The sequence below is a fragment of the Oryctolagus cuniculus genome, chromosome 14 (assembly GCF_964237555.1).
Source record: "Oryctolagus cuniculus chromosome 14, mOryCun1.1, whole genome shotgun sequence".
In the NCBI taxonomy this organism is placed as follows: Eukaryota; Metazoa; Chordata; class Mammalia; order Lagomorpha; family Leporidae; genus Oryctolagus; species Oryctolagus cuniculus.
The window spans coordinates 93,531,746-93,602,151 of NC_091445.1; the positions used below are offsets into that span (position 1 = coordinate 93,531,746).

The following is a 70,406-nucleotide window of genomic DNA, read 5'->3' on the forward strand; positions in this document are numbered from 1 at the left end:
ACCAGTCAGAGCGGCTAGGGAACAGGACTTCCATGTGGTAGAAAATACCACTCACAGGGCAAGTGTAGCTTCTCTGTGGGGACCTGGCTGCGGTCACCGGGCTCAGAGACCATCTCGTGTTGCATGGGCCCTGTGGAGGGTGGAGGGACAAGGCGTCCCCTCAGCGCGCCTGGAGAAGTCCTGCTGTCAGAGCTGATCAGGCCTGGAGAAGTAAGCTCCAGAATTCAGGAAACACCATCGGAGAACACGGAGAACACAGTGGAGGAACAACCAGAAAAGTCTAGAACATGGAGCATCCTGGGACATAACTTCCCTGGTCTCCTAAATGAGGACCATAACAAAGGTTTTCAAAAGGCAGGATTTGGCCTGAGCAAAAGTGCAGGTGAGGGCCCGTGGAGTCCTCGGGTGCTAGGGGAGACACACACATCGTCCGTGTGACTCACAGCCGTGGAACCCTCCTCCAGCTTTGTCCCGTCTCACACGTCACTCCGATCCCGTTTCTCTGTCAGGACACAGAGACTGTGAAGGAGACCCAGCAAGACGGCTGCCTCTCCTGCCCAACACAGCTCCACCCTTCCGTTTGTTGGAGAATTCAAGGACCAAGCATAGCTTTAGGATAGCTCGATTAACTGTGAATGCAACAAGCCTGTGTCGTTCTGCGCGTTTTATCCAAACCACAGTTCTTGTGGATTTGTTGGGAGTACAGTATTCCTAAATGCCAAGACTTGCATTTTAAAAGTCTGGCCAGGGGCTGGCGTTATGGTGCAGCCAGTTAAGCCACCACCTGGGACGCTGGCATCCCATGTGGGTGCCAGTTCAAGTCCCAGCTGTTCCACTTCCCATCCAGCTCCCCGCTAAGGCACCTGGAAAGCAGCAGGAGACAGACCAAGTGCTTGAGCCCTTGACGTCTATTTGAGAGACTTGGATGGAGTCCCAGGCTCCTGGCTGTAGCCTGGCCCAATCCTGGCCATTGTGGCCATTTGAAGGGTGGACCAACGAATGGAAGCTCTCTCTTTCTCTCCCTCTCTCACCTCTCTCTCTGTAAGTCTGCCGTTCGAATACCTAAATAACTGGGCTCCGTGACCCCTGTAGTTCTGCAGATGCTGCCTGGGAAACCCACCTTCCTCAGCGGCAGTCCTGGCTGCAGATTAAAAGTGCTGACAGCTGGAAAACATTGCTCCTGGGCTCCACCCACCTCGTGAAACCCTACTCTCGCAATGAGGTCCACGTCAGGTGTTTGCAAGCTCCCAGGTGAGTCTGTGAGCAGCCAGGGGTGACCATGTCTACATGAAATCCTTCATCGCACTCACATCTTAACCTCAGTTTGTTCCAGATTCATCGGCCAGGCCCCTTGCAGGGCTCCAGCCACAGACGGGAGTGGTCGGTTTTGCAGGGATGGGTGGGACGTGGGAAGGGCGGTGACAGAGAGGCAAGGGTGAGGGGTGACCTTGGCCCTCTCCTTGCCTGGCAGTCACCGGCATCACCTCGCTCAGAGCAGGAAAACAAAAAACATAAAACCTGCTCTTCCTTTCCTTTTGCAGGATTTCCTGTCACTTCCTTCCAGCCCACATTCAGTGTGATGCCAGTTACATAACCCAAGGAGCTGTTTTCTTAAAGTTCAAAGTCAAATTGGATCTGGCACAGCAGGAAACTCGGATAAATTTAGTCACGGAGTCAGCTGTTAGCAGAAGGGCGGCTCCCACAGCATCCCCAGGCTGCAGGTGCGCCCCCAGGGAGAGGAAGCATCCCTTGGCAGTGTCTGGGCCCCGTTGCCTTCTCACTCCTTGGCAGGTCCTTCCACTGTAGAAAAGGTGGCAACAATGCATTGACCTGGGAGCCGGCTCGCCCAGGAGCGACGGGCGCAAGCAGAACCAGCAGTCGTCTAGTTTGTAAACGAGACATACAGCAAACCCCACCAGGCAGGGGCCAGCAGGCGCTTTACTGGTGAGCCTTGCTTACTCTGCACATCAGACGTGCAAGCCGTCTGCTAACCGTTCAGCCTCTGGAGACGCAAGGCCAGGCCCCCTGAGAGATCACACGGAAAGTGGGTGACCACATCAGATCTTTTGGATTACCAAGGCCGAGTGCGGTCTTTCTTTGGGCCCTGAAAAGAAACTTCCAAGGGTTAAAAAGCCCCCAACACGGGGCGGGGGGGAGCTTCCCTGGCAAGGTTAGTCCAGGACTGAGGAATCTGCCGAGGGGCCGTTCAGATGTTTACAGCATCATTCACGCGCCACACAAAACTCTCAATGTAGAAATTAGCCTGCTGGAGACTGCCTGGATTTCAAGCCCCAGCTGCCGTGGCCTTGGAGGGCCAGCCCAGACGAATCTGTGGGCCTTATGCAGCCCACAGGCCGGACACTCCCCACCCCGGCCCGTCCAGAGGTATAGGGGTGAAGTCTGGGAGGGGTGAGCCCGGGATTTGGGGTGGGGCTTGAGCATGGCCTTTTTCCATGTGCATTGCAGGAGACGTGGGCAGTGTCATATCATCGGTGCATGATGGGAGTGGCTGTGCCCCGTGGCAATTGTATTACAATGACATCACGACCTGGAGGTCGTGGGGGACACAACCACAGCCATGTTGGATATTTGCAGCTAGTGCTGGTTCCACGGTCACAGCAGTATGGGACTTGCTGTCTCCACTACTCAGCGAGGGGCAGCGGCTCGCTGGGGCTGGGGAGGTGGGCACAGAAGGGGCCTTGTCATGTGGGCAGGACCAGGCTGTCAATTACCCACCTGCCCCCATGCACAGTTCGGGGAGGAGCTGTCCAGTAGTGGTTCAGCTGGAGCTGTCATAGACCCACATTGTGGTCCAGCTTGGCAAGGAGCTGTCACACCTTAGCTCTCCCAGCGACCTAAGCCCTCGACACAAACCCACACACACTGTTCAGTCATTTCAAAGAGGACAAAATTCATCATTGACCTGGACGTCATTCCATGACCTGAAAGACAAGCACTGCGTGGAATCTACAGATGCTGACGTCACACAAGTTGAGAATGCAATGCTGGTTACGAGAGGCGGGGGCGGGGGGCAGGCAGGATGGAGAAAGGTTGGGGAGCGGGTGCTGAGCTCCAGTGAGCTGGGAGACGTCCGTGCTGGGCTTCTATGGCGCAGTAGGGTGACCCCACATAATGATGACATATTGTAGACATATTTTAAAAGCTGGAAGAATGTTGAATGCTCTCACCAGGAAGAATCAATAAAGGATTGAGAAAATAAATACGGACATTCCACACTGTACGTGCATCATCATGTCACGCGGTGCTCCATAAATGTCAAATCTTACGTCAATTAAAAACTTTGTAATCAAACAGGAAATTTACAAAACACATCCTCTTGACAGCTCTTCTCCCTTTCCACAATCCTATTTCATTTTTAAAAATATGACTTGTTGGGGAGGTGCTGTCACATAGTAGGTTAAGCTTCTGCCTGTGACACCAGCATCCCGTCCAGGTGCCAGTTCTAGTCCTGGCTGCTCCATTTCCAAACCAACTCCCTGCTAATGTGCCTGGGAAAGCAGTACAAGGTGGCCTAAGTGCGTGGGCCCTGCACCCACATGGGAGACCCAGAGGAAGCTCCAGGCTCCTGGCTTCAGATCCTCCCAGCTTCGGCTGATGTGGCCATTTGGGGAGTGAACCATTGGATGGAAGGCCTCTCTCTGTCTCTCCCTCTATCTGCCTCTCAAATATTTTAAATATATATATATATGATTTATTAAGTCTTCCTGTCTGAAATTAACTCCTCCCCTCCCCTCTTCTCCAGCGCCAACTGCAGCAGGGCCTTCGTCCCCACCGCCACAGCCTGCCTGGAGGACAAGGTGGGGGAGTGCTGGGGGCGCCAGGAAGGAGAGGGCAACCCAGCGCTGCGAGCCGGCTGCACCCACCCACCCAGGGATGGGGCGTCAGCCTCGGCAAGCCAATGTGCCCCGGGGAAGCCCACAGGGAGGAGGGGGTGCGGGCGGTGGGGGAGGGGTGGAGCAGCAGCACAGGTGCAGCAGCACTGCTTCCCTGGGGGAGAGCGCCTGGAGCGTTAGCACCAGCAGCCACAGATTCCTCTGTGCTGGCCCCTGCCCTGGGGAGGGGAGGGCTGGGGGAGCCCCTGCTCGCGAGAAGAGAGCCAGGGGACTGGGATGACAGCAGCAATGCCCCAGGCTGGCTGAGCGTTAAGGTGGAATCACCCCAGGCCCGCCAAGCATTAAGGTGGAATCACAGAAATGCAGGAACAGCTGGCAATGAGCAGGGAGGCTGCGTGCCTGCCCCAGGGCTGCAGTAAGAACAGGACCCCAAACCGCCTGCCCCAACCACAGAAAGCATCCTGTCACCTCCTGGAGGCTGGACAGCTGGACGTCGGAACTCGGGCTCCCTCAGAGGCTCTGGGGGACTCCCTGCCACACCCCTCCCCCAGCGTCTGGCGGCAGCTGGCAGACCTTCTCCCCCTCCAGCCCCCACCGCCCGCCACCATGGCTGCAGTCTGCCTCCACCATCAGCCCGAGCTCTCTTCCTGCATCACATAGTAGGTTAAGCTTCTGCCTGTGACACCAGCATCCCATCTGGGATGCACACAGTCTGCCCATCAGGACAGGTCCCTGGGCCAGGGGTCACCCTGGCTCCCGCATCGCCTCATCTTGATTTGATGGCATCGGGAAAGACGCCCGGGTTCTGGGGTTGGGGAAGCCACAACTCGGCACCCTGCAGGCACAGGGGAGATGTCTGAGGAGCTCGGGAGAGGAGGTGGGACCTGAACAGCCAATGCCATCTTAATTGATGTCAGACAGACCCATAAGTAAACAGAGAAGCGGAGGGGGGACGACACACTGCCCTGCCTGCCTCAACTCTGAGTTTGTGTGACTTTGCTTCCACTTTCAGCAAACTGATCCCTGCGATACAACTGTTTGCACACCAAGTTTGGAGCAAACCCTTGAAGATGATGGGTGTTTTCATTCAGAAGATGAAAATCCCACAGCTGCTGCAGAGGTCAGCTGCAGAGGCCCCCACCAGAGGGCGCCACTCTCTCCGGGGCGCTTCTGTCTGAGCCACACCCCGCTGCCCTCTCACTGTCCTTTCTTGGCGAACACTGAGCAAGGTGCCAAGGGGTCTTCACCCAGGGCAGGAGCTTAGGGGTCCATGAATTGCATTGACCCTTGAGAGCCCACCAGCCAGGTTCAATGTCATAAAACACCGACTACACTCCTGGGGCACTGCCGACATTTGGGCACCAACTGTCTTGTCGGAAGGGAGGTGTTCTGCTCCCTGGGCAGGGTGTTCAGCAGCAGCCCTGCCCCCACCACCACTAGATGTCGCCAGCAGCCCCCTCCTTGGGACAACTAGAGACGTCTCCATAGGTTGCCAAGAGCTCCATGTGGGGCGCACGATGCGCGCTGAGAAGGATCTTGGGTTTGGGAGATCACCTGTTTCGCCAGCAAGTGCCTCCCTGGGCGAGCCGAAGCCTGTGCCACATCATCACCCACCTGCCATCAGTGTGGCCAGGTGGCGACAGGTCAGCTCTGCCCTGCCACTCCCTCTCCTGCAAGCCCTGAAGTGTGAAGGCACTGGCAAGCCCATGTCCATTGCAACATGAGTCACAGTAGCCAAGGCAGGGACTTGGCCTAAGTGTCGCTCAGTGGACAAATGGCCCTTTTTAAAAATTTTTTTATTTGACGGGTAGAGTTAGGTAGTTAGGTAGACAGTGAGAGAGAGAGAGACAAAGGTCTTCCTTCTGTTGGTTCACCCCCCAAATGGCCACCACAGCCGGCGCACTGCGCTGATCTGAATCCAGGAGCCAGGTGCTTCCTCCTGGTCTCCCATGGGGTGCAGGGCCCAAGCACTTGGGCCATCCTCCACTGCACTCCCAGGCCACAGCAGAGAGCTGGACTGGAAGAGGGGCAACCGGGACAGAATCCAGCGCCCCGACCTGGACTAGAACCCGGAGCCCATATGGGATGTGGGTGCCGCAGGTGGAGGATTAACCAAATGAGCCACGGCCCCGGCCCCTGATATGGCTTTTTTAAAAATGTGGCAAACATGCCCAGTGGAATACCATGCAGCCATACAAAGGGTGAACTCCTGGCACTGGCAACAAGAGGGAGGAACCTGGGGACATTATGCTAAGTGAAGTCAGCCAGGCACCTGATTTCACTCATACGAGGAATCTAAGAGAGACAAACTCACGGAAGCAGAGCCTAGAATTGGGGAAGTATTGGAGAAGCCCCTCGGGAGCAGCCTGGGCTTGGAGCCAGGTCCCTGAGCAGGCCCTGGCCCTGCCGCTGCCTGTGGGACACACCCCCACCTTGTCCCCTCACCCACAGCAGTACCAGTACCCTCTCCTGGGCAGCCATGGGAACCCCACCCATCAGCACGTGCAGCGGCTCAGGCTGTGCTTTTGGTCCAATCCACTCCCCTAGGCCCCAGGCCAGGAGCCTCTGCTCTCAGCAGCCAGAGGAGCCAAACTCTAAGCTCTCGGGCTCCCAGCCTGATCCCCTTAAGCCACGAGTCATGAGCCCTCGCTTCTTCATTCGTGTCCAAGAGGAAAAGGATCAGTCAGGATGAAAAGGGGAAGTGGAAAGGATTAAGAGCGTCCCAGGGGCCGGGGCTGTGGCACAGCAGGGAAAGCCACCACCGCCTGCAGTGCCGGCATCCCATATGGGTGCCAGTTCGCATCCTGGCTGCTCCACCTCCAATCCAGCTCTCTGCTGTGGCCTGGGAATGCAGTAGAAGATGGCCCAAGTGCTTGGGCCCCTGCACCCACATGGGAGACCCAGAAGCTCCTGGCTCCTGGCTTCGAATTGGCGCAGCTCCAGCCATTGCGGCCATTCAGGAAATGAACCAAAAGACATAAGATTCTCTCTCTCTCTCGCTCGCTCTCTCTCTCTCTGCCTCTGCCTCTCTGTACTCTGCCTTTCAAATAGATAAATCTTAAAAAAAAAAAAATGTCCCAGTCATTTGCCAGGTCAGGTGGCTCTCAGCCGGCTCCAGGCGGACACCGGGCCCCATCGTCAGCCCTGAAGGAGGGCTGAGCAGGTTCTAGCCACATACCGTGCTGTGTGGGTGCTCACACACATGCATGCACACACATGGGGCACACATGCACGTGCGCACATGTGGTCATGTGCACACCCCACCAGGAACACCACTGGGTCCCGTGCCTTTCCCAGACTGAGTCGCTGCATGCCATCCAGGAAGGAGCCAGCAAATGTGCGTTTCTCCCAAAAGTGGTTCATCCTGCCTGGGGGGCCCGGGGGCAGCAGAGCGTCACAGAGTGGGAGGCCAGCGGGAAGAAGGACCCCCAGGCAGGGACACAGCCCAGGCCTGTGACGAATGCAGACAGAGGGCCCAGCTGCCTCCCTCAAACCCCATTACCTCTAGGACAGGAAGTCCAAGCAGCACAGAGCACACCAAAAAATGTAGAGAGGAAAAATGAGTTTTCTCCATTAAAGCAGAAATATTTATTTGCCACTACCTTCAGTTTTATGTAACTATTTATAGGTTATTCACCAAAACTGCTGTTCTCTTAACGTGGCCATAAGCCTAGCAACCAGAATGAGGCCACTCCCACTCGCAGCCGGCTGATGGACACCCACTCCCTAGGGCCAGTCAGTGGCCCAGCTCCCCGGGCTCGCCCCACCCATGAGCACCTGAGGTGCAGGTGCGCCCTGTTTCCCCCTCTGCTCCTGTGGAACCCGGTGGCAAGTGTTTGGGGACAGGGCCCTGACGTCCGCGGTGGCTACTCCACAGCTTCCCCGTACCCAGCCTCCAGGTCCTGCCACTGCCGCAGCCAGCCTCCTCGGTGAGTGCCAGCCGGGTGTGCCACGAGGCTCGTCCCGCCAGGAAGGGCAGAGGGAGAAGCTGGGCTTGCAGAGGTGGGCTGTGGTTTGCAGACAGAGCTTTGCCCAGGGCTTGCACTGGGGCCCCCACACCCGCAGGCGGCAGGTGCAGCATCCTTGCCCAGGTGAAGAGCCGGCTGCAGGATGCTGCCCGCCCAGGGGCTCACATGGTGACCAGGGAGGGAGATGGACATGGACCCAGGCCCTCGGCCCCCTGTTCCTGTCCTGCCCCTGAGGCCCTGCATCTGGGAGAGCAGGCAGATTCCGCAGCAGAGAACAGCAGGGGGACAAGGAGACGGGGCGGAGGAGTGCGTGGGGGTGTGTGCGCTCCTCAATTCCAGGTGCCCCTCCCAGCACATCAGCGCCCCCCACCCCGTGACAAAGTGGCCCCTCATCCCCTGCTCAGGCACAGGTTCTGCAGGGGTGAGGGGTTCTGATCGCTCACTCCCCCGGTGGAGACAGCAGGCACCTTTGGGGTGGCAGAAGACTCCCCCACACCCCCCATTCCCCCCTTCTCAGCCCAGACCCCCCACACCCCCCATCCCCCCTTCTCAGCCCAGACCCCCCAGGGGCTGTGCCCATAGCCGCATCCTACTGGTCCGTGTGATCTCACAGATCTCTCTTTATCAGAGAAACAAATCGCAGCCTCATTTGCCTGGCGTTTTTTAAACCTGAGTTCCGGATTTCCTCTTAAATACTAACTAAACGCACAACCTGTTTCAGGGCCCCGCCTACCGAGAGGGGAAGCCTGGACCAGCCCAGGTCTGGGGAATGGTCTGGCTGAGGCAAGACTGCCCCCTCTCTTCAGCGGGGCGCACTGCAGGGAACTCCTGGAAGGGGTCCCCCGCCAGAGGAGGGGGAAGGGCCGGGATGTGCACTCTGCCCCTGGGACCACCTGGGACCTGGCCAGGAGGCGTCCTGGGGTCCAGGGAGTGGGGGCAAGCCCAGAGCAGACGGGAGGAAAAGGTGCGGATGATTCTAGGTAATGAAGGAGTCGCAGGCGGCAGATTCCAGGAGGCTCAGAGGTGGCAGCACAGTCGCCCGGCTGACAGGTGGAACTTGAGGTCCCTGCTGAAGAGGGGCACATGCTGGGAGCAGCAGGGGTGTGGGACGATGGGGAAGCAGGTGATTTGGGTTAGGGGTTGCGGGGTTTGAGGCCTGCGAGACACCCACATGGAGACACACACAGGACACAGCCCCTTGCAGCTGCAGGCCCTGGGTCAGGCGCGGGGAACTCCCCACACTGTCTCCCTGGCTGGCACGCACGGGTGCACCTGCTCAGGGCTGCTGTGGCCTAAGAAGCCGAGTTTCGGTTTCTCACCTTTGGGGCTAAGCTGTCCTCACTGACCCCACAGCCTCTTCCCAGCTTGAAAGCTACCTGGCAGTTCTGTGGGAGGGGGCACGGACGTGGAGGAGACTCGGAACTGGCCTCACCACCTGCACCCCCAACCAGGAAAACGCCCTGGGAACACGTCGAGACATAGGCAGAAGGGTGCGGGTGGCCCACGCACTCTGGCCCACCCAGGGCTATGCCCCGCCCAGCTCCCCATTTCAGAGACCCGCCCAGGCCAGCGCCGCCCCCTCGCTCGCACAAGCTCACCCCACTGCGGGCAGCGGCCAGCCCCCTGGTGGCTGACCCCCCACTCCGGCTCCTGAGAGCCTGTTAAGGTCTGGAGTCCTCCTCCCACCAGAACGTCTGAGGCTCTGACGTCAGGACTTCCCCAGGACCAGGCTGTGGCACTGACAACAAATGAACGAACTCTGAGCTGTTCTTAAAGTGAGGTGTCGGGGACGTATGTATGTGTATATGCGTACATGCGTATATTGTATATGTGTGCGGTGCACGTGTGGTATATGTGTATGTACATGTGTGCATGTGTATGTGCCTGTGTGTGTACATGTGGTGTATGCATATGTGTATATGTGCATGTGTATAGTATGTGTGTGCTGTGTGCATGTGTGTAGTATGTGTATTGTGGTATGTGCATATATGTAAATGTGTATATGTAAATGTGTGTGGTATGTGGTGTGTCTGTATTAATGTGTAATGTGTGTGGTGTATACATTGTGTGACATGTATGTATGTGTGCAGCATGTGTATGCGTACATGTATATTGTATATGTATATGTATGTGTGGTACACGTGTGGTATATGTGTATATATGTATTGTGGCATGTATATGTACATGTGTGCATGAATGTGTATATGTGTGCCTGTGTGTACATGTGGTGTATGCATGTGTATATGTGCATGTGTATAGTGTGTGTGGTGTGTATGTGTATTGTGGTATGTGCATATATGTATATGTGCATATATGTAAACGTGTGTGTGGTATGTGGTGTGTCTGTATTAATGTGTAATGTGTGTGGTATGTGCATTGTATGGCATGTGTGTGCAGCGTATGTGTACATGTATATTGCATACATGTGGTGTGTGTATGCACGAGGTGTGTGTATGCATGCGTGTATGGTGTGTATATATGCACATGTATATGTGTGTGGTATGTGTATAGGATGTGTACACATGCATATGTATGTGGTACATGTGAATGTGTGTATACATGTGTGAATGTGCATGTGTGTTTACTGGTCACTACATTTCCTCTACTCTTCCAAGTCACCTGAGGATTGGCAGAATCTCACAGGTGTGAGGGTAAACTGTGCAGGTCGGACTGTCCCAGGAAGGTGGGATTAACACAAGCCTGCATCTGCCCACAGCAGGGGCATCCGTGTGCCCCACCTGCCCTTGGGTCCCGGTGCCTGGCTGCTGACCACGGGTCACTTGGGTTCACAAGAGCTGGCACCGGAAAGCTGTGGCCACTGCATGGGGAGTCCAGGAACCCCGACCATGAACAGCTCACTGGGGTTGCAGGGCTCCGAGCCAAGGTGGGGATCCTGCCAGGCAGCAAACTCACAGCCGAGCCACACGGTGAGGTCACAGTCACAGTGGACAGGAACCAGACACCCCCGTGTGCTGATGTCCCTCTCAAGCCCAGGGAGGACACGCAGCCCTGTCACCGGACGGGGCAGGCCTCCTTTCCTCCTGGGAGTCTCCTGCTTTCCATGGCTGGGGCCAGGACACATTCCTTCCCCGGGGACCCCGGGAGTGCAGGGCCCGTCTCACTGCTCCCCTCGGGCTCCAGGTCCACCTCTAACCTGGCTCCCTCTAGATGCCGGAGTCACTTCCTGTCAGGCTCCTTGGTCCCCTGCAGGCATGGGCTCCGGGGAGGCCGCACTGCCAATCACAGGGAAACCCAGAGGCCAAGGGCAATGCCCTCCTGCCTACCCCGTCCACCTGGCGCTCTCGCCAGGACCCTAAGTCAGCCATGTCTCAGCCCCTCCAGCATAGACCTGCCCCTCCACACCCCATGGGCCCACTCTACATCCAGTCTGCTCGAGTCTCCACAGCGTGGCTGGATGGTGCCCGCCAGCCCTGGGTTTCAGCCTGATCTGGGGGCACCAGGCTGCGGTCATCCCTCTCCCCAAGCACCTGCTTCCCTAGAGTGGACGTCAAGGTCAGGGCTGTCGCGTCCACCAGAACCACCTCGGGGAGGAGGGACGCTTGCCCACGATGCCTGGCTTTGCACAGTGCAAGGCCCTGTGGCTGACGGCTCTAGAGCACCCAGGGGGCCTTGCAGCCTGCTCAGAGTTGTCACTCACCGACCTAGAAAAATTCTTACACACGTTTCCTTTCACATTCCAAATCCGTCACGTCTGAAGCTACGTTCTGATCGTGTGGTCTGCAATGCCGTCTTTCGTGGCGTGACCACCCAGGAGAGGTGGAAGCAGCAAACATTTCCTGGGGAAGCCTGCACACAAAGCATCACACCCAGCCTCTCAGAGAGCGTGTGCAAACAGCATTGGGCACATACTCTGGATCCCTGTCACCTTCACGGTGAGAACAGGACCTGTCTCGGTTCCTTTTCTCTTGCTCAGGCCTTGGACAAAGGCCAGGACCCCAACCCGATTTAAAGAAGCAGCCACCAAATGACCTCTCCCGCCCACTCCCCGCCCTGTGACACCTCTTCCACACCAGGTTCCCGGCCAGTGCAGACGTCACACTTACCTCGAGGGGAAAGCAGACTCAAACACAAAACTGGTTTCCAAAGTTTATTAAAAATCAAAGAATAGAAAAACTTTACATAAAAATATGTCGATTTTAGCTTCCACATTGTTGTCCACACACAAAAAAAATCGAAACATGATATCTGTTTATTAAACCTGTAGCGCGACCACAGTGGCAGCCAGGCCAATTCATCTGGTTCACCATGACGGACACGAACATGGAACCGGTGTCTATGAACGGAGCTTTAAAATGTGCACCCCAGGGGACACTCGCCGCTGTCCCCACAGTGGCTTCCTTAATGTGGGTTACAGTCAATATTGCTAACGCGTAGATTAGTACAGGCCTACGGGTCAGTTTTTATAAATATTCCTTATCAATAGGTTCACAATTTAAGTATTTCTTAAATATTTTGGATAACTCTCGATCACCAAGAACTGCAGACACAGTGTGCTACTCTGCTGGCCGCCGCCAGGAAACCGGCAGGGCAGGCGGCAGCTCCCGGGGAGGCCAGGCCTGCTTCCAGGCGGGCAGCCACCTCAGAGCTTCCTCGCCGGATGTCCATCACTCGGCAGTGCGGGAGCCCCGCTGCACACGGCAAGCAGCTGGCCCTGCATCTCGACGTCTCCGCGCACGGACTTCGCAGGCCGGCCTCCCTGTAGTGTTTAGCGGGGCCGGGCGGCCCACAGGACACGACCCACTCCCAGGACAACCGTGGTGCTGTGGAAACTCAGGGTTAGGCAGGACGGAGCTCCTCGTGTTCCCAACAAGGTAGCGAGGACAGTGGTGGCTGTGGCGGAACACACTTGCATAGTGTACCTGCACGTCCGGCGTGGGCGCCAGCGGCGACACTTCCCGCGGCGCGCCGAGCAGCCGGAGGGAGCACTTCTCGTGGATTTGCTCTTAACAGAACGAAGGCATACTGCTACAGATTCCTCAACGGAATCAACATTACTCCTTTCTCCACTTCCTAAAACTGGGTACCACTGTCTGCGCTGACGCTCAGCAGCCGTCATCACAGGCTGTCCCCAACACTCACTCGAGCGTGTCCGAGGCCACGTGCTCTGAGATCGCATTCCGTGACACCTCTCCTCCCCTTAGAAAGTTATGCTTCTGGCACTTTAAATGCTGGATTTGCTGTCAAGTTTAAAAGAACAAAATCAAAATGTTAAAACTCGCGGTCAGAGCAGGGCCACAGCTGGGGCCCGCGGCAGGGCCTGGGGCTGAAGCCCCCCGGAGCCGCCGGGCAGTCAGCTCCTTCACTCACCTCTGACCAAAAAGCAAAGAAGGAAAACTAAAGCCCCCCAGCCCCTCGGCACGGTGCTCGTGACGATGCCCATCCAACAACAGCCGACACGATGAACCCAACTTAGAAAATACGACTCGGGAAAGGATCTGAGCTTGTTTAAAAAAAAAGTCCCTCCTCCCTGAAATATAACTTATGTGAAAATACGAAATTAAATAAAAAATATCTGAGTTATTGCACAAATCATAAGTTGTCAATATGTACACAGAAAAACAGTTCTGAAGCTTCAAACCAAACACGAGGGGAGTGAAGACGGTGACCCCCCAACCCTGCCGGTGGACAAGACACGGCCGATGGCATCTGATCGCCTCTGCTGCTTCGACCCACGTGAGATGAAGACTCCAAACCACACGGGCCAGGGCGGCTGCCCCAGCGGGAGCCTGCCTGCTCCAGCACGCATCGGAGAACCCGGGGCGGCAGCACCGACGCCCACGCTTCGTAAGGCCTCACAGATGAGCACACGTTGTTCTTGGGAACGGATGCGACCGCCACACAGACAGACATGCAGAGTGACTGGTGCGGGCCCAGCTCACGGGCCGGGCGCTGGTCTCGGTCCACGTGGCGCCGAGGTGCTGGGCAGCCTGGGGTGGGGGTGTGCAGCGGAGCCACTATCTGCTGAGGCTCACAGGCAGGCTGTCCCGCGTGTGCGTGTGTTTTTTCCTCCTCCAGCCGGTGCGGTTATACTGGTGGTGCCCCCGGTTGCCCACAGGGGGCCGCACACTTCCGCTGCCCACAGAGCTGTAGCCGCCGCCTTGCGTGTGGCTGTGAGAGCCTTTCATGGAGAGCTTCATGCCATTGTGCTGCTGAGAGACCAAGAGGGACAGCAGTGTTGGAGCCCAGCACACGGACACCTGCAAGGACCTCCCCCCGCCCCCCGACCCACACTCGGTCCTGGGGCAGGGAGCTCGGGCCCTGAGCCACCTTCATCTCAGCCAGCCGCAGGCGCAGGTGCGAGGCCATACAAAGGCTGACGGCTGCCTGTCCGGCTGCACACGCCGGGTGTCTCCACACCGACCAGGGAGGGGGTGGGAACGTGCACCCCTGAGCATCTTGGCTGAGGTCAACCTGCACCAGCTAAGAATCTCACTTCCAATGAGTTCTATTTGTCCACAGAAATAAGAAGGTGCCTCCCACCACGACCTTCTACAATCACCCAAGTGGGTGACACTTGCTGGGGGCCCCACCCACGTCCACACCCAGCAGCCTGAGTTCAGGCTGCCTCCAAAGAAGGCCCCTGCACTGTGGAATCCCTCACCAGGCACAGCAGAGAACACATGGGCTGTCAGGAGCCATCGGAGCACAGCAAACGGGGGAGGGGCTGAGAGCCCACACGTGGGGCAGGCAGGTGCCGCCACGGTCAGGGAGCCCAGGCCCGTGGCAGAAAACACATTTAACAAGGAAACAAAAAGCAAAGCAGACTTCCCTTTGAACCTTGCTTATTTCACACTTCATGCTTATTGGTTCAACAGAAACAGGGGAATTCACTATATTACATTTTTCAATAATTTCACATTCTTAAAGTTTTCTTTTGAAAGGAAAGCAAACATAAAGCTGAATAATCAGAACACAAACTCCCTTTGTAAAATGATCCCCCTGGGTTCTCTGTGGGAGGCGGAAACCCGGGAGCTCTGGCCGCGGCGCGGCAGCTCTGGGGACAGCCCACAGGCCCCAGGTGGAGCCGGGACAAGACCCACCTTATGGTACAGATGCGGGCTGGACAGCGGGGTGGGGGATGCCGAGGGGATGGCCGGGGAGGACGAGTGGTGGACGCCCTTCAGCGTGGCAGTCCCTTCGATGCCAGCTTGCCTGCAAGGAACAGCGGCCACCCCGAGGGTCGGCGGAGGGATGGTGAACCTGGTCTGGAACAGAACAGAGGCATCCGTGGGACCCAAGGAGCACAGGCAGAGCTGCACCTCTGTGCCTCAGCCCTGCACGGCCGCGGGACGAAGCCAGAAAAGTAGGTAACTCCCTCTAACGGGATAGGAACATCTCATCAACGTTAGTCCCCATCTCCTCCATGCCCTTCCCAGCCGAAGCACTGGTCCCTGGAGTCTGTCCCCAGGCCGGCACGTGGGCACACACCTGATTGTTGGTGGTCACGATCAGTGTTCTGGAAGGCGTGGACTGAGGTTTGCCACTGGGCATCGGCAGGGCAGCAGGTAAGCTGGCCATCAGAGGGGTCGGTGCTTGTAGACTGAACTGGTAAACACTGGGTGTGGTACAGGGTGGCGTGTCCGAATCCTTCAATCCAGCACAAAAAACAAGGTCAGCGTCTTAAAAGTAGGAAAGAAAGGCCTGCATGGAGAGCGGGCGCTTGGCCAAGTGGTGGAGACCCCTGCGTTCCAGGTCGCAGTGCCTGGATCCAACAGCTGCCTCCGGCTCCTGCCTCCAGCTCCCTGCTAATGCGGCCGCTGGAGGCAGCAGGGGTGGATGAGTGACTGGGTTCCTGCCGCCCGCGTGTGAGCCCGGCTGAGTCCCTGACTCCCAGCTTTTGGCCAGCCCAGCCCACTGCTGCAGGCATCTGGGGAGTGAGCCACTGGAAAGAGGCTCTCTCTCTTCCCCTCAAATAAATCAAAGTTTTAGTCCTTCTGCCTTTCAAATAAAAAGAGGGGGGCAGACTGCCTCAAGGTAGCTGTGAGCTGTCAGTCTGACTTCTGAAGCACAGGTAGTCCACACTATCCAGATACCCAAAAGAATGCTCAAAGAAATACAGAACAGACACCTGGACTTAATGTTTTATCTCCAATAGCTGTGGAACAACTCTCCAAGGAAGTTCACCAGTTCACCTGCGAAGCTGCCCGGCCTCCACGGGCCACGGAGACCGAGGTTCTTGGGGTCCCTGTCTTGGGGACCCCAGGGCTGACCCCCACGTGCAGGCACAAAGAGCAGGAAGTCACCAAAGCTAAAGGGGAGGAGGCATTCTGAACTCACTGCTGTGGACACAGCCGACCCCGACACGGCAGAGGGCAGGGCACACTCACAATGTCACTCCCCGAGAGCGACGACACGGAGGACGCGGAGGAGCCGGAGGAGAGGAGCTGGGGGCTGGAGAGGGACAGGGTCAGGCGCTGGCTGCAGGGCGACCCCGGCTCTCGGTTCTGGGCAGGCTCCCCGCTGCACAGGGTAATTCGCTCTTTTATCTTGATCCTGTTGTCTGCAGAGGGAAGACAAAGCCCAGGTTATGAAGGGACTGCAGGCAGACGGCGCAGTCAAGGCCTTAAGTCACTGCCGGCAAGGCTGACAGACTGAATTGTAAACTGTAATTTTAACTTATATTCAATTTTATTTCATTCAATTATATTCAATTTTTCCATAACTGGGAGACATTTAAATATGGTGTTAACGTGTGTATTCGTAAATCATCTTCAACTATAAACTTAGTGAAATCTAAATACAGATCAAGTGTTTCTGATGAAAATTTCGCATCCTAGTTAGGGTGTGCTATAAAGTGCAAGCACACACTGGATCTTAAAAACTTAGTGCAAAGAGAGACTGAAATGCTTCTTTTCAGTACTGAAATGTTGGTAGTCTGAAGTGAAGTTCGCCTGTTTCTTTCACATTTAGTGCAGCCACTAGCAACGCTACGACCCCATGAGTGGCACCGCTGCACTGCCCTGGACAGCACTGCGTGAGACCTCGCAGGCTGACGCAAGCGCTCATCCTAAAAACAAGCGAATTTCTCAGTCTGCACAATTTACCACCCAGGCATGACAAGGAGCCGTCTGCAGGGACAGGTCGGCAGGCTGAGGGCGGGGCGAGCGAGTTGCCCTCACCGAGGTCTGGCGATGTGTGGGCTCTGCTGCCCCACTTCTCCTTGATCCACCTGCGGTAGTCGATCACTTCCTGAGTGACTTTGATGATCCTTCCTAAAGTACTGCAAGGGACAAGAGACTGGCGTCAACATGGCACGGACCTCCCGGACAGCCCACCACACATCACCTCCTGCCAAGTGGAAAACAGGCGGAAAGCAGCTGCAGCTACCGTAATCACACCCACAAAGCGGCCGTGCCTTCTGAGGCGCAGGCGCCGTGCGTGCTGAGGCCACGGCACGGAGCAGCCAGGCTCACTTGGGGAGCAGTCCGTGACTCGCTAACTCCTGCTCTCGGCCAGGGCAGCCTGCCCCGACCTGCAGGACCACAGAGTTCTAGCATCTTCACTTCCTGCTACACACATGGGTATGGAGACGGTGGCAAGTGACACTGAATGCCGTCACCTGCACACTCTGCGGGGGCACCCTCTGAGACCCAGGAGCAGCACTGCCGCCACCAGCGCTGGGGAACCTCTGAGCCCGGCTCCCCACCTGCCCACTGCAGCTGTCCACACGCTGCGTCAAGCACTGCTCTCAACACCACACCCCTCTTCTTTGCCCTCTGTCACCCCACCACAAGGGCATCATTTGGGGCCAAAGTTAACTATTTCTGGCCAAAATTAAGCACACAGTGCAAGCACAGACCAGAACACAGAGTGAGGGACAAGAGAACGTGAGTAGGAGAGAGGGCAGGGCTGAGTGCTGGACACATTTTCACTTCCAGGCTGAAGCCGCACTCTCAAGACTGCCGGGAGAAACAGCATCCTGTCCAAAGTTTTAAACACCAGAAAACACGACCACCACCGTCAGCCCAGAACAAGCAGCCTGAAGCAGACCATGTCCAGTCCACAATCAGAGCAACTTGCCCAAGGACGACTCAAACACAGCCACCCTGAATCCCTGGACCAGCACGCTCAGAGCTGCTGAAACACGACAGCACCTCCATCCGAGTCCAGGGCAGAAAACACCACAGACAGTGCGAGGGCGAGCCCCAGGACACGAGCCCAGCACGGCTCACCTTTCGGAATCTCGGTTGGGGTAGGACCTCGCGAGCGGCGACACGGCGTGACTCAGCACGATGTAGGCGTAGTCGAACACCTGCTTCACCTGCATGGCCCCGTACGAGCTCCGGCCAACATCGTTTCCTACAACAGAAAGCCAGCTGTGAAATTCTGCCAGGGACTCGAGCCACTGTGCCGGTGTTCCTGATCTTCCACAGAAGTGACCGTCACACAGTCCCTTGCCACAAAAACACCTCCAGACTCCACCACCGAGCTGAATCTGGCCATGGCCACCGGCCTGCACTGAAATCAGTGCCTGCAAACAGGCTGCGAGCCGGGCTGGCAATGAGACGCTCTGGGGTCCCGATCTGCCGATGTGAACAGGGAGGCGGCACCCTGGGCAGAGCACGCTCACGGGAAAGCTCGTCACTCTGCAGGTGGCAAAAACCACGAGGAAGCCAAAGACCACCAAAGGCCAGACCAGCTGTGAGCGCTGACCTGGGAATTACAAGTCCTCAAAATGACCCACCAGGGGCCGGCGCCCTGGAACAGCAGGTAAAGCTGCCAGCTGCAGTGCCTGCATCCATGTGGGTGCTGGTGTATGTCCCAGGGCTCTCCACTTTGGTCTAACTCTCTTGTTAATGTGCGTGGGAAAGCAGGAGAAGATGGCCCAAGTGTGTGGGCCCCTGCACCCGCAGGGGAGACCCAGAAGCAGCTCCTGGCTCCTGGTTTTGGCCTGGCCCTGCCCTGGGCATTCCAGCCATGTGGAAAGTGAACCAGCGGATGGACCATCTCTCTCTCTCTCTCTAACTCTAACTTTCAAATAAATAAATATTTTATAAAAAAGTTAATTGCCAGCTGTAGCCTCCATGGACAGTTCACCCCAAGTGTACGTCAGCTCAGTCAGCACTAACGGAAGACAGGAAGTGCACCTCTCAGAAGGCAGCAGTCCCGGGGAAGGTCTCAGGGACTGAGACCCTGAGTGCACAGCCAATCTGAGGAAGCCACTGCTGCAGCCACCAGGTTAAACAGTCAAGAGGAACTTAATTTCTGTAAGCACAGTTTCAAATTTTCACTTACATATAAATTAAACAAAATAGGCCTACTTCCTTTCAAAGAATTTCAGGAAATACATCTTACACTTCAGAAGCCTTAAAACAAAATAACTAAATTTGAAGATACTTTAAAAATTATGCAGAAGGTGAACAGCGAAACACAGCAGATACAGATGGGAACGACAAGGGGGAGTGCGGCGTGTGTGATTGTGTGATGGGAGTAGCCTCCACGGCACACACAGCTCCTCACAGCAGGGAGAGGGAGGACAGAGGCAGGAGCCGCACGGCAGGAAATACAGAGAGCAATGAACCTGGGCTGGCATCCTCCTCCACCTCTGCTGTCACCTGTCCACCACTGATCTTAGCACCAACAGAAAGAACAGTGCCTTCCCTAACAAATGCTCAAAAAACATTGTGGAACTGATAAACAACGTGTTTAACCCACACACCATTCAGGAAATCTAAACTAAATGGGATTTCTATCACACACAGGTCCATGAGATCGGCAAAGATTCAGTGAGACAGCTGCCAAGGTCTGGGGTGGCAGCACCCTTCAGCACAGCAAGGGGCATCTCATGAGGAGGCCGTGCCCAGCTCGGCCCTGCAGCACAGGGAGGGATGAGGACACTGCCCCGTCCGAGCCACCATGCAGATCCACACATCTGCGGGTGCTGTGGTGGCATTTGAGTAACAAGCCGGCAATAAACACCAGGAGCCACGTGGAGCACTCGGCTTCCCACGGCACACGCTCCACGCTTCTGGAAGGTGGATGGTCTATGGTGTAATCAGAAAAGAACGTTTTTCCTGAATTGTGATTACAGAATGTGAACAGTTTAAGTAACAAAAAACTTATTACAAGTGTTAAATAAGGAATTAACAAAATGCTACTACGAACTCCATTCGCACTGGAGGGGCCTGCACCCAGACTCACCAACTACTCTGGGTTCCTGGGGCCTGAAATGACCCCAGCCCACCCCCGCGTGCCCGGGGCTGCCCGCCTCCCTCCCTCACCAGGCAGCAGGGGGTCCTCAATGCACAGCATTGACGGTCTGTACCCGCTGGTCATGGCCTTCATGATCTCTTCTTTGGCGATATAGGCACCTCCTTCTTTGATCCTAATACCAGTTTTCAAATAATTAAAATTTCTTCCGTAGAGTTCAAAGAATTCCACAAGCAGCATCCCCAGGTTTTCGTCAGCTCTCCGGGCGTCAATTCGCGGGTGCAGCTGTGAAGCAAGGTGTCCACAGTTCACGTGTGCTCAAGCCACGTTCCCAAGACACAGCACACAACAAGCCTGCCTAGGCTGGCTCCCCTGCCAGCACCATGAAACGCAGGGGCGGGGGGGGGGGCACCGACAGAACCCGCAAGGCCCCAGTCGAGCGATCCTCCTCTCACCCTCACTCAGCTTTCTGAAACTGGCAGTCCCCGTGTCATCTTCCTACAAACACAAAGGCACCTGGACACCCACACGCTCCAAACGGGTAAGGACACCAGCGGCACTGGGCACAATTCACTGCTCCGGAGGCCTGGTGTCATCGGTGCATGGCCCTGACACACAACCAATAGGTGGCAGCAGCAGACTGAAGAGTGCCACACGAAACCAGACCGTGCACGGACTGACTTGGACTGTGAGCAGGGCATCAGACCTGCACCGACACTGACGTCAAACCTCATCCTGCGATCACGCGGCTCAGCACCGGCCTTGGCTCAGCGCCACGCCTCCTTCGAGGGCCTAACCCGCTACCCAGAACCGAAACCCCTCACTGCCTGAGCACCTCAGATGCACCTCTGAGCTGTCCAGACCTGTGCTGCCCACCTGTGACGACTGCTTGAACAAGTCAGATGCATGAAGATTCCCTCTCAGCCTCACCAGCCACACTGCCAGCACTCGGCAGCTGCACGTGGCTGGCGGCCATCCTAACTGCACACAGAACACGTGCATCTGCAAGGGACGCGACTGCCAGCCCAGTCTAGGAGAGGGGCCCAGTGCCCTGGACACGAGAGCCCTGGCAGACACACGGCAACAGGGAATGCTTGCAGCACAGGGCTCCGCGAGCAGACGCGCGGCCTGCAGCGAGCCTGGCTTCTGCGCATTCGCACGTCCCCACAGCACAAGAGGTGCACTCTCTTCCGCACGCCCTGCTCTCAGTCCAGCCCGCCGCGTGCCGGGTTTGGCTTCCCTCCTGCACCAGACACCCTCGTCACAGCTCACAGCTCTACTGGCCACTGGGCAGGATGGGGAGGCCCTGAGCCAGGTGGTGGGCCCCTAAAGGTGGCTCCCACAGGACCAGAGGCGCTCCCAGCAGGAGCAGAGGAGGAAGTCAGGAACCGAGGGTGGTGTGCGGCTCAGAATCCCGCGCAGCACCAGCAAGAGCGGCTGGAAGGCCACATCTCAGAAGGTGGAACAACACGTGCAACGAGAACTCTGAGAACACAGACGGAATCCGCGCTCACTCCTCACTCACAGACAGCCGGGAAATCGCCAGGACAGGAGTGGCGGGACAGGCAGTTCTGTCACCAGCAGTACCAAGGATGGCGAGAGAACTCCCCGCACTGAGCACGGCATCAGAGGCGAAACTAACAACAAGCGTGCGAGAGCACAGCCACGCGGCTGACGTCCGCAGGCGAGAGTCTGCACAGGAAGGGAGTTCTCGTCCAGGAAGATACAAATGCAGAAAACACTGCTTCACCCGAGACCACCGCCCCTGCCCGAGAGTGCCAGCACGGCCCGCAGCCAGCGTGCGACACTGAGGCTCCTGCCGACAGAGCCTCCATCGCGCTCTCGGCACCAGTGCCCGGTGCTCCTGCCGACGGAGCCTCCATCGCGCTCTCGGCACCAGTGCCCTGTGCCACCTCTCCGCTACGCACCCACCACACTCAGACTTCTTTCAGCATGAGTCACAGATGCCAAGAAAATCACTTCCTACTGTCTAGCAAGGAATGAGAATTTTCTAAACAGAAAAGAACAGTTCCTTGCGCTCGGACTGACACCTGACTCAGAACCAGAGAGGCCCTCCCTGCCCCAACACTCAAGCCAGCTACAAGCTACAAAGGCGCACCAGGAAGGCAGCACTGACCAAGAGGGCTTCACCGTCAGACACAGAAGTCGGCCTCCACCAGACGGGAGCAGCACAGTGGGGGGGGGGGGGGGACCCAGGACCCAGGGGCAGCACCAGGAGGCAGTGACTGCATCTGGGCAGGAAGCCCCCACCCTCACCCCCCGCCCCCTGCCCCCGAGAGAAAGCGTACACACCTGGAGGAAGCTAATGGCCATCAAGATGAGGCTGTAGGAGCTGATCCCACCTGTAAAAACTTCATTCAGGTCCCTCTGCAGCAGGAACTGTTTCAATACTAAAATCAAGTAAGGCAGCAACGAATATTTCTGTAAATCCCAAAAAGAAAAACAAATTCTGTTAGTTAGTACACTTTGAATAAACTGCACAGCACATCTCACATGACAAAGTTTAGTCTGTGGGGAAGGGCCACCAGCTTAGATCACACACCTACAGGGTCCACAACAGTCAGCAACTCTGCCAGCCCCTCCTAGGCGCCGGGCCTTCCCGAGATGGTAAACCTCAACTGCATCACAATGGAGCCCCGGGACTACACTGGCCAGAGGCCAGCTGCTTCGTGATGGCTACAGAGAACCCTGGACACCAAAGCAACCATCGCCTTAGGAGATGGCCACTACAGAAAAGCAACGTGGACAGCAGCTGTGTGCTGCTGTCCCCAGACTCCAGCCGGGATCCCTGAGGGAGTGCTTACATGGGGGCGGGGAGGGGAAGAGGACCAGGAGGCAGCTTGGGACCTCAGCTCCTGTCTGGCCCGCGCCAACTTGCCTTCATGTAGCTCTTGATGAACTCCGCTGCCCGGACGCCAGTCTCCATGTTAAAGCTGATGTCCACTTTCACTTCGGTCTCCTGATCCGTGAGTTTTATTATTGGTACCTGCAGCAATGTAATTAGAGAAGTGTGCCTCCGTCCGTCCCTGTGACTCTGCCCGAAGCACCGTCACAGGAGGCAGGTTTCTGGACACGGGGACTGGTGCTACAAGACTGAAAAGCTCACGCTGATGTTGCAAGCTCTGCCGTGAACAGAACGGTGGCATCTCTTCAGGGTTTTATTTGGAGCCATCAATGTTTCCTCTTTTGAAACTTTGGTTTTTGGTTTAAGCAGCTAATATTGTACTATTTTTATTTAAGCAAATCCAATTAATTTAACTTATATTCTTATATATGGAGAGCAGATAATCATAAGCTGGTTTTTCCAGTGGTATCACACTTTCTAGAATGCTATTTTCTCAGTGGAATGGCATTTCCCTGGTGTCAGGTGTAATATTTAAGTAAAAATGAAGAGGGATACATTCTGACTGAAGTGTGCTAAAGCAGTGTAGACATTGTAGTCACATATGTTACATTACCTTTTCAAAGAAAGCTTTAGAAACCATCCTTTAATTAAACTTTCAATAATGTTTAAAGGGAAAAATATCCATTTTTATGGCCCAGACACCTGCTATTACACTAAACGAATTTTGAATAGAATTAGTTCTAATAAGTTTCACTACGAAAAAAGAAACCTTTTAATATGAAAGTGTGACTTGATCAGCTCTCGTCCTGACTGTTGATGTACAATGTAATACTTTATCCCTTTTAGTATTTTTTTTGTTCTAGTACTATTGGTTGAACTCTGTAATTCACACACAATTATTCTTAGGTGTTTAAATTTTAACTGAAAAGTGATCCCTGTTAAATATAAGAGTGGGAATAAGAGAGGGAGGAAATGTACAATTTGGGACATGCTCAATCGGACTGGCCCCAAATGGTGGAGTTAGAAATGTGCCAGGAGATTCCAATACAATCCCATCAAGGTGGCATGTACCAATGCCATCTCACCAGTCCAAGTGATCAATTTCAGTTCACAATTGATCACACTGATAGGTCTAAGAGTCAAAGGGATCACACAAACAAGACTAGTGTCTGCTAATACTAGCTAATAGAATAAAATAGGGAGAGAATGATCCAACATGGGAAGCGGGATACACAGCAGACTCATAGAATGGCAGATGTCCTAAACTCTGGCCTCAGAATCAGCCCTTAAGGCATTCAGATATGGCTGAAGAGCCCATGAGAGTATTTTAGGCATGGAAAGCCAAGACACTCTGGGAGAAAAAAAAAAAAAAAAAAAAAAAAAAAAAAAAAAAAAAACACCTAAATGAAAGATTTCTGCGAGTGAGATCCCAGTGGAAAGAATGGGGCCATCAAAGAAGGAGGTACCTTTCTCTGAAGGGAGGAGAGAACTTCCACTTTGACTATGACCCTGTCAGAATAAGATCGAAGTCGGCAAACTCAAAAGGCTTCCATAGCCTTGGCAACTCATGACTAGAGCCTATGGAGATTACTGATGCCATAAACAAGAGTGTCAAATTGTTAAGTCAACAACAGGAGTCACTGTGTACTTACTCCTCATGTAGGATCTCTGTCCTTAGTGTGCTGTCCAATGTGAAGTAATGCTATAACTAGTACTGAAACAGTATTTTACACTTTGTGTTTCTGTGTGGGTGCAAACTGTTGAAATCTTTACTTAATATATACTAAATCGATCTTCTGTATATAAAGATAATTGAAAATGAATCTTGATGTGAATGGAATGGGAGAGGGAGCTGGAGATGGGAGGGGTGCGAGTGGGAGGGAAATTATGGGGGGTGGAAGCCATTGTAATCCATAAACTGTACTTTGGAAATTTATATTTACTAAATAAAAAAAGGAAAAAAAAATAAAATAAAAGCTTAATTCTGTTCAGTATATCAATCTAATACACAAATATTGATTTCTATCTATGCTAATAATGTATAAAACAAGATTATCCTATTCTTTTAAAGATTTACTTTCTAAAAAAAAATATGAGAGTGTGGACGTTTTCAATTAAAAACATCGCCTTCATGATTTTAAACTTCCAAATGTAAAAGCTGACTTTGTGGGTGCTCTAGGGTATCACCAGCCACGTAAAACAATTTTTCCAGAATATATAACTAAAATTTAAATAATGTACTAATTTGTCACTCATTTATCATGTTAGCTTTCATGCTTAGGAAATCATACTCCAAAAAAAACTCTCTACACTCTTGCAAAACTACAGTACCAAATCTATAGTACCAGTATCGATTCATTAGCAAAAAACTTGTGATTTAGCTGCCTGATTCCCAAGTTCAGTGTGTGACCAGTGAGTTTAAAATTAATAAGCAAGGGGTTGGTGCTGTGGCATACTGGGTAAACTGCTGCCTGAAGCACCAGTATCCCATATGGGCACAGGTTCAAGACCTGGCTACTCCACTTCCAATCCAGCTCTCTGCTACGGCCTGGGAAGGCAGTAGAAGATGGCTCAAGTCCTTGGGCCCCTGCACACACATGGGAAGGCCCAGAGGAAGCTCCTGGCTCCTGGCTTCAGATTGGCGCAGCTCTGGCCGTTGCAGCCGATTGGGGAGTGAATCAGTGGATGGAAGGCCTCCCTCCCTCCCTCCCTCTCTCTCTCTCTCTCTCTGCCTCTCCTACTCTCTGTGTAACTCTTTCAAATAAATAAATAAATCTTTAAAAAATGAACAAGCAGAATGGGTACCAAGAAATGGGACCAACTGTTCATGCCACTGTGTCAGTCAGAACAATGCAGTATTGTTTCGAAGATTTTATATTTGTATTACTAATTGATCTTATAAAAGCCTTTGTTGTATTTTTTTCTTGCTCTAAAAAATTTTTAAAAGCTTAAAAAAAAATTGTGCTTTAATATGCAGGACTCTCCACAGCGCACAGAAAGATTGGGGGGTTTCTCCTCATTCACAGACAGGGCTTAGAGATCTTGAAGCCCAGATTTAAAGAGGGGAAGAAAGGGCACTTGCCGGGCGGGTGTCCAGCCCAGCACGCAGGAGGCACACAGCTCAGCTGGCAGCAGTGCCCCAGACAGCAGGGCGCAGGGGGCAGCAGGGGTCCCCGGCCACGCCACAAGTGTTTGGTGATGCTGGCAGGTGCCGTCACCACCTGATGAGCTCTGTGCAGCTCCTGTAACAACTGTTACAGAGCATTCTGGAGCTCTAGACAGCCAGACATGACCTCTTTAAGCGGCCCGAAATCCAGGGACGACACCGGGTCAGAAATCCCACTGCCACCTTTGCTCTCCGAGGGCACTGTCACTGACTGCACAAACACGGGCAGAGGAGCCCCCAAAGGGAGAGCCGAGTCCCTCCCTGGTGAGGGGCACCGGGGCGCTGCTCGAGCTCAGAGCTCAGCGCTCAGCCTGCGTGGAGGCGCCGCCCCCCAGAGCTGCTGCACCCACTGTGGGCTGATGACCTGCGCCTCAGTGTCCTCTCCTGGGAAACGCGGGCGAGCGTGCTGTCTGCATCCAGAGTGCCTGGGAGCCTGGACCCAGGGTGGGAACGTCCACCCACCGGCCGTACAAGCCCAGTGAAATTACCGGAGGTGGGACTCAAAATCCAGTCCATCTACAGCAGGCTGGTTTTCAAGCTGAGAATTCTGTATGGCCTGCAGATGATGTCATGAATGTCCAGATGGCCACTGACGGAAGCGAGCTCCCGCACCTCTGGCCTAGAAGCACCCGACTGCAGCCAGAGGGCCACCTGCAGTGGCCATCAGGGGAGCAGACAGCCCCTCTGAGATGGGCCTTGAAAGAGCCCGTCTGCTGAGCCTACCGCTTCTGCAGGCCACAAGCTGGGGTCCAGGTGTGCACACCGTGTCGAACTCAGCAAGATGCTGACCTGACACTGTGCAGCTGTCAGCGCACGTCACACCATTCCTACCCCCCATCCAGAGCATCTGACAGAGGAGGCGCTGGGGACCAGGTGGGGCACGCTCTCCCCGCGTGGGCGACGCCAGTCCCCTCCTTAGGCTGCCGCCAGTCTGGATCTTAACCACACCTCGTAAGTTAAACCCAGCTCACAAATGCAACGCTAGCTTGTAGCACAGGTGAGCTAGTATGTGTCACACTGCAGGCATGTAACTTAGGAAGCCCTAAACCTCGGTGACTACACACCAGCTGTGGCCTCATCTTCCGAATCCCCCCGGTACAGGAGGCTTTCACGCGCAGACACTTTCTAAATGGAACCAACAGGTAAGGCTTCCTTTCTTGAACTCAGCAAACGGCAATCTTAAGTCACAAACGTCATGACTGGATCACGGAGCGACACACTGCAGAGCAGCAGCACCTGAGTGTTCCTGTGTCCTTCCCTCCTCACCCCAGCGTGAGCAGACAGGGCCCGCTATTTCAGTACCAACTCAATCTGATGATCTCACAAGTTCCAATAGTTCCGACTGTCACTGAACATGTCCTCAGCTGGAAGTCACAACAGTAACACTAAGTACAATAACCATGTTTCTATCCGAAGCAGCGGAATCTTCAACAGCGTGAGCTCGTCACAGCAGCCAGTCAGCGGGCTGCCTGCGCTGTGGGCTCCTGTACAGGGCAGACACTTACCGTGGCTTTGTCAAGGACTTTGATGGAACACGGCTCAGCCACGTTGTGCTTCCGCAAGGCCTGCTCCAGCAGCTGCAAAGGAGGACGCTCCCACTTTCCAAACACCACCAGATCTATGTCACTGGGCAGAAAAGGAAGTGCACATCAGCCACGTGGCCCTCACCACGGCACGAGCCATGCCACAGCACACTGCCTCGGCCCCTTCCAGGCCAGGCACATCCCCTGGGCCCTCAACCCTCGGAGAGAGAAGGTGCAGCTGTGAACTGCGTGCAATCTAGGGCTGGGAAGCAAAAAGGTTAGCAGGTTTTCCCAGCAGCGTGAGCTCACCGAGGGGTGAAGAGGAAAATCCCGCCCCTCCTTTCCCAGCAGCCTCTTTGCGCTGCCGACTCTGGCTCTCCCCTGCTACCCAGTACACTCTGAAACCGTCCAGCTCCCAGTGGCCCTCCCAAGGCCTAACCCCCAAATCCTAAGGCAGTAGCTCCTTCACTTCCAAATGCGAATTAGCAGTGGGGGAGGGGAGAAAAACTTAAAGAAATGGTGCACACAAAATCTGGATATCAGAGGAGTCCTTGATGGGAAAACAACTAGAACGCAAACTTGCTGGACATTGTCCTATCATATTAAGGTCCTTATAAAACTTTAAATAAAATTTGGCTTGAATCTTCAGGAAAACAAAGTCAACTGACCAACTTTTCAAAAACACGCCCAAAAGTATCAGCGGAACATTCTCCACTGTATTTATTCCCCTCCAAAAGCCATGCTCAAGTCTGACTGTGGGGCGGCCGCTGTATGCAGAGCAGGTTAGTCACCACTTGGGATGCTCCCAACCCACACGCGAATGCCGGGTCCGAATCCCAGCTACTCAGCACTGCCAACCCAGCTTCCTCCTCACGTGCCTGGAATACAGCAGATGACGGGGCAAGCACTTGCGTCCCTGCCACCCACACGGAGCACCTGATGGAGTGTGTGGCTCCTGCCTTCCACCTGGCCTAGCCTTGGCTACTGTGGGCCTGTGGGGAGTGAACCAGCAGACAGAAGGTCTCTGTCTTGCCTTCTCTTTCTGCCTTTCAAATAAGTAAGTAAATGTTTTTAAAAAAAAAAACCTGACACTTAAGTGTGTTGGGATGTGGAGCCTGTAAGAGGTGATGAGGTCATGGGAGCTGTCCGCAGGAGTAGACTGAGGCAGTTCTGAGAGCAGGCCGATCATAAGAGGATGCATGCAGTGGCAGTGCCGCCATCCCATGTCAGAATGCCCAGGTCTGAGGCCTGACTCCAGTTTCCCACTAACGTGCACCCGGCAGGCAGCCAAGACAGCCCAAGTGGGTCCGTCTCTGCCACACACGTGGGAGACCTGAACGGAGCCCCAGCACCTGGCTTTGGCCTGGCCCAGGCCTGGTCATGGTGGGCATTTAGGGAATGTACCAGCAGATGGAAGAGCTCTATCTTTCAAATAAAAATTTTTTTAAAGAAAAGGATAGTGTTTGGCCCCTTTTCCTCTTCTTCTGTGCGTACCACAGTGCAACAGGAGCGCCGTCACCAGATACAGCCCCTCAGCCTGGCCTTCCCAGGAGTGAAACCAATGTCCCTGTTTGTAACGTGCTCAGTATGTGGCACTGTCTTTACAGCAGCAGGAAACGCGCTCAGTCAGTCCCCACGCTCATCTCCCTTCTGTTTCCAGTGTACGGTAGTTTTCTTCCCCAACAAATGAAGGGCAAGAAGAAGAGTTCAAAGCAATCAATGCATTATCGTCTCACTGTTAAAGTTATCTTCTGCCAGCTTTCCCTGTGTGCACCCCAATCTCCTCTAGCCAGCATTTCTGGCCTTGGACTGGATTACGAAGAAGCTGCCATCAGCCCCTAACACAGCACCCGCCCCAAATCAGCATGGACACGCCCCCACGAAGCACGCGCTGGCACTCACCTCGTTGGAAGATAAAGACCTGTGCTGAAGCTGCCAAATATCTGCACCTGGAAGAGAGAGTGCTCGTCTGGAAACACGCCCACATCCCACCATCCCCGACTAAGCCCCAGGCCTCACCTGGAAAACTACAGGGGCAAGGCAGGTAGAAAACCACCACCCCACAACAACCAGAAAATCCCCCCTAAGGTAAAGACCCATCCTAAAAAGGCGATCTTTTAAAACTTGGATTCAAGGGATGAAGGACTGCTGTTCTCACCTCTACCTGCTCAAGGCCAGAGCTTCTCAGAGCCAACTTTAAACTCGGCCAAAACCTCCCAAACTCAGAGCTAAGGCCGTGAGGCAGGGCCTTGCCCTCAGACACTGAAGTTTAAAGTCAAAACCTGTGCATCGTTTTAAAAGAAGGAAGCCAAAGGGCGGCCCCAGCCCCGTGGACACCCACGCCCCTCGGCAGCCAGGCTCCACTGGCACCAGTCTCCCATCAGCCCCCTGGCTGGCCGTCATGGGCAGAGAAGGGGACTGATTCGAATGGGAGGCCCAGGGAGGTGAGCAGTTTGTCAGGGAGGGTGGTTCATGCAGTGGCACTAGCGCACTCACTGTGAAAACTGAGCCTTAACAACAAGAGTGTCACATGGCATCTGCTACTACATAGGGTGGAAGACTTGGAGATGTGGGCGGGGACAGAATTTCTAACTTTAAGGTGAATTTAAAATAAGAAAAATCATCACATCACTCTAAAAAATATCCTCTAGTTGGGGCAACAGCCCCCACACCTGGGTGTGCATCAGCGCGGGGTGCAGGGAAGGCCAAGGGACACGCATCTCAAGCAAGCGCAGGTGATGCTGCCATGCAGGACCATGGTCTCAGGTCAAGGGGGGCAGGTCTGGGTGGAGCCGACTGCCACAGGACAGTCAGAGTGCTCCCAGTCACGTGTGTGGGGGAGGGGGAGCAGATACCCACATCAGCCGTCGGCCAGAGATCCTTCACCACAGTTTCGATCCGTTTCACCACCTCCCTTCTCATGGTGGCTTCTTCAGGACAAGGGGACATGAAGTTGTAAAAGTCAATGATTTCCTCATGAAGTCTAGTGGGCAGAAGAGAAAGCAGACTGGCGTTACCATCAAACCGAAGCCGACCTTCCATCCTGCTCGCACGTCAGCGTGACACTTGAGTGTGTTCTTCTGGCCACTCAGGAGCCACTCTCTCTGCTCCTTTTACAAGGTGTGTCATGAGTAAAAATTCGGTGGTGGGCAGAACCACACAGCATGTTTAGCTCCACAGATTAACATGAGTGCAATCTTGGGGCCGGTGCTGCGGCATAGCGGGTAAAGCCCCAGCCTGTGGTGCCAGCATCCCATGGGGGCGCCAGTTCGAGTGCTGGCTGCTCCACTTCTGATCCAGCTCTCTGCTACAGCCTGGGAAAGCAGTAGAAGATGGCCCAAGTCCTTGAGCCCTTGCACCCGTGTGGGAGACCTGGAGGAAGCTCCTGGCTCCTGGCTTCAGACTGGCACAGCTCCAGCCGTTGCGGCCACCTGGGGCGAGAACCAGCGATGGAAGACCTCTCTGCCTCATCTTCTCTCTGTGTGTAACTCTGGCTTTCAAACAAATAAATAATAAAATCTTTAAATAAAAAAAAAAAAGCATGAGTGAAATCTGTCAGTACCAATTATCAATAAATTTATAATTGGTCTTTAAAGACTTATACAGAGGAATCGTCCCAATGACTTCACATTAAGAAAATGGGAGAATTCCAAGAATTCTGCTAATGATAGGTGTAAGTCACTCCCAGCAAACAGAGCACAGCACGACTGCCAAAGGTGGGCCCAGCTCTAGTGCACTCCACCCCCACCAGCACCTCCTGGGGTGCCGAGACAGGACAACGACACACATCCCCAGGAGACCGACAGTCTCAAGAGTCACCACGTGCCCAAGCCACCTGCCCACGGCCCACTAAGTTGACAGCAGCAAGTCACGGGCTCACGACAGGCACGCAGGGTCCCGCAGCAGGCAAGCTCCAGCTAGCTCCTGCTCCCGCTTTATGGCACCCGAGGGAGGCTGAGACCAAACCCCCATGCGGGAGAGGTAGGCACGGCCCCCTCCTTCATAACAGAGCTCTCGGGGAGTGTCTGCAGGCTGCGGGGCAGTCTGAGAGCTGCCCTGCAGCTTCACCTGAGGCGCGTCTCTCTGCCACCACTATGTGGACGAAGCCCGGTCATCAGCCTACGGTTAGGGCAGGCCCAGACCTGCACTGCACACAGCAGGAAGAAAGCACATCCTCCTCATCTTCTTTAAGGGATTTACTAGAAATGGAGAAGGGAGGCAAATGAGCCAGTCCTAGGAATGATAAACCAGTTACACCTGCTTCCGTTTAAGTTTGATTAATAAAACGAATAGCAAAGACACAAATAAAATGTGGTTAGCTCAACAGCTAGAAAATGGCTGAGCTGGGCAGTGCTTAATAGAACCTATCAGAGTTTAAAAAAAAAAAAAAAAAAAAAGGTTAGGCAGCCATGATGTCAAATTAGCAGCTCTTGCTTCAAGTTAACTTCAATCATCTCTCGGCTGCAGTTTCCAATCCGGAGAAGGCACGGCAAACACTGCCGCAGACGGGCAGGCTGGCCAAGGCCACGAGGAGCGCACCCAACACCACCGTCAGGAAGCACCTCAGCACCGGGCTGCACTGAAACCTAGCTGCATCCTGCTTATTTTTTAAAAAACTAAAAGAAAACTTCACCCCAAGCGTATTCCTGACTCAGGAATCCACAAACTGCTTTTAATGGATCCATGAAAGTAGAACGTTAAACATTAAAGTGAAGTTACTTTTCCAAAATTATCAAACTGCAGGATTTTTGAAGTAAAGCATCCATCTTTTCAACAATTACTGAGCACCAGCTGCATACGGAGCATTTAACTGTCTTTTCACCAGCTCAGCAGGCCATTTGCAGTCTACCTTGCTACCCAACATTTCCTAGCATTAGCTTAATGTGCACACTAGGAAAGAGCCAAAGATGACCCTCTCACAAGATCTGCGCAGGGTGCCGCTGCCTCCACAGTCGCCACGACTGCACACAGCTCATGGGGGACAGGGTCCCAGGCTTCCCGTGAGCACAGTCTGGGAGAAGTCAGCCACACGCTCTCCCGTGCCTCGCGGCCCTGCTCTGAGGATGACGACAGCAGCACAGAAACAGAGATACGCTGATAAAGACACAGGGTAACCAGAACAGTCACTGTACCAACAGCCAAGCAACCGGCCCAAAGTCGAGCAGGAGCACCAAAGCCAGGTTGCTAGGATTCTATCCACAGCCCACAGACACCCCGAGAACCCCCTGGAAACAGGGCACTGCCGTCTGCCAGAATGTCACTCAGGACCCCCCTTGCAGAGTAGCCCATACCGCTGTCACCTGGCTTTTACACTGCACCTATCTGAAATGTGGCACAACAGTCTGTGCTACAGGCCTCAGGCACCTGCATCCCCAGTCAGGGTCATCCCCACTCTGAAGAGACCCCCTCCCCTCCACACTCCAGAAGAGGAGAGAAGGCCACGGAGGTGCATCCGCTGCGGCCTGCACAAGACATCACCCAATCAGGTCACCCACCGGCTGCGGGTTTCACCTGCTATCTGCGCAGGGGCTCACTGCACAGCCAGGGCCACCCTGTGGCAGAGAGTGATAAGGAGACTGCTTCCCACCTAACTGTCCCAAACAAGTGGTGGTACCCAGCGCAGCAGAGGCCAACCCACAAGACATGCTAACAGCAGCTATATCCACCTGGAATCTGGCATCGGCCAGACGTCAAAGTTCACAAATGCTATAACAAATTCCAGGTAATAAGAGTCAAGAATATTTGTGCCTTCCTTCTTGTAACAGAAGGGACACTGCTGGAGGGCTGGCTCAGCAGTGACCCTTGGATGAGAGAGCTGGGCGACACAGCTCTGGCCGAGTACCCCCAGGCCCTTCCTCGAGGCCAAGACTCCCGCAGCTGCCCAAGGACCAGGAAGTATGACACAGCTCAGAGGGATACGCAAAGTCTAACTGCTTCACCTGACAGCCGAGCAGACGTGACAAGCACCCCACTCCTGGCTGCATCTTGCTTTTTGTGGAGCCCTTGAAGGGTGAGGGGTGGGGCCAGGTAACAAGGCAGGACCACCAACAGAGAACAGTGGAGAGGGCATTCTTTAAAACCCGCCGAGGGTGTCCCTGCCTCTCCGGCCGGCGCCTGCAGCTGCGCAGAGTTCTAGCCCAGCACCTTCCCCAGGCCCTGCAGCTCCAGCATCTCACTGCTCCGCCTCCAGCTGTCTGCACAAGCCTGTCACAGGAGGCATTGTCCGGGGGTGGAGCCAAGCCAGGACGTTCTGCTCCAAGATGATGCCTCAGACCTAGCCGCTGCTGCTCCAGTCTCCACACAGCGACATTCTGGGGCAGGTGGTCGGTGCAGTAAGTTAAGCTGATGTTTGGACAGCCTGCACCACATTTCGAGTCCCAGCTACTCCAAACCAGCTTCCTGCTAGTGTATGCACCTCTGGGAGGCAACAGATGGTGGCTCAAGTACCAGGGTCCCCAGCATGCACATGACCAACTCAGATACTGTTCCTGGCTCCTGGCTTCAGCCTGGCCGGGCCCTGGCTTTTGCAGGTATTTGTGGAGTGAGCCAGCACGTAGAAGACATCTCTATCATTTTGCCCTTCAAATAAGTTAAAATAAGTAAGTTTCAAAAAACTGCTGTATCCATCCACGGCAGATACCCAGAAAATGTTAGAGAATAAACACTCAAGGGGTAAGTTCCCAGAGACACACAGAGAGAGGTGGGAGTTCAGCAGGCTGCTCAGACCACTGCCCTGGGTTGTAGCCAAGCTGATCTGGATCAGGAGCCTGCCTCTCTCAGCCAGAAGCCTGAGAAACTTCCGTATCTGCTCTCAGGTGAGGGGCCAAGGAACAGACCCTCTGTGGGCAAAACCAGGAGCAGAACTTCTGCTTTGCAGTGGTGGCTTCCTGTCTCCATTTGGGTTTGGCAGTCAGGAGGGAGCACTCCACCTCAGGGGCTGTGGAGGCAGCACACCTGGAGAAGTGAGGGTGTGAGACAGCAGGGGGGCTCCTGGCCCACCAGAGCAGGTGCGACTCAGACTCAGGCGAGAGCCACCTCAAACCCACACAGCACAAGAACAAGCCCTGAAAGATTCATTCGCTGGTTGTCTTAAGGATTAATTCGTGAAACCAGAGTTTTAGTGAATGTTAGTTTTAAGTCATGACACTACTAGGGAACATAATTCTAAAGCATTCTCTAGTGTACTTTCTTAAAATAAAAATTACAGAGATAAGAGTTCATTGAAAGGGGCGGACGCTGTGGCGTAGCAGGGAAAGCCACCACCTGCAATGCTGGCATCCCATATGGGCGCCGGTTCTAGCCCTGACTGCTCCACTTCCGATCCAGCTCTCTGCTATGGCCTGGGAAAGCAGTGGAAGATGGCCCAAGTCCTTGGGCCCCTGCACCCATGTGGAAGACCCAGAAGATGCTCCTGGCTTCAGATCAGCTCAGCTCCAGCTGTTGCAGCCAACTGGGGAGTGAACCAGTGGATGGAAGACCCCTCTCTCTGCCTCTCTCTGTGTAACTCAAATCATTTTTTTTTAAAAAGTTCATTGAAAAACAAGAGTAACTAATTCTCATTTACAACCATCACCTTTTAAGAATGCCAACACACTGCAGAGCTGACTAACTCCTCCATTTTTAGAAACTTTTTCAGACTTCTGCTGGTACGGCCAACCATCATGATCAGCAACGGTCTCAGTGTCTGGTATACGCCTGCTGGAAACACCTGTGGACGCCGACTGGGGGCTGTGGAGCTAGTGGCAAACGCGTGACCCACAGCCATTAAGGTCGCTGATGAGCGGGAAGAAACTGAGTGCTGGGACGGCGGTGCTCCCAACCTGGTCCAAAGCTGAACCAAGGCCAAGGAAGCCTGGTCCCTGGCTTCCAGGGTCGCCTCAGCCACCAGGGAGATAACACGCAGCCCAACGCTTGACATTTAAGCAGCTTTGAAAGGTGACATCTGTGTACTCAGCCCAACAACGGTCGAAGGGGCACAGAGGCAGTGGCCACAGCCTGGAGGCAAGGGCAGGAGCAGAAGACACACACCCAAAGGTAGGTCTCACCAGTCTGAGTGGGGAACACACAGTGGGTTCATGCTGAGGTTATCCCCCTAGATAGCAAACCCAGTGGCTTCTTCCTAGCAAAGAACAGAGTTCATTCAATGTTTTCTACTGGAAAGAAACGCCAGAGAGACTGAGCCTCTGACACGGTTACAGGAACGTAGCCTGCTTCACAGGGGCAGCTGTGACCTTGAAGTGCTGCTGCTTCCGCTGCTCCCAAGTCACTGACTTGAATCCAGCTCTGTCCACTGCTCGTCCTGGGCCTGTAACACCCCTTCCTGATCCGGGTCAATTTCAAATACTAAGGGAAAAGCCATCCCACGACCTATACTTCAGTCCCCAGCCTCCTCTACTACAATGTCAAATGCAGCAGGAAATGCCCGAAATTGTCATCAACTGGCAGTGTATTCCCTCCTCTTGCTCCAGCTCGCTCTTCAAAGCCTTAAGTGAGCAGTTTCTCTCACATTGGAGTGCCTTCACCATTGCTCCACAATGTTCACTGTCTGCATTTTTTGCCAAAAAACAATGCCTCAGTGAAAACACGTGGCGTTAACCACTGCAATTTCATAGATTGTATAACACGCTTTGACGCACTAACAGTAAAACAAAAACCACTGTGTTGCAGGGGCAGGGTCTGGATTGGCGTTTCTCTTTCCTAGGAAGAAAGAATGCGTACCAGGGCCGGCATTGTGGCGTACAGGGTGTCACCACCTGTGATGCTGGCATTCAATACGGGTGCCGGTTCCTGTCCCGGCTGCTCCATATCCAATCCAGCTCCCTACTAATGGCCTGGGAAAATCAGCAGATGGCGGCCCAAGTAGTTAGGGCCCTGCCATCCATGTGGGAGGCCGGATGAAGCTCCTGGCTCCTGCCTGGCTCAGCCCTTGTTGTTGAGGCCATTGGAGAATTGAACCAATGGACGCTCTCTCTCCTTTTCTCTGTGGTTCTTTCAAATAAATAAATCCTAAGGACAGAGGAAGGGTGGACAGACACAGAAGCTAAGTAAGCAGCAAGGACAAGCACCCTGGAGGCAGTGACAGGATGGCTTCTTCTCCTGGGCTGAGGAGTGAACAAGTCTCTCGACAGCATCCATCTGATGACGATGCAGCTAGTGAGCTCATTCTAAGTCACTGTTACCTACACTAAAAGGCAGCTAATTTCTGCACAAATTAGAAATCCTTGAATCAGGCTTTCAAAGGGGGATTTTCTAAAAATGGAAACTTTAAATGAGAATCCTTAATGGCTCCAGGGCGCCCTGTCAGCTGCCATCAGAGCCTGTCTCAGCCCCTGCTCACTTAGGCAGGGCCCAGATATGAATGGAAGTGCAGGCAAGGCCCCGGGGAGGAAGTGCTGCAGAAGCAGGGCCCGACCACCGCGCTACAGGCAGGAGGGGCACACCCCCTCAATGGCAGGGGCAGCGGCAGCCAGAGAAGGGGGAGGGGAGAAAGAGCAGGAACAGCGCCTAGAGGAGCTACGCCAGGAGGTGTGCAAGCTCAGTGGGGCACACTCTGTGCAGCAGCCAAAGCCAGCTTGGGGCAGCAAGTTTAAGACCACTGAGCAGTCACCAGACAGCCAGGACAGAAGGACTCTGCAGCTTCGGAATGGATGTGGCAACTCTGATCCACACACACTCCACTCCCAGGAAAAGCAGGCCTTCTCCCTGCCTCTCTCCCAGGACCCTCCTGGAATCAGTCGCATGGACTGGAGCACGCAATGACTGAGGGCCCCTCAGAGGGGGCCCTGTGTGTGCTGGGGGACACAGCCTCTTCTGCCTAGCAGAGGCCTGGGGCCAGGGGAGGATGAGCCACATCAAGCTTCTGTTCCTTTCAGAATAGAGAATAAGAACTTAGACACCAGAGGCTTCTACTGAGCCAGGCATTGAGCTTGGGAGTCTGCAAATCTTCTGAACTCTCTGCTACAGAAAAAGTACCTGTGGCTGCAGTGTCTGCAGAGGGAGCCGTAGTGAGGCTGAGGCCAGGGTGGAATCAGCCCCAGCACCTCAGAAGGCAGAGGACTGGCACTGGGCGGTAAGGGAGCCGCTCGGAACCTGCGCATCACAAGCCAAGACCCACTCGCACCACAGGTGCACCTCCGAGGGAGACATTCTGCCTGATTAATCCACCTCAGAGCAAAAGGCAGCCAGGGCTTGGTCACCAAACTGGGTCTGAAGGTGCAATCACAGACAGGCAGGTAGCCTGGAAGAGTGGGCAGCCAGGAGAGCTGTGGGGCTCACAGCCAAAAGGGGCCTCACCAGGCCAGGACAGCTGGCTCTGCCCCCACGGGGGGCACAGCACGGCGACTGACTGCTGCAGGCCAGCTTGGGGGCGCGCACTGTGTAGGATCATGGCTGCGTGTGCAGGCTGGCCCCCCAGCCACACGTGCTCGGGATGCACACCGTGAAGGTTTGTGGCTGCGTGTGCAGGCTGCCCCCGACCCCCAGCCACACGTGCTCGGGATGCACACCGTGAAGGCTCATGCTGCGTGTGCAGGCTGCCCCCGACCCCCAGCCACACGTGCTCGCTCAGGTAACTGGGTCACTTTTGAAATGAAAACAGCAGTATTTTCTGTTAGCTTTCCAGATGTGCTTATGCTGACAGAAGAAGACAGCATCACCTTTGGAGGCAGCAACACACAATGAGAGCCAGTAGTCCAAAACTATGAATTTGGGGACTACTGTACAATACCTGCATGACTGGCATTTTCAAGATCCACTCCAGTCTTTGAGGCCAAAACAGATGAGAAAAGTAAGAAATTGTTAAGACAGATGGCAACTGGCCCAGGACCACCTGACCAGGCCTCAGGTCCAGAGCCGTGAATCTCTTCTACTTGAGCTCCAAGCTAATGAGCTGGACAGCAGCCATGCTGAGGAAGTGGCCTTTCACAGAGAGAAGTTGTTATAAACTTAACTCCCCTAGTACTCAGGAAATCATGCACATCTGTACAACACTTGAAAACTGGTTAAAGGAGCTTTTTGAGGGCAGGAGGAAACAGTCCTATAGAATTTGTTGTAATCAAACAAATACAAAGTGATACATTTGTAAATATTTAAAGCAGCGTTAAAAATCATGGAAAGAAAAATGCTCAGATGTTAATAGCAAAATTATAGGAACTCTCTTTTCTGCACTTTGCAAGTTTTCTTAAGTAATGATTTCTTTTATCATCCTAACAAAATGTCATTTCAGCCCAACTAATGCATATTATCTTACCCACAAGGGCCAAAGAGCAGACATGGGCACCGTCTTACTCAGTTTCTTGATAAACTACCTGTCCTGGCCTCCACAGGCCCTCCTGGGCTCTGCCGCCCATGTCCTGTAGGTCCTGACACGAAGTGGTCTGTCCTCCAGTCTTCTGTGACTGGCCTGGTTCTAAGTCCAGCAAGGCCACAGACCCGTCAGCTCTAAACTTCCACGGTGTCAGCTCAAGGTGCCGATGTAGGGAGTGACTCCACACTGCAGCACGTGTCCCCACAATCCCAGACAACGGAACACCAGCAAAGCACCCAGACAGAGGCGCCTCTGCAGCAGCCTCCCCACCAGGCATGTCACCAGGCTCTCTCTACCATGGCCGCCGCTGCCAGAGGGCGATGGCGAGCAGGACTCCGCGGCTACATTCAGGCCTAGTGGGAAAACCTGTTGAAAGTCATTGGTGATGCCATCAGGTCAGTGCTTTGATTATCAGCTGACTCCATCCACTTCCTCGTCCAGGAGACACACTGCACCACAAGCCTGGTAAACACCACTGCCATCCCATTCTACAGAAGGCCCTGAGGTCCCGTGACCCGCCTCGGCCGCACACTGGCACGAGCCCCGTGGGGCAGCTGCAGCAGCTCGGCGGCACCTCCTCAACTCCTGACAGGAGAAAAGCTGGAAGACGACACAAGAGGCTAGGAAATTAACAAAAAATATAGAAAGAAAGAAAAAGAGCGAGCAGAGAGAATTCAGAGGAGCCAAAGGTCCAGGTCAACACTGAGGTGGAGAACGCGGGTTTACGGGCCCCCCTGGGGCAGGCACGACTCCGACGCTGGCGGCAGAGCAGTGAGCAGCATGAAACGAAGGCAGGTCCTGCTCGCGGAGTTTCTGTCGGGAGGGTGGCTGCCCCACAGGAGGCGGAGACAGTAACCAAAATAAACCGAAAAGCTGCTCTGCAGATGTCCACAGCTGCAGCTGCTTGAGGCGGAGTGGGCAGCAGGGCCTCCGAAGAGCTGGCCCTGGCGCGGAGATGCTAAGGAGGGGCAGCAGTCCCACACAAAGGCGGGGACAGCGTTCTGGCAGGAGGGACTGTGGGACAAGCCCCCAAAGTGGGGGTGAGCCCGGAGGAAGGCAGCTCAACCTGAATCTAAACCCTGAAGTGAGCCCTCATCCCCAGCATCTCCCACGGTGACAACAGTGCAGACAAGAAACCACAGGCACTGAGCTAACCAAGTGCCATGGAAGACAGGACCCAAAAACTAGACCCAGGAAGCCCAAACAACTCAGGAAACAGAAGCCAGGCCCCAGCAAGGGTGGCCTGACTCCCCCTACGCCTCTGCTCTCCACCATCTGGTGCCATCAGGCTCAGAAAGATGGGCCAAAGATAGGCCACAAACCTAGAGTCCAGGCTGGAAGAGTATTCCTGGGGAGAGTGGAAAGGGCACAGAGACAGGCAATCACGTAAACAAACCAAGAACTGATGGGCAGGTGGGCGGATGGATGGGAGGGAGAGTCACGGGGACAGAGAGCGCAGAAGAAGAAAGATCTAGCTCACTGTACACAGTGACGTCAGGGCTGGTGTTGCGGCACCGTGCACAAAGCCACGCCTGCAACACCAGCATCCATGTGGGTGCCAGTGCGTGTTCTGGCTGCCCCACTTCCAGTCCAGCTCCCTGCTAAGGCCTGGGAAAGCAGAAGATGGCCCAAGTGTTTGGGTCCCTGCCACCTACATGGGAGATCCAGATGAAGCTGGGCTTGGCCCAGCCCTGGCCATTATGGCCATCTGGGAATGCATCTGTGGTTGGATGGCAGGTCTTTTTTTTTTTTTTTTAACATTTTTCATTTATTTGAGAGGTAAAATTACAAAGAGAGAGAGAGGGAGAGACAGAGAGAAAGGACTTCCATCCGCTGGTCCACTCCCCAGATAGCCACAATGGACAAAGCTGAGCAGATCCAAAGCCAGGAGCTTCCTCCAGGTCTCCCATGCAAGTGCAGGGGCCCAAGCACTTGGGCCGTCTTCTGCTGCTTTTCCAGGCCATAGCAGAGGGCTGGATTGGAAGAGGAGCAGCTGGGACACAAACAGGAGTCCATATGGGATTACAGCGCCACAGGCAGAGGCTTAACCTACTACCCCACAGCGTCGGTCCCAGATCTTTGTCTCTCCCTCGCTGCCTATAACTCTTTCAAATAAATGAATAAAACTTAAAGAAAAATCTCAGCAAGAAAATGTAAGTTAAGGATCTGGGGAAAACGCACTACAGAGCCTTGCACAGAAAAACTTGGTGCTGAGGACATGTCAGTAAGCAGGGGTAAAAGAGAGGCCCCTGCGCTGAGGCAGGCAGAGAGCAGGCAGAGCCAAGTCAAGGGAGACTGGCGGGAGGTGGAAATGATGAAGTCACCCAGTGAAGCCGGGAGGCCTGGAGGGATGCACACTCCCACCCACAAGAAGATAAAACCATTCACAAAGTATCAGATTCAACAGCCACAGGCGCCCAGGCGCTGGAGTCCAGGATGAACGGCCCAACAACCGACAGCACAGAGGACCAGAGGCGTGTCCAGCACAGGTATGCAGTCAGACTCAACTGCCCCCCCAGGAACCCACTGTCCCACCTCAGGCTCACGGCACTCCAAGTCTGAGACAAGGAGGGGGGCACGTGTGAGAGCAGAGGTCGAGGAAGGTCAAGAATCACAGAGCAAGTCAGCCTACTGTTCAGGTACAGAATGCAGCCCAACTCAGCTCTTCTTCAAAAACTGGACCATTCCGCACGCACAAGAAGCTATTGGCAGCAGCTCCCGGGGATGCAGGAAGTGGAAGGCTGGGTCTCAGGTGGGAGAGCAGACAGCAGGGTCACAGAGGAGCAGCACAGGTCACAGTCAGAGGATACTAGGGGACGCCTACCTTGCAAAGCTGATCGGTGCAGGAGAGGCCGCACAAAGGTGCAGCCCCGCCCACTCCTCCCACCCTGAATCACACAAAGAACCTGCAGGGGCTGGCTTTGTGGGACAGAGGGTTAAGCAGCTAACTGCCACACTGGCGAGCCCTAAAAGTGCAGGTTTGTGTCCTGGATGTTCCAATTCCGATCCAGCTCCATGCTAATGTGCCTGGGAATGCAGCAGAAGACGGCCCAAGCACTTGGGTCCCTGTCATCTATGTGGGAGACCCATTTGAAGTTCCAGGCTCCTGGCTTCAGCCTGGCCCAGCTCAGGCAGTTGTAGCCATTTGGGGAGTGAACCAGCGGGTGGAAGTTCTCTCTTGTTCTCTGTGTTAACCTGGAATCCAGGGGCCGGCACTGTGCCGTAGTGGGTAAAGCCACCGCCTGCAGTGCTGGCATCCCATATGGGTGCCAGTTTGAGTGCTGGCTGCTCCACTTCCAATCCACCTCTCTGCTATGGCCTGGGAAAGCAGCAAAAGATGGCCCAAGTGCTTGGGGCCCTGCACCCACGTGGGAGACCTGGAAGAAGCTCCTGGCTCCTGGTTTTGGATCAGCACAACTCCGGCCATTACGGCCAGCTGCCGAGTGAACCAGCAGATGGACGTCCCCACCTCCCTGCCACCTCTCCTCTCTCTGTGTAACTCTTTCAAATAAATAAATAAATCAGTAAAGAGGAAGGGGGGAAGGGAAGGAAAGGGAGAGGAAGGGGGGAAGGGAAGGAAAGGAAGCGGAGGGGAGGGGTGGGGTGGGGAGGGGAGGGGAGGGGAGGGGAGGGGAAGAAAGAGACCTGGAATCCAGAGGCGTGTAGGCAGGCAGAGGCCTGGAGGCGAGCGTGGAGTGGGAAGACATGTGGGCAGAGGTGGGACCGCAGACCCTCAGAAAGAGGCACCGCCCAGGTCAGGGCAGGGACTGCACAAGACCCTCAGCTGCTCTGGGCCTCAGTTTCCCCATGTGGACACCAAGATGCTTGCACCCCCTATAGCCTTGCCCTGAGGATTTAGCAACTCCACAGTGATAACACACTTAATGAATGCTGGCGGTTAACACCACAGAACAAAATGCCAGTACTAAAAGTCCCGGCGACACAGAAGTAACAGTGCAAATCAAGATGGACAACTTCTGCAAGCCACACAGCAGCCCGCCAGTGTCTCACCAAAACGCTCACTCTGACGCTTCTGCACTAAGGCACTTGAAAGTTTGTGTTTTTGTGCTCTTGGTCTCAGCAATCTCTCTTGGAAACTAGTACTTCCAGCTGAAGTTGAACGTCTCTCACTTTCGAGCAAAATTAATAATTTAACAAACTTCCAGGACACCATGAATGCTCATGGGACAATGTCTGCTGATCACAGCACACGGGCTCAGAGAGGGTGTGCAACAGCAGTTACTTCACAGCTAACTGGTTCTCTGGGTGGTGGGAGTGAGTGATTTTAAAGCTTTCTACTTTTTTAAAGAAACAAAAGCATGAATCAGTTTCAGAAAAACCACATCATCAATTTTCAAAGAGACTAAAGCTCTTTCGGAAACACCTCCACCTCTGAGGCGACCGGACAGAGAGCTGCAGGAGGCCCGGGGCACGACACAGCGTCCCATCTTGTCATCCAGCTGCTCCTCACCGTGGGGACAGCACCCCGCTCTGCTGTCGGCTCTCTAGAAAGCCGCTCTCGGGTCTCTCTGGGGCACACCAGGGCCCCACTGCCATGTCTGGGACCCAGACTGTGCGGCCCTGGGACAGACCTTCACGGCAGCCTCTGTGGTCTCTCCCGAGCAGCCAGAAGTTCTGTGGACCCAGACGCTGGATCGCAGCACGATCAGGGTCCCTTCCTGTTCCCCACCTCTGTGGCCCACTCCCTCCCTGTGCTCCACAATTCCAGTGGTTAAAAGGCAGGCTGCGAGACGGCCTCAGCTCCAACACTGCTCCGCGGCAGCTTGCCGGTGGCCCCCAGGCCTTGCTGTTTCTGCGCAGCGAGAACCACATCCTCTCCAGGAGGAGCACACGAGACCCGCCTGAGGCAGGACAGCAGGGCCTGGCCTCGGGGCAAGGGAGCTCTGAACAGTGAGTCACCCTCCCCATCCACAGCCCTTCTGCTTCCCGCAGCCGTCCTCGGAGCCTGAAGGGCCTCTCACTGTCAGCAAGCCTTGACCCCGCCGGTCAGTTCTCACAGGCCCAGCCTTTAGCACGTGTCTACAGTCCATGCTCCTGTCTCTGCCTGGTCTTGCCTCTCGCCCGACTCAGACCCCCAGCTCCCTGTGAGGGAGGCAGCGGTGAGCGGCACTGGCTTTGCATGGGCAACGTGCTCACACCTCCTGAGGCTTCTCTCCTGGCGTGAGATCTCGTCAAGGGGACCTGAGGATGCAGGTGAGCACCAGCACGACTGCTGGGCCTGCTTCCGTCCTCCCACTGCCGTCAGACACAATAGTCAGCACGCCTGCAGCTCATGCATCCTCCCCTTCCCACAGAAGGCAGCCTCTGAGAGCACTCCAGACGGCGGGAGCCCTGCTCCCGGCTGCAGCCTCCCTCCAGCCCGAGTGCCTCTGGACAGCGCATGGCTGCCTGTGCCCCTGAATCCTCCAGCATCTTCCTTGGTGCTGCCTGTCAGCAGGTCCTCACAGGAGGAATTTCACACATGTGACCTAGGATCCTTTTGTGGAGGAAAAAGCAAAGGCCTCTTTCAATGTACTTCACCCAGATTTGCAGAGCCAGCCACACACATCCCATGTCCTGCGGAGGCCTCCTTCGCTAACACTGCTTGCAGTGCCCAGACAGCAGCTCTGGACTGACATTTCAAAGTGCAGCATCTCTTGCCAGATCACGCTGGCCTTGTCTAGGCTTTGGTTTTCTGTCTAGGATACAGAAATTCTAGTGCTCATTTTGGGGACATGCTCTGGGAACCCCAGGGGGCAAACATGCACAGAGCCACGCCCCAGAGAACTGCGCACTGGTGAGCTGACGAGGAGGCTTATCACCTGCCTGCTCCACCTTATACTCTGCGTGTTACTAAAACAGCAGCTTGGTGGAAAGGATTGGCATTGCAAAGTCAGAGGCAGTTTCTAGAGCTTTCCCTTGCCAAGCAACACAGCTTTAGGGACTGTTGTTTGAGTAAAATTTATTCCAGCAAGTTACTGAATCAAACCCTGTGTTCCGATAGTCTAAGGTCAGGCTAGCATGGTCCTGTCCGAATCCATGGCAACTTAAACTGAAGTGAAATCAGAGCTCAAGTCTTCCGTCGCAGTAGTGCCATTCAAGGCGAGCAGCAACCCCTGTGCGGAGTAAACCCAGAGCTCTCCCACCTGCACTGGTCAGGGCTGGCCCCTGCCTGCCAGCAGTCCCTGTCCCTCACTGCTACTTTCCACAGCACTCCACTAGAAGCTGTCAGGAGCTCACAGAACTAACACAGCACCCACTCCTGCGTGCACAGTGAACTGCAGGCTGCACACAGCAGGCGAGGCGCACCTGACACCGGCCACCAGGAGCACCCATAAGCTCTGGGAAGGTAAGATTCTTCCTTTAAAGCTGTATGAAGATAGGACTATGGCACTGTCGAAAGCTTTAAAACCCAGAGAGGCATCGCTTCATGCAGAAAGAGGAGTATCCGCAGCGACACATCGGGCTCCGGCTGTCCCTGCCTCAGTCTTCAGCGGTTTCTCCAACAGAAAAGTCTTGGCCTGAGAGAGCCGCTTGTCTGTATTTTCAAAAACCAAGAGAAAGGCATTTCCCGGCCAGCTGGCAACAGGAAGAACCTAATTTTTGGTTTCAATTTCCTGAGAGAAGAGAGAAGGAAGGGGCAGCTTTTTTAATCCCTCACGTGACAATTCACGAAGTGCTTCCAAGTCGTCTTTATTTGACGCACACTCTGTGAACGGGCTGTCACGGGCCCTGCTTCCCAGAAAGGGAAGCCGAGGCTCAGAAACTGGAGCCCGGGTCAGCACTGTGGTGCAGCGGGTTAAGCCACCGCCGGCAGCACCAGCATCCCATACGGGCACTGGTTGGAGTCCTGGCTGCTCCACTTCCAATCCAGCTCCCTGCTGATATGCCTGGAAAAGTAGTGGAAGATGGCCCAAGTGCTTCAGCCCCTGCACCCACGTGGGAGACCGGATGAAGCTCCTGGCTTCAGCCTGGCCCAACCCCCACCACTGCAGCCTTTGGAGAATGAGCCAGCACATGGAAGATCTGTCTCTCCCTCTCTCTAACTCTGCCTTTCAAATAAATAAGTCTTTAAAAGAAGAATAAAAAAAAGAAGAAGAGGTGGTAGTAGTACTAGTAGTAGTAGTAGTAGTAGTAAGAAACCCCTTAGGAAGCTAACCAGAACCAGCCCTGGAGGCGGATGCATGATGTGGGCTAACCCAGTGAACTCTGAAGGCCAAGTGCACCTCCCCTCCAATGCTGGAAGATGGATGCAGCCAGACGATTTAGGCAGACAGAGAAATAATCTGACTTTTCATTTCCCTCATACTACTGCACCTGAGCCATTCCTGCAGCTCGACAGGACTCCAGAAAGGCTGTGATGACTGAATGAAACATGGAAAGCTAGGAATCATCTACACCCACACGCTCTTACCTGGGAGATGAATGCCAGCCTGAAGCCACTGGAAGCTGAATGGCAAGAGCTGCAGCCCACAGCAGCAGGAGTGGTGCTACCCAGACGCTCCCCACCAACAGGCCCCTCGGGCCGCTCCCACCTAGTCCACCCGCTGGCTCGGCCACGGACACGCTCCGCACAGGCCCACAGGGCGGCTCAGCCCCTTGCCTGCTGCCAACAAACAGGGTGCACACGGCCCACACCCAGGCTCACAGGACACTCAGCAAGGGGTCCTTCAGGGTGATTCACCTGTATATTTTCCAAATTGTCTAAGTTTTTATAGGTGCTCCACTTAATAGCAACAAAAAAAGCTAAAACTTAATGGGATCTCTTTCAAACACAGTAGAGAATTTTTTTTCAATTTTTTCAGATTTTGCTTTCTATGATGCAAGGCATAAAACTGTAAATGTTTAGCCACTCTTAAGGAAAGCAAATGGATAAATGGCAACAGAGTTAAAACTTTGTGCACTTGAACTTCAGAGGTGGCAATCAGATCTGCGAGTTCTCACACAGAAGAACATTCTCCCCACCCCACGACATTCATGTAGCAGTCACTATGCACGTGGTGTTGGGCACAAGGCAGAGAGCACTCTCCTTCCCTAACGGACTCAGGAGCCAGGGGCCAGGCTCCACGTGTGGGCCCAACTGTAAGGGCTGCAACTCTGCAGGAGCTGACAGACAGCTGGCAAGAGCCATCGGGGGTCTTTTGGCTCCCCCGGAAGGAGGCAAGTGCTCTGAGCTGAAGTCCTAGGGCAGTCGTCCTTCCCACAAGCAAAGACAGACCGCTGTGCCCTCAGCACTGGATTCCTGATCTACCGCCCTCACAGGAATGTACCTTTCTTAGCTGGCCAGCCCAGGACACCTCAAGGACAGCCCTTGGCGATCACCATATTTTCTCTTCTTCACCTTGCTTTTCCGTGAACTTTTCTTTAATGACATGTTTTAAAACACAGTCGGCCTGAGAAGGGCACAGAGACACTCACAGCTTGCACGGTCACTCCTTGCTGAGTCCAGCAGTGAAATCAGAGCCAGATGACAGGCCTGGCAATGTGCAAGAGTCATGGAGATGGGCTGGCGTCCAGGCGAGGGCAGACGGCCTGGACAACAAACCACAGCCTCCTCTTGCTCCATTTCCCTGACAGAAGTCTGCCCGTGAAAAAGCACCAGCAGCGGACAGCACCCACCGCACCCCACCCCAGGCACAGAGCCTGGGGCTCTGGTGAGACCACGCACTGCTATACCATCTAAAGACAGGCAGGTAATCGGGCCAGCCTGACCCAGTCACATGAGCCCTCAGCTGGCAGAGACATCATTAGACAGATTCAGAGCACCTTGCTGATCTGACTGTGGAAGGGGCCAGAAGCCAGGGGATACAGGTGGCCTTAAAAAGCTAACAGGCCACCAGCTGGCAGCTAGCAAGCAATCAGAGCACTCGGTCCTACAACTGAGAGACAGTGAATTCTGCCAGCAAGCGGAACGCACTTACAAGAGGACCTGGAGCACAAGGAGAACACAACCAAGGCCTTGCAGAGCCCGACCCACAGAAACCGACAGACGAGTGAGCACTGTTCTAAGGCTCTGAGTATCGGGTAACCTGCAACACAGCAAAAGAAAGCGAGTGCAGCACAGAAATCTCAAGAATAAGACTTGAATTAGTCAGCAGGCATCTCAATCCCATCCCCCAGGGAGCTGAGAAGGCACCCTGGCCATCTCACTGGAGCACACGTCGCACACGGCACGCGGGGCACCTGTCAGACCAAAGGGCCTGGTGCTGACCCAGGGGCACTGCTCTCCTGCAGAGCTTCTGAGGTGGTGCGGCTTCCCCAAAGAGAAACCATGGAGGAGCCTCACCAGGCTTCCCCACTGCTCCCCTGCCACCAGGCCACCCCACGGCTTCTACTGTGCCCAGGAGGCTGGGGAAGCTGACTTACTCTCCTTCTCCACCCTGGCCTGAATCCTACCTTCATCATCAAAATCAAGTTTCTGAAACTGAACATCACAGGCTTTTTGGTGTTTTTATCCCACAACTAGCAAATCAGATCCTAAACCACAAGACCTAACCAAGGCACAAAAAGTCCTTCCTTTCCAGGGGTGACTGCAATCCTTCTGAAAATGAGATCCACTGAAAACGAGAACCAGAGCCTCCCATCAAATGGCGACCAAACACGGTCTGAGACTTTACCTTCCAATGTAAGTCTTAACAATTATCTACTTTAAAATACTTAAATCTCCTTAACACGGTGAGTCACAAGCATGAGCCACTTCTAAGAAGGCCACGCTTTCCCACACAGCAGAGCAGCGGATGAGGGCTCCACTGTCCCCGTCTGCTCTCACGGCCCGAGCAGGGATGGCCACTTTCCGCACAGACATCCGAGGCTTCCCCTTTTCCCATCCTCGTTAATATTCCAGCCCCTTTTCCAAAGTGCTTCTCGCAGCCCACGTGCCAGCTGTCCTAACTCTGCAGACTACCCACTGGAACCAGCATGTGGCTGAAGCCGTTCTCTAGCATAACTCCCCTCGACTCGGTCAGAGCCAGCAGCCGGTGCCAGACTTCCACTGTCACACGGAGACGCGGCAGGAGTGAGAGCTGCCATTATTCATGGGGGGCAGCTGAGTGGGGCCCAGTTTCACCAACAGTCAGTGCAAACGCTGAAAAGAGAGGTCTTTGGAAAGTTCATGGAAATGGGTAAGAAGACACTCCATGGACTTCAAAATTTCTGTAACCAAAATCAACTTTTCCCATGAATATTTTGAAGTCCCCTCACGGCTGAGTCATCTGGTCACTCCTGCCCCCCCTTCTCCATTTGGGGTCTCAGAGGATGGAAGCCAAGAAGCTGGGCACATGTGTGCACCTGTCTGGGCTGTGATGTCTCCAGGACAGGGGTGAGGGGGGCATGCCCAGTGCTGACATGCGTGCACCACGGCAGGTCCTGTACAGCCTCTGCCCGCCCGCCCGCCCGCCCTCTGGGCCTCACCAGGACATTCGGGGGAGGTCCATGTGCTGCACTTTATGTCACGAGAGGTCAGGGGAGCCACAGAGGGAGAGGAGGGATCTGGGTTGCCCGGCCAAGGTCTGACTCCCTCCTGAGAGCACATACAGAGCGGGGAACAGCCCACGCTGAAGCCCTGTGGGCTGACCACGTGCCACAAACACTCATATCTGGTGGCTCCTCACAGACTAAATGCCAGGAACGGAACTGTCTTTGGAGAACTAGAAGACATTAAAACACTAGGTTAAATAGCGTCAAGAGCCTGGCAGAGAGGAGGCCGCATCTGACTGCTGCACCCTGCTGTCCCACCTGAACTGCAGGTGGGGGCCGGGGCAGACACCTCCTCTTGTCCAGCGAGTCTCTTCCTGGGCTTTGTAGCACCAACAGGGACAGCACCGAGTCTCTGCAGGCCATGCCCCCAGCCTCACCTTTCACCCCTAGAGGCTTCTGTGGCTGCGAGGACTGGCCAAGGCAGCAACAGGTCAGGTGGTGAAGGGTCAGCAGTGAGAGCATGCAGAAGCGGCTGCAGCCACAGGTGGGGATGTAGTCTGAGAGCCTCCACACACACCTTTCACCTCCAGTCCAGCAGCCGGTGGGGAGCAGGTCTCATGCTACGCACACCTCTCCCAAAACAGGCCTGAGGGTACAGCTAAGCACCAAGTAACCACCTCAGCAACGGCAGCTCCCCACAGCCAGCGCACCTTCTCCACGCTCCTTCATCCCACGCGAGGCTGAAGCACCTGGCGGTCCCACAAGCCCAGGCCACTCACTAGATTCCCAAAGACAGAAGAACGCTCCCTCCAGGAAAGGACACACAGGGCAGGTTGCTACGGGCTAAGGCAAGGGCAGATCCACCTGGGTTCCGCCAACGCTGCCCAGACTCCTACCACAGCCGGCGACAAGGGACATCCTTTCTGGGGGATGGAAGACAGGCACATCCTGGGACTGCAAACTCTGAGCATCATCTCACCAACAAGGTCCGTGACCTCGGGCCAGGCTGGGCACGCCCTCACATCTCAGCCTTGTGGCGGCTTTTCCCACACTCTGGGGCAGCTGGTGGACGGGACCCAAGTTCCAGGGCTCTTTCTTGACACCACAGACAAGAGCCCACATGGAAATAATCAGGGACGTCCTCCCCAGTCACAAGGCCTGCTCCCCTGCTTCCTTCCTGGCCCTTCCTGGCGAACCACGCGGAGGGCACCCCCCTTCCCCACACACGGCGGGGATCCCAGCAGGCTCCTCCCCCAGCACTGGGGGCCGCCCTGTAGGCACGGCATGTGCCACCCAGACAGGCAAGGACAGGTCACCAGACAGGGGAAACGGGGAGCCCCAAGGGGGCACCACCAAGCCCCCACGCAGCCCGGTCAAACCAGATCTCCCATTTGGCTGCAGAGCCCCCTGCAAAGCCTCAGGTCCTGCTCCTTCTACACTGAGTTCTCACAGGTGGGGAGGCTGACAGAGAGGGGGCCCTGGAGCAGACTCTGGTCTCTAACCCAGAGGTGGGGCAGTGTCATCAAAGGGTTGGAGAGGCTGAAGGGGATCAAACTCTGCTCCCACTGGCAGCACCAAGACGCCCCCTCGGGCTGTCTGAGCAACCTCCACGAGAGGTGACTGAAGTCTGCTGGAGGCTGAGGCAGGGAGGGAAGAACAGGACCAAGGGGACAGCACCTGATGAACAGACACCAGACAGAGCGGGCAGAGGAGGGAGGTCTGCCCAGCTAGGAGCGCTCGGAGGACCTGATGGGAGCATGCAGAGGAGGGCCAGGTCTGGGGGTCAGAATCAAGACACTATTCCCCAAGCCGAACCCTGCCCCAGACGCTAGCACAGCACCTGGCGCACAGTGGGCTCCCGTGCTGAGCCAACACTGAGGTCGACCAGAAGCCTACCGGCTATGGCTGAGCGACAGCTTCAGAGCCCAGGTGATGGGACCGAAGGCTTGAGGGCGCCGCGGCTCAGCACTGCCGGGGCCACAACACTCTCCATTAGCGGGGAGCACACCCCTTCCCACGGCGCCCCCTTCAGCTATGTAACAAGCCCGAGAGCCTGGAGCCCTCACCCAGGAGGAACCGCTCCCCACAGCTCCCCTACACAGTTCCCGCACCAAGACCTGGGGGCCGGCCGGGGAGGCCGGAGACTGGACTCCTAACCACCGCACTGCAGAAAGTAACACTTCCAACCCAGGTGAAACAAGTTGCCCAACAGGAAGCTTTTACCTTGTAGCAAACACCTCAAGAGGCGAGAGGCATGGCTTCAGTGTTTCAACCTGCTCCCAGAGAAACACTGTAGGGGCTAGAAGGCAAACTTCATGGAAAAAAAAAAAAAATACCAGCACCTAGCCATCAGGGACATCTGTCCAACTCTGATAGCCTGGGAAAGCCCTACGTGGCTTTTAGGTTGGCTGGGAACTGCAAGAAAAACTGGTCTTGAGTGCCACCCAACACACGCTGCGCTTCCACTTGGGAAAGCCTCGACATCGCACCTGAGCATCTCCCCTGGGGCAGCACGCACACACACACACACACACACACACACACACACACGCATTCATCCCCTGTGCGGACGCCACACTCCCACTGAACTGCTGAGCCCCTCTACGAGACCTGGAAATATTTAAAACGAAAATGGCATCTCCCAGTGAACAAGCACAGGAGACGAATACGCGACTCTCGCAATGCTCTGGGCCAGCGTTATACGTCTGCAGAGGGCACTTTTTATGTGAATTTCTGCAGAAATAAAGCACACAAACCTCCGACAGAAGGGGGGAGCCCCCTCTAAATTCGCTGATGGTTAAATTGTATCCCACCAAAAACTTAGTTATCTTTTAAAGGGGCTCTCTCAAAAAGACACACAACTTCCCCTGACTCCAGCTCCCGGCAAAGCTCAAACATCCTGCAATTTCAATTCAATGAAACTCACACCTCTAAGACAAGGGTCCCTAAGCTGCCTGGGGCGGGGGCGGGGAGAGAGAGAGAGAGAGAGAGAGAGAGAGAGAGAGAGAGAGAGAGAGAGAGAGAGAAAGTGCCCATTTCCCTTTCTAGCCTGAAGTCGCTGCGAGCCAGCGGCCCCTTCCGCACAGGGGCAGTTCCAGGACCCTCCGGGGCCGGCCATTCCGTCCTAAAGCAATGCCTCGCGTCCAGGGAGAGGAGCGGAGGACCCCCGCCCCACCCCGCCCCGCCCGACCCCCCTTCCTCGCAGGGTCGCGACGCCGGGGCCCGGCAGGTGCGGCGCACTCACCCCTGGATGCCCGGGCTGTACGCGCGGCTCTTCCACGGCGTGCCGGGCCGCGGCGCCTGCGCCCCGGGGCCGCCCCCTCCGCTCAGCGCCGCCGCGCGGCTGCCGGACAGCAGGTAGTTGAGGCCGTAGGTGCTGGCCTTGTTCTCGCGTTTCCGGCGGCCCGGGTGGAACTGGTGCTGCGGCGGGGAGCCGGCGGGCGCGGGCCCGCGCGGCCCGGGGTGCCCGTTGGCCGCGCCGGGGCCGGTGGGCGCGCCGTCGGCGAAGTTGAAGAAGGCGCTGCCGCGGCCGCCACCGCCGCCGCCGCCCGCCCGGCCGAGCGAGGCGCTGCTGGAGGACGACGAGGAGCAGCCGGGGCTCTCGGTGCCCGACTCGGCGTTGGACGAGGACGACGACGAGGACGACAGCGACGGCGACTTGTGCAGGCGCCGCGCGCCCTCGGCCGCGGGCCCCAGCGCCGTCAGCAGCGCCGCGGGCGCGGCGGGGCCGGGCGCGGGCGGCGGCGGGGGCGACGCGGCGGGCAGCGCGGGGCCCAGGCCGCCGCCCCGCCCGGCCGCCCCCGCCGCGGCCGCCGTGTCCAGCGCCGGCGAGTTGAGGCAGAAGTAGGACGCGAAGCCCGAGCCGCCGCGGCCCACGCCCTGCGAGGTCTCCCAGATCTGCATCCACAGGGCATTGGCCGGCCCCTTCTGCTCGGGCTGGATCCAGGCCACGCGCGGATCCATCCACGCGCCGCCCCCGCGGGGCCCGCGCCGCCCGCCCGCCGCGGCCCCGCCCCCGCCGCGCCCCGAGCCCGGCCGCGCGCGCCGACCGGCGGACGGACGGACGGACGGACGGACGGGCCGGCTCGCGCTCGCTCCCGTCGGGGTGGCCCGGCAGGCCGCGCGGCCCTCCGGCGCTCTGCACGTCCCGCGGCGGCTCCGGGCTCCGGGCGGCGCTTCAGGCGGCGCGGGGCGGGCGCGGGGGCCGCGGCGGCGGCTGCGTTCCGCTCGGGCCGGGGGGAGAGGCCATCGGAGAGGGGCGGGCGACGGCGCCGAGGGGGCGGGCCCAGGCGCCGCGCGGCCGGGGAGCCGCGGGAGGCGCCGGTGCCGCGGTCACGCTCGCGCCGCTCGCTCCTGAGGCGGCGGCGGCGGCGCGGCGCGGGGGAGGGGGCCGCCGCCTCCGCTCCGACGAGGGGCGGGGCGGGGGAGGGAGCGGGGGCGGCGGCGGCGGCGGGGAGGAAGCGCGGCCTCCCTCGCCGGGGCCGCGGCGCAGTGCGCACGCGCGGCCGATTTCAAATCCTCACTAGACACCGCCGCCTAGGTGACCGCGCCTGCGCGCTGGGGCGCCCTCGGCTGAGGGGCGGGGGCGACTGGCGTCGGAAGGAAACGGGCCTGGGAGGAGCTGAGCGGCGGCCGGCGGTGTGAGCCCCTCCGGACCACGATGGGCCGGGGCGGGCGGCAGCCCCGAGCCGCGTCCCCGCCCCGCGGCCGCCTCAGCGCCAGGCCGCGGTGCAGGCATGCGCGCTGAGGGCCGTGGGGGGGGGGGCGCGGCCGCTCCGCGCGTGCGCACGGGCCCGCCGCCGGGTGGAAGTTTCCGTGCGGCCGGGCGGGGGCCGCGGACGCTGCCGCGGGCAGCCGGGGCCGGCGGCCTTACGTAAGGGCCGGGGCCGGGGCGGAACCTGTGCGGTGGCGCGGGCTTGCCCGCAGGCGCTTGGCGGCCGCGGGGAAACGGCGTCGGGGCGGCGCGTGCGGCGGGTGCGGAGAGCGGCGGGGACCGCCCCGCGCGCGGGACCGGAGCCTTGGCCGCACGCACGTGGGCAGCTGGGACCGGGGCGCCCGGCGCCGCCCGCGTCTCCAGGCACCGCAGCCGTGCGTTGCGGAGGCTCTGGGACGAGTAGCGGTATTTAGAAGGAAGGCAGTGTGGGGCGCAGGTGGTCCTTGCGCACGTGGGTGCTGTGGCCCCGCGCCAGAGCGCGTGCACGGGGCAGGGAGTCGCTCGCCAGCCCGGCGGGGGCTGTTGGGGACCAGCCTCCCGAGTCCCCGCCGTCACACGGGGCCCCTCTCTGTCCCAGGGACCAGAGCCCAGCCGCTGCCCGCAGCCGCCTCTGTCCCTAGCCTTGCAGCAGGGACACCTCCGTCCCTGCGCTCTGGGAGCTGTCCTCACCCTGCGCCTTGAAAAAACAGCAGGTGTTGCTCTGAACGTCGGGTCACGCCGCACGTGTGCAGACCCCCGCAGGAGCAGCGCTGCCCGGCACAGCGGCCCGCGCCCTGCGGTCCCTGCCTGTCCGAGCCCTGCACCAGCTCTGCCCCGACCTAACGGGCCAGCACACTGCTGCCTCTGGGGCTTTGGGCCCGCGACACATGGCAGCCCCCTCTCCTCGCGCGTTCCAAACCACCAACTAAAAACTCAACAGCCCAGTTCCCTCTCCCTGCGTTATTTTTCCCTTAGTGTTTATCTCCTTTCCTGGCTGGTTTACACGATGGATTTCTTCTCGTGCCTTCCTGGAGACTAAACCTTGGAAATCAAGATGTCGGCAAGAAAAAAAAATTTTTTTTTAAATCCATGCCTAGTTTTTCCAAAATAGGCATTTTCCATAAACTTTTTAAAGATCTTTTCTATGCGAGGGTTTCACATTTTCTCAGGGAAGCAACGTGTCTTAATTCCACGTTTCCACAGTTTCTGAAGGGCCTTGTTGGGGTGACCTTGCCATCGGCCTCTCTCCTCCCGCCGCACTCGCACGTAAAGTCTCCCGGGGAGGAATGGTGCTCGGCCCTTGGTTCTGGCTGTGCACCTGCTCCGGGACGGTCTGCGCATGGTAGGTCCTCAGCGAGCGCTAGCAGTGTGGGGGCAGCGGTTGGGCGTGAACACGGGCGGTCCAGGCGCCCTTGATGCCTCCCAGGACCCGTCGGCGGGTTGTCACCTGCTGGCTTCCGTATTTTAAGGCTTTTCCTTCTTCCTCTGTCTGCAGTTTGCCTCTGCCTGATGCCCCTTAATTTGGTTTCATCAGTCACCAGTAACTTTCTTTAATTAGTGCTGGGGCTTTGCTACTTGACGACAAATCCTTTTGTGTAAATAAGACGCTATATATTTCTTAATGAAAAAAATCAAGAAACAGTACTGAGAGTAAAAGGCAGTCCTCGCCATTGTCAGCAATGGAGGTCTGTCTCCGCTTATCGGTTTCTACAGATAAGCCCAGCGCTTTCTCTTATGGGCCTGCTCTCCTGATTGTGAAAGAGGGATAAAGGCTTGGGGGTGGTGCTGTGGCATAGTAGGTCAAGCATCTGCCTGCAGTGCCGGCATCCCGTATGGGTGCCAGTTCGAGTCCTGGCTGCACCACTTAAGATCCAAGTCTCTGCTTATGGCCTGGGAAAGCAGTGGAAGATGGCCCAAGGCCTTAGGCTTCTGTATCTACGTGGGAGACCCAGAAGAAGCTCCTGGCTTTGGATTGGCCCAGCTCTGGCCTTTGCAGTCATTTGGGGAGTGAAACAGTGGATGGAAGACCTCTCTCTCTGTGTCTCTCTGTAACTCTACCTCTCAAATAAATCAAATAAAAAGGGGATACTATCAGAGAGAGAGAGCACTGTAGGTTTAGTGATTTCCCCCGTGGAGAAAAATTGGTTCACAAGAAGTGAGTTCTGTGACAACCCATGCCAGAATCAGCCATGCTGGTCAAGAGGCGAGTTTCTGGGGGCCCACCCTGCCTGCTGCAGGTCTCCAGGAGTGAGTTGAGCTCCCCAAATAATTCTTAAGCACAGCAAAGATTCAGTTACATGCAGGCACCGAGTATGGAAGCGAATGAGAACGTGCAGGTGTGTGGATGTGAGTCAGCTACTGCTGGGCGACAGACCGCCCCAAACGCAGTGCCCTGGCAGTCAGCACCTAGTGTTGCCCACGGGCCTACCCGCCCGCTGCCCGGTTCTGCTCTGACTCAGGCAGGGCCCGTCTGGCCGTGGTCAGCTGCTGGCTCACTGCCCTAGAGTGGTCACACAGGGCCGGTGGTTGCCTGGCCGGCCATGCAGCGTCAGGTTGATAAGTCCATGCTCACTGTCCAACAGCCCACTTCCGGCCTGTCCACAGGTAGCTGAAGGCAAGCAGCCACGCGTGTGGCTCAGAACCGCCGCAGCATTGTTTCCTCACCATGCTGCGAGCCGCCGTGAATGGCGGCCTTGGCGGGCAGCAAGGGGCCGGGAGGAGACAGCCAGCCGCTACCTCCTGGTCGAAAGGGCTGCAGTCACACGCCAAGGGCATGGAATACTGCAGGGAGTGACGGGCCACGTTGTCCCAACTCTGCTGTCTTCGTGGCCGTCCTCTCCATGTGCCCCTCAGTCTCTCTCCTCTCTCGCTAAGAATTATTTGAAAGGCAGAGTGACAGAAAGATCCACCATCTACTGGCTCACTCCCCCAAATGACTGTAATACCAGGGCTGGGCCAGACCACAGCCAGGAGCCTGGAACTCCATCCAGGTCCCCATTTGGGCGGCAGGGGCCCTAGCACTTAGATCATCTTCCGCTGCCTTCCCAAGTGGTTTAGCAGGGAGCTGGTTCCCAAGTACAGAAATGGAGACTAGAACTGATACTGGATATGGGGTGCCAGCATTGTGGATGGCAGCTTAACCTGCTGTGCCACGGTGCCGGCCCCTACCCCTCCTCTTAGAAATACACCAGTCATTGGATTTAGAGCTCATCCTACATCCGGGATGATTTCATTTTGAGATCCTTAACTAATTACATCTGCAAAAACCCTATTTCCAAAGGTCAGGTTCTGGGGTTCTGGGGGACATGAATGCTGGGAAGACACTATTCAGCCTGCTGCCGAGGCTTGAAAACAGCTATGCTGCTCCTGTAGTGTAAGAACTCTGGAGACAGGGCCATTGTTAGCAGGGTGGCCCAGGGCTCAGGGTGTGAGCTGAGCCCCCTCTGTTTCCCAGGCCTTTGCCCCATGGCCACCCCCAGCTCCGGCCCACATGTCCATGCTCGAGGCAGGAAGGGAGCAGGGAGAGAGGCAGTGTTTGCTGCACGTGGCCCACTTTATCAGAAAAGCACAGATTTCTCTAGGACGCTCACACTAGATTCTCCATGAGCCTTGCTATCTAGGTCTCATTGTAAGGCTACCCCTAACTGCGGGAGGGGCTGGGAAAGCAAGACATGGAATGACCGTGGATGACCTGGAGCCATCTGGAGCCGCTGTTCATGCAGGGCACGTGGCCGTACTGAGAAAGAACTGAGTCTTAGCAAAGAGCAGTGGGGTGAACCCAAGGCTGCCACCGCAATCTCTTCTTTAAGAAAAAAAATATTTGAAAGTCAGAGTTACACAGAGAGAGAAGGAAAAGCAGAGAGAGAGAGGTCTTCCATCTGCTGGTTCACTCCCTAGGCGGCCGCAATGGCTGGAGCTGCACTGATCTGAAGCCAGGAGCCAGGAGCTTCTTCTGGGTCTCCCACATGGGTGCAGGGGCTCAAGCACTTGGGCCATCCTCCACTGCTTTCCCAGGCCACAGCAGAGAGCTGGACCAGAAGAGGAGCAGTCAGGACTCAAACCGGCTCATATGGGATGCTGGCGCTGCAGGTGGCGGTTTACCCACTATGCCACAGCGCAGGCCCCACTCCAGTCTCTTCTGAGTGTGGCCCATGTAAGTCTAGTTCTGAGAGCTTGATGCAGCAATGCCCAGTGCTGCAATCAGCCTTGGACAGGCGACCCCGCCAAGCTCATGTGGCCCCGCCAAGCTCATGTGGCCCTCTGGCTTTTGGTGACCTGAGGACCACCTCTTCCACATCGCTCCAGAGCAGGGCTTCTCAGCCAGGACTGGCCTGCCTCTCCAGGGACACCTGGGGGTGTGTGGCGAGCCTTGATTATCACAAGTGGGCCCCTGCTGTGAGTCAAGTGCACAGAGTCCCACATGGTCTCTGTGAGAGCGCAGCCACGCTCTCCAAGCAGACCACACAGGCGTGGGCGGTGTTCATACCTGGCAGAGGCAGGGTACACAGGAAGGGAACCCAGGGCAGTGCTGCTGGGCCAGCCCTAGGAGATGCAGAGAATTGTCCTAACAGGATGGACATTCCAGGATGAGGCCTGGTGAGAGCAATGGCTCCGAGGACGGAAATGCCAGGGTCCTGTGCGTGGTGGTGGGAAGCAGAGAGCCTAGCACCTTTGAGCAGGCCTGGGACGATCCCACGCCAGGACCGCACTCTGAGAGTGACACCCAGGAGCAGTGTGATCTGACAGTTCCGGAAGCTCACCCCACCATACAGGAGGGATGGTGAGGTGTGAGGTTGAAGGCAGGGATAAAGGATAAAGTCTGGGGTCAGGGCCTGTTCGGGGAAGCAGACTGGCAGTGGGCACAGTAGTAGGGAAGGGAAGGTTCTGTGGTTTGAGCCACCCCAAAGGGTTGTGGAGGCGCTGTTCCCAGCATGGCCATGTGGGGAGATGGTGGGAGATCCATGGGGCAAGTGAGGATCTCCCCTCCAAAGAGACTAAAGTCTCTTAAGGGACCCTGCTTCTCACAAGAGGGTTGTTATAAATGCCGGCGCCTTGGGTGATGCAATTGCGCCTGCACACACCCTACCACTGCCGTCGGCCACAGTGTGATGCAGCAGGAGGGCCCTAACCATCGCCAAACTGTTGCCAGTGCCATGCCCATGAACCTCCAAAACGGAGCCAAATAAACGTCCTTTATAAGCCGCCTGCCTCTGGTGTTTCATCGGAGTAATGCGAAAGCTGGCTAATACAAACATGCTGTGGAGGAGAGAGTGGCGCCAGTAGCTGTAGTTGCTGTGGGAGAGAAGCTCAGATCAGAGTGGCGTGACATTTGGAGGTGATGAGGATTTCCTGTCACCCACATCCCAGCCCAGTGTGGGTCCACAGCGGGGCCTGGGGTAGGGAAATCTAGAGCTGCTCCACCCAGGCGTTCAGGGACCTGGGATCTTGCAGGTAGGAGTTCTGCTGTTCCCCAGGGCCTGGAGTCATCCATGCAGAGGGCCTGCAGGACAGGAGTAACAGGGTGGATTTAGGAGCTGGGGCTGGGGGCGGCTGGCCCCTCACTTGCATCAAGAACTATGGTTCCAGGGAGGCTGGGAAATGGAGTCCAGCCGAGGGGCCCAGACAGGCAGAAACTGGGTCTGCAGACAGTGCTGAGCCCGGCACAACGTGTTCAGGAGGCAAACCTGTCAGAACTCCATAATTGGTTCCATGTGGAGAGGGAAAAACACAGCCTCTAGGTTCCCACTGAGGAGGTTGCCCCAGGAGGCCCTTGGTGGTGGGCAGTGAGTCCGTGGCTTTGTCTCGGAACACTTAGCACTCACCCCTGTCTCACCGTGTGACCTGCAGTCCAACTGGCGGAGAAATGCTTCCTCATCTGCAATGTAAAATGACAAACTGACTTGGAAGCGAAACTGGAAAATCCTCTCCAATGCTTCCCAATCCAGTACAGACCCCTTCCCTTCTTTCTCTCTCCTGTCTGTGGACCTTGGTCCCAGGCCACAAAAGGAAGCAGTCGCTAGTGTTGATGGTGGCTCCACTCCCTACAAACGCTAAGCTGAGCAGGGTGTGCAGTCCTCCCCAGCAGAGCCCACTGCTAGCCTGGCACCAACCCTTAGTCCAGCAGCCCAAGGAGGCAGTAAACTCTGGTCCCACACAAGTAAGCAGTTCTAGGTAAATAAGCCCAGATTGTCCACCTCCGGGAGAGGGGACAGAATCTGCCCTCTGCCTTAAGAGTCTTAACAGTAGGACATGCAGTCCATTGTCACGTCAGGTCCGTCTTTGCGTGTGTGTGTGTGTGCACGTGTGCGAGCACACGCGTGCATGCTAAGAAAAGGAGCTGTTGAGCCACTTTGCCTGGCTTTGCCATGATTCTGCCCCACCCTGACTGTGTTCCCTTTAGCAAGCTGATGAACCCTGCTGGCCTCATCTGCAAGAACAGAGGCCGTGAGTAGCTCCTGCTGGACGTTGTGAGAAGAGTGAAAGGACCCACATCTGTGACGTGCTTGCCGAAGGCTGGACCCATAGCTCCTGCCCGTGGCTATGAGAGCAGCTCTGGTTTCCCTGTGCCTCTTACAGAAGCCAGAATTGTCTTCAAGTCTACCTTCTTGTCTCGTCCTCTAATGAGGGGAGAAGCAGCCGATGGATCTGCTCCCTGCTTTCCGCCCTTGGTTCAGGCTCCTGCTTCCCCATTCATGGAAGAGAATGGCTCTCCCGCGCCCCAGCTCCAACAAGCTAATGAATTTCTCTATTTCTCTAACTGCTCTCTATTCCCTGCCAACCCCTCTGGGTGTCTGTTCTGTCTGTTGTTCAAGACTGTGAGGGCTGGGCTGAAGATGTCCCTGTTTCCAGTCGCTGTTAAACCAGTCACTTGATTCAGCAGCTTCCATCTGGGACAGTTGATTTCCAAGACAACTTGCAAACCCGGGAAGGGAAGCCTCCCGCAGACCTGTGTGCCCTGCTCCCTGGCCAGGGCTTCTTACCCCACAGATGAAGGTACACACTGGAGATTCTTTTTTTTTTATTATTTAATCAAATGGGGGTCTATCTTGACTATTCTGTTCCCTTGATTTATGTATTTTTCTTTGCACTAGCACCACACTTCTTGATTACTGTAGCTTTACAGTAAATCCTTTTTTAAAAAAATATTTATTTATTTACTTGAGAGGTAGAATTACAGAGAGAGGGAGAGACACACAGAGAGAGGTCTTCTATCCACTGGTTCACTCCCCAAATGGCTGCAATGGCCAGAGCGGGGCCAATCTGAAGCTAAGAACCAGGAGATTCTTCCAGGTCTCCCATGTGGGTTCAGGGGCCCAAGCACGTGAGCCATCTTCTGCTGCTTTCCAGGCCGTCAACAGGGAGCTGGATCAGAAGTAGAGCAGCTGGGTGTTGAACAGGTGCTCATATGGGATGCTGGTGCTGCAGGCGGCTCCAAGACTAGAGATTCTGAGCCAGCAACCAAGGTAACCAGGATCGGGGGTACTGAAGACTGCCCACATGCTCCATGAAAGGGAAATGGGCAGGGGACCAGCAGGGAGGCCATAGCAGTGCCACAGGAAGTGAAGGTGGAGGAAGGAGCCGGGGTCAGGTGCATCGCAGACGTCAAAGCAGCGCCACTGGGCCGGATCGGGGAGTGTGGCAAAGAGAAAGGCAAAGTGTCAGGTGGGCGGCCTGAGCGCTAGGCCAGTCTTCCCACAAGTTGAGCAGGCAGCATTCATTCTCTAGGAACTGTGGGCCTGCCCAGGGAGATGGCCAGGAGGCGGCTGGACAGGCCAGGCTCCTGTGGAGCACGCACGTTGGTCTGGAAAGCCCCGTCATGGCTGGCAGCCGGCACTCAGCCACAGGGACAGGGCGAGCCCAGTACACGGGGGTGGGAGGGGTGAGGACAAGCAGAGCAGGAGAGGAGCACGGGGCGGGGTCTCTGTGAATTAGCCGCGTGGCATTTTCAACCTGTTTAAATTTCTGAGTAGGTTTTGAGGCATGTGTTTTCATTTGTCAGAGCCCCATTCAGTAAAACATGCGGGTAATTACTACACAGGGAAACTGGCTCCCGGCCACCAGAGCCTAAAAATAGCAAGTTTATAGACCTGCAGATTCTGTTCTCATGACGCCGAGCCACTGAGCAGTCCAAGAGGCTCTGGCCCCTCTTGGCAATGCACACAGAACTGGACACGGTGGCTTGCTGGCCAAGATGCAGACGGGGGCGACGCCTGGGCCCCACTAGGCCACCAGAGGGCGGCCCTTCCCTCTGCAAGTTTTTTGTTTTTGTTTTTGTTTTTTTTTTTTTTCTGAATTCCTTTTTTCTTGCAGCCGCCGTGCAGGGGATGGGAGAGCCACACATCACGATGGCTGCAGTGGCAGAGGCAGGAAGGCGAGGAACCCAGGACGGCCACACTCAGGAAGAGAGGGGGTGGCCATGAGTTCATGTCCAAGGGCTCAAATTGTGTGCCTACCTGGTGCCATGGTGGGTCCCTCACCACCAGCCGAGACCCGTCCTCCAGGAACAAAACTTAGCACAGAACTGCATAGAAACACACTTCTCGCTGCTACCATCCACTTGCTACTTTCCAGTCTCTGGTCACTGAGAGCGGCCCACGCATCTCTGAATCTGGATGCTGCAACTTTATTACAAGATGTTGGTCATCCAGGGATGTGGGCCCAGAGAACAAGTTCTCCCAAGCAAAGGGACCTGCAGCTGGCGGGAGCTCGCTGTGGAGCCCTTGCCTGTCCTCACTGAAGGGGGACAATGCCCAGGGGCCATCACTGGGGCCACCGCCTTGCAGGGGTCACATTAGCCTGTGCAGAGTGGCCGTGATCCGCGTGTCCAAAAGAACTCACCAGGCCCATGGCCTGCTTGCCTGGACATGCCGGGTGCTGTTTGTGGTTCTAACTGCACATCTCTTGTTAGTTATCTCTTGCTCCTGTCTTATGGAGCCGCTCCTCAGCCTGTCTTCTTCCTTCAGACACCAGGGCTGGAGCAGCAGCCACCCAGGTCCTATGGCAGTGGACAGACAGACAAGGCGCAGTGCCCTTGGGGGTCTCCTGGGATGTGGCGATGGCTCGGCTCGGCTCGGCTCGTCAGGTCACAGGCAGGGGTGTGGTCCTCTGACAGTGAGGTCAGGCAGGGGACAGGTGGGAGTTTCTGGGAAGCTCCAGAATCCTGCCCTGGGATACCGTCTGCACAGGCTGCTTCTCCAGGCACAAGGAGTCCGTGTTGCTCCGCAGCCCTCGGCCGGCCGGAGCCACGCCCAGCCTGGCGCTCCGAGGCCGGCTCTGCATCTCCAGCCCTGAGCTAATGAGTGCGGGGGTGTTTATTGCCTCCCTCTGGCCAGCTGTGCAAAACAGCAGTTAACAAGTGCGGAGCTCATTATCATAAAAAGGTTAAGAGTGGAGGATGTTGCCACTTCAGAATGTCTGGAAAATAAAAAAAGTTTCGGGGTCAGCACTGTAGTGCAGCAGGTTAACACCCTGGCCAGAAGTGCCAGCATCCCATATGGGCGCTGGTTTGAGACCTGGCTGCTCCACTTCCAATCTAGCTCTCTGCTATGGCCTGAGAAAGCAGTAGAAGATGGCACAAGTCATTGGATGCTTGCAGCCTTGTGGGAGACCTGGAAGAGGCTCCTGGCTCCTGGCTTCAGATCAGCACAGCTCTGGCCATTGCGGCCATCTGGGGAGTGAACCATCAGATGGAAGACCTCTCTCTCTCTCTCTCCCCCCCCCTCTCTCTCTCCCCCTCTCCTCTCCCTCTCCTCTCTGTGTAATTCTGACTTACTTTCAAATAAATAAATCTTTTAAAAAAGAAAAAATATGTCCCCAAATTGTTGAAATTTTGCCTGTGATTTCTTCAGTGGATAAATTCATCCACTCGTGTGTGTATTCAGCCAAGCTCCGGTTAACTTGCCACATGGTGGGTGCAGGATGCAGGGTGGGGCTGGGCTTGCCCTCAAGAGGGTCAGAATCAGGATTTGGGGCCCAGTAGTCACCCTCAGCATCCTCCCTGTGAGCAGGTGCAAGGTGCAAGGCAAACCCTTCAGAGTTGAAGTTTCCCGGCTGATGTGTTGTGTGCAGTCTGTGAGGCAGCCTTGCGGGTCGTGAGCCGTGTGCTCCTCAGCCATTGTTCTGGAGTAACAGCTTCTATGATAGCTGCAGGGGTCCCCGTCAGCACACCCTGCCCTCACCCCGTGCGGACGCCCTGGTCAGCACTCGGAGTGTTTCCCAGCCCCTTCTTCGCAGTCCATGGTCCCCCGACATGTCAAGGTTTCACCAACTCACCTCCTTCCAGGTCCTGCTTCTGCCACCACCGGCGGCACTCTACCTGCGGCCACCCAAACCCCTACAAGCCCCTCCCCCATGGCCGACACTGGGGTCTGTGGGAAGAGGTTGGTTCACAGCCCCTCTGCTGGCCACAGTCTCCAGTCTCTGACCCGTGGTCCAGAGCAGACCATGAAGCTCCTCCCACAGTGCCTGTGCAGCCCAAGCTTTGCCAACTCAGGTCCCACTGAAACCCGTGTGAGTCTTTCCCGGCCACAGCCACCTCAAGTGATGGAATTAGGAGGTAGAGAGTTGTGGAGTGACTGGGGAAATTATAGTGGCAATTTTGAAAATGAATGACAAGGCTCCTCTTATTGCCGTGAATTAGGTTCACTTAGTCTCTTATTGCCTTGAATGAATGATAATTACACAATTTAATGTTTCACTTTCCTCTGGCTTCCTCACAGCAGGAGCCTTGCCTCTGGGGATCCCAGCTCTTGCCTGGCCCCAGCTCTAGCTCCGTGGCCTGCAGGCAGGAGGCACTGGGTTAGTACAGGCAGGTGCAGTTTGGATCTGCCTGCTTTGTGGTGCAATGGATCAAGCCACCGTCTGTGACACCAGCATCCCATGTGAATGACAGTTCAAGTCCCACTTCCAATCCAACTCCCTGTTAATGTGCCTGGGACAGCAGCAGAAGATAGACTGAGTGCTTGGGCCCCTGCACCCACAGGAGACACCCAGATGGAGTTCCAGGCTCCCGGCTTCCGCCTGGCCCAGTCCTGACCATGGCAGCCATTTGGGCAAGTGATCCAGCAGATGAAAGCTATCTCTCTCTCCCTCTCTCCCCCTCTCCCTCTCTCCCCCTCTCCCTCTCTCCCTCTCTCCCTCTCTCTCTGCCTCTCCCGCTCCCTCTCCCTCTGTAATGCTGCCTTTCAAATAAATAAATACATCTTTCTTAACAAGCTACAAAAGTCCCAAACTAAAACATTACTCATTTCCAGATGCTCCAATCAGCAAAAGGAAGAGACTGCGGGCAAGAAAAAAATTCAATGTGTGAATATGTAAGGAGTGGCCCTCAGTGCCATGGGCTGCAGGCTCCCAGCCAGCCCAGTCTCAGATGAGCCTGGAGGAGGAGAGACGGGGTCTCTAGCACCTGTGTGGAACTGCCATTATGACCCGGAAACAAAGATTGAAATGGGTGGCTGACTTAGTCAAGTAGTATTAACTAGCACTCAGGGCTGGCACTGTGGTGTAGCAGGTAAAACCGCTGCCTGAGCCACTGACTTCCCGTATGGACACCAGATCAAGTCCCAGCTGCTCCACTTCTGATCCACCTCATTGCTAATGCACCTGGGAGAGCAGCAGAAGATGGCCCAAGTACTTGGGCTCCTGTACCTTTGTTGGGGACCCAGAAGAAGCTCCTGGTTCCTGGCTTTGGATTGGCCTAGCTCCAGCCATTGCAGGTGGAGTGAACCAGTGGTTAGAAGATTCCCTCAGGGCCAGTGCCATGGTGTGGCAGGTAAAGCTGCCACCTGCAGTGCCAGCATCCCATATAGGCACCAGTTTGAGTCCCGGCTGCTCCACTTCCAATCCAGCTCTCTTCTATGGCCTGAGAAAACAATGGAAGATGGCCCAAGTCCTTTTGCTTCTGCACCCATGTGGGAAACCCAGAAGAAGCTCCTGGCTCCTGGCTTCAGATCAGTCCTGCTCTGGCTATTGTGCCCATCTGGGGAGTGAGCTGGCAGATGGAGGACCTCTCTCTCTCTCTCTCTCTCTCTCTCTCTCTCTCTCTCTTTCTCTCTCTCTCTCTTTCTCTCTTTCTCTCTCTCTCTGCCTCTCTATAAGTCTGCCTTTCAAATAAATAAATAAATCTTTTTAAACAATTCTCTCTTCCTCTGTAACTGTTTCTCAAATATATAAACCTTTTTTTGAAAGTATTTCTTTTATTTAATTGAAAGACAGAGAAAGAGAAGCAGAGATCTCCCACCCATTGGTGCACTCCCAAAATTCCCATAATGGCTAGGGCTGGGCCAGGCCAAAGCTGGGGACCAGGAACTCCATCCAGGTCTCCCACAAGGGTGGCAGGGACCCAATTACTTGAACCAGGAAACTGGAGCCGGGAATTAAGCCCAGGCAGCCTGACACAGGGCACAGACATCTGACCTGCTGGGCAAAGCGCCACTCCTTGAGCATGTTTTGAAAGTTTCTGTCAGGTCCCAGGGATTTGTCTGTCTTTGGCCTGAAAAATACTGTTTTAATTATTATATTATAAATTGGTGAGTTTACTCAAAGGGATTGTTCTAGATAAATCTTAGAAAAATTTGACAAGTTCAAATCAAAATCCCAATGGAGTTTTATTCATTTCAGTATATTATACTACATTTTTAGATTCTATAAATTATTTTTTATCAAATAGTATTAAATATATATAAATTAATACAAATCTCTTACTGGGAAGAATGCTGTCTTCACTTACTAAAAGATTACATGTCTTGAAGTAAAGTGTTAATGTTTTCACGGTGCTCTGTATTTTCTCTTTAAGTTTCTGGCTAATACCTTCATATTTTTGTTGAAAATATTTGAATGCTTTAAACATTTTCTAGTTATAGTCTCTATGTTGGAAAGGTATTGATTTCTGTGTATTGGATTGGTAACCAACCACCCAGTTAGAGTTTGTGATTAATTAAGGCAGTTTCCATCAGCTGATTCCCTTGGGTCTTTTCAGCAGGCATGCAGATCTCCCACAGAGACAGGTACTGTTGTCTCCTACTTTGCAGAATGTAGCTCCAGATTTTTCTCAACTTATTTTACCATCTAAAGTTTGCAAATCAGTGATGACCCACGCCAGCAGCAGTAGGCATTTTCTCTTGTTCTTGATCCTAATGAGCATACCCATATCTTTCATTGCTAATGCACTCTATACTGGTGTCCTATAGGTTATTAGATTACAAAGAAAGGGAATTCTATGCCTAGTCCGGCAGCTGTTTAAAGTTCAGAAGTGGATATTATCAAGTATCTTCTTCATATTTATCAAAACATCCTGGGGCCTGTATTCCCTTGGCCTAATTTATTCAAGAGCTCTTTCCTGCTGCTCTGTTCATCAATTCCCATTGAGTTATTTGCATCTTTCTAACAAAACAGCCATTTCATCATCATTTTCAAGTTTGTATAGCTCAAAGTTCTGTTTATGTCCATTTTCTTTGTTTTTCCCGGGCAGTTTTTGTCTTTGGCTTTGAAGCCCTTTTTGGTAACAATTTTTCACAACTGTGCGTGAATTCTGAGTGTATGATCTAACAATACAAACTCTCCTTTGCTCTCTTGAAGTCCCTTTCCCTCGTGTGTCAGGATTTTGTCAAAAACAAAACAAAACAAAAAAAACCCAGCTACTACTAGTATTACAGAAATAGAGGACTTATTCGGCCAGTGCCACGCCTCAGTAGGCTAATCCTCCGCCTGTGGCGCCAGCGCACCGGGTTCTAGTCCTGGTCAGGGCGCCGGATTCTGTCCTGGTTGCCCCTCTTCCAGGCCAGCTCTCTGCTGTGGCCCAGGAGTGCAGTGGAGGATGGCCCAAGTGCTTGGGCCCTGCACCCCATGGGAGACCAGGAGAAGCACCTGGCTCCTGCCTTCAGATCAGCGCGGTGCTGATTGGAGGGTGAACCAGAGGCAAAGGAAGACCTTTCTCTCTCTCTCTCTCTCTCTCTCTCTCTCTCACTGTCCACTCTGCCTGTCAAAAAAAATAGAGGACTTATTCTAGTGGCTAGTTGTACACTAGTAAGAAGAAGCAGTTTCAAATATCTATGGATACGAATAATTATTGACTTCTCTTTAGGAAAAAATCAAATTATATACCAACTTAACACAACAATTTCAGATGTGTTGAGGATACATCAAAATACTTTAAAATTGAGCTACAAAATATAGAAGTAGTTATAGGAGAATGGGTATTAGGCAATCTTTTTCTTACTGACTTCCAGGCTTAAAAAGTCCTTTCATACTTCAAAGACATAAAAAATAAACCATTTTGGCAAAAGATGCCATGAAAAAAGCTGAAAGACAAACACAAGAAGAGGGAGAGATTTACAATGTATCTGACATATAAGTGATATCTGAGTATTTAGCAGGTAAAGATCTATGTCAAATCAAAAAAGAGAAAACGAGGGATACTTCCAATGGGAAAAAAATGGACACAGGATGGTGGGAACCCAGCAGGGGGTGTGGGGAAGTGGCCCGTCTCACACCACAGTGTGTCTGGGAGGCACTTGGCATGCCCACCAAGTCTGGCATCGTTCTGCCACTAGACATCCAGCCTGCAGATGCACAGCCAGAGTGGCCAAGGTGCTGTGTGCAGGGCGCTCCCTGCAGAGTCATTCTGCAGGAGAGTGAGCATGCGTGCGTGGAGAACAGAGGGCGTGCAAGGTCTTCATCCACCCAAAGGAATACCATGAACAGTGCCGTGGAAATGATATTAACAATACGAGAAGACCAAAGCACCCAGCTTTATGTGATTCCATTTGACTAAAAAGAGAAATACACATGCACACACACATACACACACACAGAATGCAAAAGCAACGGTGTATTATTTTGCTATTGCTGCTGTAATAAAATACCACAAACTTAGTGACATAAAACCACATATAATGATCAGTAGTTTTATTATCTCACAGTGCTGGAGGACAGAGGACTAAATCGGTGCTCTGGGTTGCAGTCTGGGAGGTGCAGGGCTGCTTTCTACTGGGGGTTCTGAGCAGAGAACTGGCTTCCGTGTCTTTTTTAGCTCCTGCTGGCTGTAAAACCTAAGCCGCTATCCTTGCTCTGTGGCCCCTTCCTCCCCCCTCACCGAGCATTCCTCCATCCTCTGCTCTGTCCTCTGGGCACCTGTCCTCTGAGTCTGACTCCCCTCTCCCCCCACAAGGGCCCACCTGTACAAAACCTCCCCACCACAGGACCCTCAGCTGCTCGTCTGAAAGTGCCCTCTGCCATGTAAGGGTTCCCGAGGTTATGACAAGTGGGTTTCTCAGCCACCCACAGCCCCGTCTGAACATACTGCATCTGGTTATGTTAACACTGCAAGACAACTTTCTATTCCCACCTTATACAAAGGGACTCTGCGGATCAGACATGTGACCTCACCTGCTGAAGCGGGCACCTAACAAGGGACGGGGTCTGAGGCTGGGACCACAGAACCAGTGGAGGGCTTTCCACCTGCACCACCTCACCTCCCACGGATGTCTTCCAGCGGTGTCTTTGGAGTCCAGTTGGTGGGTGGAGCAACCTGGATCTTGCTGGCGAGATAAAATAAAATAAATGTACAAAACCTGTGTTTTTAGAGGCAGATTTTAAGCTAGTAGTTAAGACACCAGGCGATGCCTGCATCCACACTGAAGTCATGAGTTCAAGTCGCAGCTCCAGCTCCATCTTCTTTCTGAGTCCCGCTTCCTGCTAACATGCACCCTAGGGGGCCCGTGACCACTCAAGTGACTGGGTCCCTGCCACCCATATGGGAAACCTGGATTGGGTTCCCAAATCCCTGCTTTGGTCTCAGTCCCAGCCCTGGCCATTGTGGGCATTTGGCGAGTGAACTAGTGGATGGGAGTGCGTGCTCTCTCTCTCTCTCGTCTCTGTTTCTCAAATTTTTAAAAATTTTAAAAGCAGTATCTTATTTTTTATAAAGCTAAGACAGAAGAGATTAAGGGAGACGTGGCTACATAATTTCAGTGGTTCTAAAACAATGGGCATCTTTCTTCTTGTCGCTCCCCCTCTTCGTGGAGGAACGACACAAAACCCTGCCTAGGCTTCATATCCGAGTCATGGCTCCATTATGTCGCTCCCCCTCTTCGTGGAGGAACGACACAGGACCCTGCGCTGTTCTTTCGTTTGCTCGGCCCTCCCCGGGTTTGCTGCTGGTTCTTCCCGGGTTGGCTACCGTCCCTTCCACCTCCGTGGAAGGGCGGTTCCCCCTAGCCACTTTCCCCACTTCCACGGGGGAGCGGCACACCACCGGCCGGCTCTCTCGGGGGCTGCACAGGTGTTCCTTCAGATAGATGTTCCTGGTGCATGTTGTCTCTCTCCTCCTTTATAGTCCTCTTCCGCCAATCCCAACTCTGCTACCCACACGCCGAGTACGCTGCTCTCCTCCAATCAGGAGCAGGTCCTACAGTTTATTGGTTGAACTGGAGGCAGCTGTGTAGAA

General features: G+C 55.1%; 1 protein-coding gene across 2 annotated transcripts; it reads right to left on the reverse strand.

The window, feature by feature from the left end:
- Nucleotides 1-11,917: 11,917 nt before the first annotated feature.
- TENT4A (terminal nucleotidyltransferase 4A) lies at nt 11,918-53,629 on the reverse strand. 2 transcript variants are annotated; one of them, XM_002721816.5, is made up of 13 exons: nt 52,514-53,629; nt 30,408-30,531; nt 29,451-29,497; nt 27,531-27,651; nt 22,893-23,000; nt 22,307-22,435; nt 20,065-20,278; nt 18,016-18,142; nt 16,963-17,063; nt 16,171-16,343; nt 15,272-15,430; nt 14,884-15,048; nt 11,918-13,992 (listed from the first exon to the last, which is right to left on the reverse strand). In XM_002721816.5, the coding sequence occupies exons 1-13, from the start codon at nt 53,230-53,232 to the stop codon at nt 13,798-13,800; spliced, it is 2,382 nt and encodes a 793-aa protein (XP_002721862.2). In that variant the 5' UTR covers nt 53,233-53,629; the 3' UTR covers nt 11,918-13,797. The 2 variants fall into 2 exon arrangements, with proteins under 2 accessions (XP_002721862.2, XP_051709368.1); XM_051853408.2 differs by having other exon boundaries at nt 11,918-13,989; nt 52,514-53,316.
- Between the last annotated feature and the right edge of the window lie 16,777 nt (nt 53,630-70,406).

Bases quoted from the DNA above. Each gene is read 5' to 3' on its own strand.
- TENT4A (XM_002721816.5), bottom strand. From the start codon at position 53,232: ATGGATCCGCGCGTGGCCTGGATCCAGCCCGAGCAGAAGGGGCCGGCC. The intron at 29,498-30,407 runs GTGGGTATCTGC...TCTCTCTTCCAG, and splicing joins ATCTCTGGCCGACGGCTGAT to GTGCAGATATTTGGCAGCTT. The intron at 23,001-27,530 runs GTAAGTGTCTGC...ACATTGCTGCAG, and splicing joins AAGTCCTTGACAAAGCCACG to GTACCAATAATAAAACTCAC.